This window comes from Aegilops tauschii, chromosome 2 (assembly GCF_002575655.3).
Source record: "Aegilops tauschii subsp. strangulata cultivar AL8/78 chromosome 2, Aet v6.0, whole genome shotgun sequence".
Lineage (NCBI taxonomy): Eukaryota > Viridiplantae > Streptophyta > Magnoliopsida > Poales > Poaceae > Aegilops > Aegilops tauschii.
In genome coordinates, this window is record NC_053036.3 from 611,567,084 (window position 1) to 611,639,172 (window position 72,089).

Below are 72,089 nucleotides of genomic sequence, written 5' to 3' on the forward strand. Positions count from 1 at the left end.
CCGTCGAGAGGGCCCGAACCTGGGTAAACATTGTGTCCCTTGTTTCCTGTTACCATCGGCCTTGACGCACAGATCGGGACCCCCTACCCGAGATCCGCCGGTTTTGACACCGACATTGGTGCTTTCATTGAGAGTTCCTCTGTGTCGTCACCGTAAGGCTCGATGGCTCCTTCAACCATCATCAACAACACAGTCCAGGGTGAGACTTTTCTCCCCGGACAGATCTTCGTGTTCGGCGGCTTCGCACTGCGGGCCAATTCGCTTGGCCATCTGGAGCAGATCGACAGCTACGCCCCTGGCCACCAAATCAGGTTCGGAAACCTGAACTACACGGCGGATATCCGCGGAGACTTGATCTTCGACGGATTCGCCCGCGCCAGGAGCACCGGACAGTCACGACGAGCATGGCCTAGACCTGCTGTCGGACAACACTCGGGATGTCACCCCGGCAGTAGCCCTGGACTTAAACCCGGAGCAGACTGCGTTGCCTAGGGACGGAGGGATGGATCCCGCCCCGCAGGCCGTACCCTCATCGGCGGTGGAGCCAAACACGGGCCTCGCTTCTGAGGAAGCCTGTGACTCCGGACCCCCGGATTCGTATCCGGTTGGAGGTTCCAGTCTGCGCGTTCCCGAGCCCACCGAGCCTGGTTGGGCTCCGGTAATGGAATTCACCGCTGCGGACATCTTCCAGCACTCGCCCTTTGGCGACATGCTGAATTCATTAAAGTCTCTCTCTTTGTCAGGAGGCTCTGGGCCGAACTATGTCCGGCTAGAGTGGGAAGCAGGCGACGACGGAATTCGTTGCCCACCCACCACCCACTTCATTGCCACGGTCGATGATTTAACCGACGTGCTTAACTTTGACTCTGAAGACATCGACGGTATGGACGACGATGCAGGAGAATTACAGGAGCCACCGCTCACAGGACGGTGGACGGCCACCTCATCATATGATATATATATGGCGGACACTCCGAAGGAAACCAATGGCGAGGAGGCAACGGAGGATAACCCCTCGGAGAGAAAAGCAAAGCATGGGCGTCGTCGGCGCCGCTCCAAGCCCCGCCACAGCAATACCGGCCCCGGAGATGAAAGCAATCCGGATGGCGCCGAAGAAGAATATAACCCTGAACAGCCCGCCTTCGAGCAGGCCGAACAGGAAAATGAGCAGGTCAGCGCAGAGGAACAGGAGACGGACGGATACTCGGAGGAGGACAACTACATACCCCCCTCCGAAGACGAGATTAGCCTCGGTGACGACGAGTTCGGCGTGCCCGAGGATCCCGTGGAGCAGGAGCGCTTCAAGCGTCGGCTTATAGCCACTACGAGGAGTCTGAAGAAGAAGCAGCAGCAACTCCAAGCTGATCAAGACTTGCTCACAGACAGATGGACCGAAGTCCTGGCAGCCGAGGAAAACGGACTCGAGCGCCAAACGGCTGACCGGCCACCCCGTGGCCGGGATAAAACGGGATATCAGCCCGAATACCAGCCAGCACCCCCACGCCGATACACTACGGCTCGGGGCAACATGCAAGACCTGCGAGATAATCTGGAAAACAAAGCAGGACAGCCAAGATAGATCTACGGATCGCGGGGGCGCGCCTCAGCAGGTGACGATGCCCGTCACGCTGGATACACTACCAACAAGTCCGGCTGGGCCGAACGCAGCAACCCAGACCAATCCGAACTGCGTAACCACATAGCCCGGCACAGAGGCGCCGCACACTCCCTTTGCTTCACTGACGAGGTGATGGATCATGAATTCCCAGAAGGGTTCAAACCCATAAACATCGATTCATACGATGGCACAACAGACCCCGCAGTATGGATCGAGGATTTCTTTCTCCACATTCACATGGCCCGCGGAGATGACCTACACGCCATCAAGTATCTTCCCCTTAAGCTCAAAGGACCAGCCAGGCACTGGCTAAACAGCCTGCCAGCAAATTCCATTGGCAGTTGGGAAAACCTGGAAAACGCATTCCTCAACAACTTCCAGGGCACATATGTGCGACCACCGGACGCTGATGACCTGAGCCACATCATTCAACAGCCCGGAGAGTCAGCCAGGAAATTCTGGACTCGGTTCCTAACTAAAAAGAACCAAATAGTTGACTGTCCGAACGCCGAAGCCCTGGCGGCTTTTAAGCATAATATCCGTGACGAGTGGCTTGCTCGACACCTCGGCCAGGAAAAACCCAAGTCCATGGCAGCCCTCACAACACTAATGACCAGTTTTTGCGCGGGCGAGGACAGCTGGTTAGCTCGTAGCGGCACCACGCCACATCCCGGCACTTCGGATGTCCGCGATAACAACGGCAAGCCACGACGCAACAGACATAAGCGACGGAACAATGGCGACAACACTAAGGACACGGCAGTAAACGCCGGATTCAGCGGATCTAAGTCCGGTCAGCGGAAGAAGCCGTTCAAAAGGAATAACCAGGGACCGTCCAGTCTGGACCGCATACTAGAGCGCTCATGCCAAATTCATGGCACCCCGGACAAGCCAGCCAACCACACCAATAGAGACTGCTGGGTGTTCAAACAAGCCGGCAAAATAAACACCGAAAACAAGGACAAGGGGCTACACAGCGACGATGACGAAGAGCCCCGGCGTCCGAACACGGGGGGACAAAAGAAATCCCCCCCCCCCCCAGGTGACAACGGTCAACATGATCTACGCCACTCACATCCCCAAGCGGGAACGGAAGCGGGCACTACGGGACGTCTATGCGATGGAGCCAGTCGCCCCCAAGTTCAACCCATGGTCAGCTTGTCCGATCACCTTTGATCGTAGGGATCATCCCACTAGCATCCGGCACGGCGGCTCAGCCGCATTGGTCTTAGACCCAATCGTCGACGGATTCCACCTCACGCGAGTCCTCATGGACGGCGGCAGCAGCCTGAACCTGCTTTATCAGGACACAGTGCGCAAAATGGGCATTGATCCTTCAAGGATCAAGCCCACCAAAACCACCTTTAAAGGTGTAATCCCTGGAGTAGAGGCCCGCTGCACGGGCTCTATAACACTGGAAGTGGTCTTCGGATCCCCGGATAATTTCCGGAGCGAAGATTTAATCTTCGATATCGTCCCTTTCCGTAGTGGTTATCACGCACTGCTCGGACGAACCGCATTCGCCAGATTCAATGCGGTACCACATTATGCATACCTCAAGCTCAAGATGCCAGGTCCGCGCGGGGTCATAACAGTCAACGGAAACATGGACCGCTCTCTCCGTACAGAAGAGCATACTGCAGCCCTCGCGGCAGAAGTACAATGCGGCCTCCTTCGCCAGGACATCAATCCGGCGATGACAACCCCAAGCACCGTCAAGCGCGTCCGGGGCACCCTGCAACAGGATCATCAGAAACGCCAAGAGCATGATTAGCAGTCCGGCCTCCGCTCAAGCCCCATCAAAGCAGCATTCGTGCCACGCGTACATAATCACGCGCTCAAGATACCATGGGCATAGGCAGAGGCGCAACAACGACTCAGTCAATAGTGCGGGTAACCGCCAAGTACCTTCATAATCTTTCCTTTTTACCTTTCAGGACATCGCTCTAGTGCAGCATCCTTAGAAGAGCCGGATTGCTGGACTTATATAGGAAAGACAATCAAGGAGGCAACAGGCGTTGCACACAGAAGGAAATACCCAGGTGGCATCTATTTACGATCGTTATACCTGCTTTATCTATCTGCACACAGCCTGCCCCTTAATAGGACATGTCAAATAGTCCTATTTATCTCCGCGTAATGCATCCATTGTAAACATACGCTTAAACGTATTATTCCTCAATGGGAGATCACATATAGCGTCAGCTTACTATTCTTATTTGAGCATTTTTTTTCTTATAAATGTTTATTTGATATTGCACCCGTACATCTTGGTACGGTATGTCTACCATGGGCTCCTCATGGCGCCCCGTCATATGGCAATTGAAGTCCGAACACTTTCAATAGTGCGGCACCCCGAACTTATAGCACTATATGCATCAGCTCCGAATCATGTCTTGGGTCTACAGTGGGTTAGCCCGGCTCCCTTGTTTTGGTACCTTACGTTCCGTTATATCGGCTAAGGTAGCGCAGGGAGAACTACTGCGATTGTGTCCCGGTTCTTCCGGACGAGCACCTCAGTAGAGAAAGCCGAAACTGACCGGCATGATGTGGCGAGAGCTGGTTGCTGTTCGAGAGGTCTTAAAATCCTTAAAGATTTTCCGCTTTAGGCGATAAATCGGTGTCGTCCGATCTAGGCGTGTATAGCGCCCCAATTCGGCCTTCCGGATTCTAGGGGCTTCGCCGAAATTTAAAATTGTAGACTTCTATGGCTAAGTGAAAGTTATAAAGCCGCAATAGTCCGAGTGCCTTGTTCGCTGCGCCGGACACCTCCTTAAGGGACCAAACATTTGGATAAGGAGTGTCCGGGTTTTCCACGAACACCCCAGTACTAGTTACGTGGGGGTGGAAGCCGACGACTGGCCTACTTTCAGAATTTTATAAACAGCCGCACAGAGGGTAATATTTTAAATAACAAAAGTGCTACATAGCACAAGTAACTTCGTCTTCAAATTACAACCATGACAGAAGTGAATTCATTCTAAAATAGTGTCCTTGGTACATTCATTGGCCACGAGACGAGCACCCTTCATAACGCCATCATAATACATCTCGGGATGGCGATGCGCCTTGCCCTCTGGTGGACCGTCCTTCACCAGCTTCTCAGCATCCAGCTTGCCCCAATACACCTTCACGCGGGCAAAGGCCCGGCGGGCACCCTCAATGCAAACAGATCGCTTGATGACTTCAAGCCGCGGATAGGCATTCACCATCCGCTTGATCGGGCCAAAGTAACTAGTCGGCAGGGGCTCACCAGGCCATAGCCGGACTATGAAATCTTTCATAGCCACTTCGGCCGCCCTATGGAGTTCGACCAACTACTTCAGTTGGTCACTCAGAGGCATCGGCTATTCGGCCCCAGCATACTGGGACCAGAACAGCTTCTCCGTAGAGCTCCCCTCCTGGGCATGATAGAACTCTGCAGCGTCGGACACGCTGCATGGCAGATCCGCGAATGCCCCTGGAGAGCTCCGAATTCGAGTAAGTAAAAGAAACGCCTCCTCCACATGTTTGCTTTGCATAAAGAATTTCTTACCCGCTGCTATCCTTTTGGCCTCCTGGATTTCCTGCTGAGCCTTCTCGGCTTCGGCCTTGGCATCCTTTATACTCACAAGGGCCTTCGCAAGCTCGGCCTCTTCTGCCTTCAGATCATGCTCCATGGACTCGTACTTCTTGCCGAGGTCCTGGAGCTCTTGCTGTACCTCGTCCACCCTAGCATTTTGCTTTTCGCGCTCCTTGCATTCCAAGGCCGATTTGTTTTCGGCCTCGGACAACGCTTTCTTCAGGGACGCCATTTCGGCGGTGGTCCCTGTCACACAGTCACGACGCTTTGGCGTTAGACTATCCTTTTTTATACTTAAATACATAAGAGCGGGGCATTACTTACCCTGGTTCTCTTTGAGCTGCCTCTTAGTGAGGGCGAGCTCTCCCTGCGCCTGCTCCAGGTCCCGCTTTAGTTCGGCAACCTCGGCTGTGCGGGCGGCAGCGGCAAGCAGCACAGCCTGCTTATTCACATGAATATTCATTATTAGACTCCTGCGGTTTATAATTGACCCTCTGTTTGGTTTTTCTTTCCGAACACCAAATAGAGTATCAGGGGCTACTACCTATCGGGTGGTAATCTTATACATTTTTATTACTTACCTCAAAGCCTGTTAGTAGGCTGGTGCAGGCTTCGATTAGTCCGCTCTTGGCGGACGAAACCTTCTGAATCACCGTACTAATAAGAGTACGGTGCTCTTCATCCATGGAAGCGCCGAGAAGCACTTCCCTCACACAATCCGGTGCCTCATGCGCAAGGGAAGTCTTCGACGCAGACGGCTCGCCCTCCTTGACGAGGGGCTGCCTGCCGGAGCCCGGAGCCGTTGAAGGTTCCGGAACAGTGTTCGGCTGAGACCTGTTGTGGCTCTCATTGACACGATCCGCGGGGATCTTGAACCCCGCATGTTCGACACCTGGAATCCCGCCTTGGGATATCTCCAGAGTCATGTCCCACCGCTCTGGGAGCCTTCGGGACAACACCTCCGTGTTATCCGCGGGCTGGGAAGTAGTGGCCGTTAGAAGCGATTCCATCTCCGAATCGCTCAGGGATCTGGAGGAGGATACCTCAGGATGATCCCTGGCCGGACTGCATACATGTTCGGCATTATAAATACAAAAACTATGAAGTAAAGTAATGATGGAGTGCGGGCACTTACGATCGCACTAGGGGCTTCCCCCTGGGCAGCCACTCCTCCTCACTTAGAGCGGCCGTGGCGGAATAGTCCGGAAGGGACACCTTTCCCTTCTTGGACGTCTCAGCCTCCCCTTCCGGGATGGCCTTTCTCTTTTTCTCCTCCCCAGTGCGGGGAGGCAGAATTTCTTCTTGCTTCCCCCCGCCTCCGCGGGAGGAATCCGTCTCGTCGTCGTCAGACGACGTGGGTATGACAGCCTTGCGCCGAGGGCCTTTTCCGACCCCCTGGTCCGCCTCCTCAAGCCCCTCATCCTTCCCGGACGGGGCATCTTCTTCTTCTTCCTCCTCCCCTTCATGGGAGGAGTGTGTCTCGTCGTCTTCGGATGAGGCTGCTGGCGCAACCTTGCGCCTGAGACCCTTTCGGGTCCCCGGGGCCTTCTTTCCGGCCTTCTTCTCCGGCACCTCGTACGGTGCCGGGACCAGCATCTCCGTCAGGAGAGCATCAGGTGGGCCTTCTGGCAGCGGAGCCGGACAGTAAATCAGCTCCGCTGTCTCCACGTAATCCTGAACAAATATGCATAACTGCTTAAGGCCCCCCCATGAATATGTTGGGGTGGACCAAATCCGGTGATAGTCTGAGTACTCACCTGGTTAGGAGGCCGCGCGGTGTGAAGCCCGCGGTCCTCGGATGTGGGAGGAGGTACTTCGGAGGCCTTGAACAATACCTTCCCTGCGCCCTTGTGCGTCATGTTATAGAGCTTCCGGAGCGTCTGGTGTTCGGCCGGGACGAACTCCCACAGATTGAATGCCCACCTTTGGCAGGGCAGAATCCGGCAAACGAGCATGACCTGGATCACATTGACAAGCTTGATGTTCTTGTCCTTCATGCTCTTGATGCAGGTCTGGAGTCCGGTCAGCTCCGTAGAATCGCCCCAGGACAGGCCCTTCTTTTCCCAGGAGGTGAGCCGCACGGGGGCTCCGGATCAGAACTCGGGGGCGGCCGCCCAGTTGGTGCTGCGCGGCTCGGTGATGTAGAACCGCCCCGATTGCCACCCTTTTACGGTTTCCACAAAGGAACCGTCCAGCCAGGTGACATTAGGCATTTTGCCCACCATGGCCCCTCCGCACTCCGCTTGCTGGCCGCTTACAACCTTTGGCTTCACGCAGAAGATTTGCAGCCACAGGCCGAAGTGAGGCCGGACGCGGAGGAAGGCCTCGCATACGATGATGAACGCCGAGATGTTGAGGACGAAATTCGGGGCTAGATCATGGAAATCTAGCCCATAGTAGAACATGAGCCCACGGACGAAGGGGTGGAGTGGAAATCCCAGTCCACAGACGAAGTGGGCAACGAACACGACCCTCTCGTGGGGTCCTGGGGTCGGAATGACTTGCCCGGCGTCCGGTAGCCGGTGCTCTATGTCTGCGGCCAAGTATCCGGCCGCCCGAAGATTTGTGATGTGCTTCTCCTTGACGGTGGAAGCCACCCACTTGCCTCCTGCTCCGGACGTGTTTAGCTGTGCGGAGAAGACTTGGGCTTGGGCGCTGGAGCTCGAGGGGTCAAGAGTGGGCAAAGGAGGAAGAAGGCGTGGGTGAAAATGGGGAAATCTTATTGACGAGAATCCCGTGATAAGGGGGCATGATCTCTGCTTTGACAAGACATGTCAAAGAAACCGCCTCGCAATGTGTGTTGTGGTTGGTTGAAGGAAAGCGGTTCGAATGATCACCCGACCGTAATGACACGTCGCGTTACACAAAAAGTTGTCAGCAGGTTGTGTTTGTGAAATATTATTCTCTCTACGGTGGCATGTGAAGATCTTCTTGCAGATCGGACACGATTGAAGTGTTCGATAATTACTTTGGAGTATTCGGAGGAGGAACCCGCCTTGCTATGCCGAAGACAATACTGCGCGCCGGACTCATCGTCATTGAAGCCTGGTTCAGGGGCTACTGAGGGAGTCCTGGATAAGGGGGTATCCGGACAGCCGGACTGTATACAACGTCCGGACTATTGAAGCGTGAAGATACAAGACTCAAGACTTCGGCCCGTGTCCGGATGGGACTCTCCTTGGCGTGGAAGGCAAGCTTGGCGATCCGGATATTGTGTTTCCTTCCTTGTAAGCGACTCCATGTAAACCCTAGCCGTCTCCGGTGTCTATATAAACCGGAGAGGTTGGTCCTTAGAAGGCCGATCACAATTACAATCATACCATCATAGGCTAGCTCTTAGGGTTTAGCCTCTACGATCCCGTGGTAGATCTACTCTTGTACTACCCATATCTTCAATATTAATCAAGCAAGAAGTAGGGTTTTACCTCCGTCGAGAGGGCCCGAACCTGGGTAAACATTGTGTCCCTTGTTTCCTGTTACCATCGGCCTTGACGCACAGATCGGGACCCCCTACCCGAGATCCGCTGGTTTTCACACCGACAAGGGGCGCTCGCGGACTCCGCGAAAATCTGAAGTGCCGAGGCGGCGCATCGACATGGTGGCGCAGAGGCGGCGAGGCTAGTGAGAGGGGGCGAGACGAGTGGGCGGTGGACTGAGTGTGGAGGGAGCGCCTTCTTATAACGAGCGCCGGCCGCGGCGCGCCAAAACAAGCGCGCGAACCTTTCCCGCGCTCTGGAGCACCAAAGCCACCGCGCGCTAGGCCGATTTTCCCCCGCGCACGAACCTTTCCCGCGCGCTGGAGCGCCAAAACAAGGGCCACGACATGGCCGCTGGGATGATCTAAAAGTGCGCGCGGTCATGATCTAAAAGCAGCTCAAACCAACACGATAACCAAGGTCTTCAATCCGACACAGGGGATGCCATGAGTGAACAAGACATCACCTTCAAAAATGGGAATGACGTTGTTGACATCCGATCTGTAGAACGGGGACTATTGTTTCCCTCGGTGCTTGAAGATGGGTACCGATAAAAGCCATGACAGGGCCCTCAAGATGCGGATGGCACAACGGGTGTTGCTGTTGCCAGATCGGCAAGCTGAGTTGGAATTTCACCATGTCTTGAGTTTGAGCAATCCCAAAGCCGCTGAATCAAGATCCAGAGATGAGGAGGTCAGGTTGTTGGCCGAAACCACCACTGCTACAAGGGAAGGCGCGCCGGCTGTCGGCCACACGAGCACGAATCAGATAATGAGAGTGGTCTCCTCTTTCGCCATCCTTCGTGGGGCCAACCTCCATTGGCTTAACACTACAAATGTTGTACCCCTATTGACGAAGGATGGGCCCGAAGATATCTCTGAGCACCACCCCATTATCCGCAGCCATGACATTGCTAAGATCTGCCTAGCTTCCCGGATGCACAAAGCATGTTTCCAATGCACAAAGCGTCTTCACCAAGATAAGAAGTATCCACTTGAGGAAATCGTCGTCCCTTCTTTTCAAGATTGATATACGGAAGGCACTTGACTCAATCAAATGGGAGTACATATCGACCTCCCCCAATGGAGGGGCTTCCCGACTATGTCCTGGAATTGGATTGCCGCCCTCCAATGCACTTCGTTCTCCCATGTTCTATTGAAAGGAGTGGCTGGCAGACCCATCTCTCATGGCTCGAGGCTTAGGCAGGGGGATCCCATCTCCCCCTTTTTTGTCATTGCCATTGACCCGTTGCACAAGATTCTCGAGCTGGCACCGATGAAAGGTTTTTTCCACAAGATTCATGGCTGGGGGATAGTTTTGAAGACCCCCCCCCCTCTATGCGGACTACACATTGGTTTTCATGGCTCCTGTCAAAAGTGACATCCACAACCTTGCCACCATCTTGCATCGCGTCGGTGATGCCATTGGCTTATCCACCAATTTCCAGAAGAGTTCGGTGGTTCATATTCGATGCGACTAACTCAACTTGGCAAACATTCTCCACAGATTGCCGGCTACTCAGGCTTCTTTCCCGCTAAAATACTTGGAGCTGCCTGTCTCAATGTGGCAACTAAGAAAGGTAGATTTCCGATACCCAGAAGACAAGGCGGCTGCCAAGTAGACCACTTGGGATGGGCAAAAACATCACTGCTATTGGTAGTTGTGCCCTTGTGAAAATCGGTGCTCACTTCTCAAATCATCTTCTCAATCACACAGCTCATCTTGTCTCCGTCCACATTGCATAATATCAACAAGCTTGAGAGAGCCTTTCTATGGGAAGGCACAGACAAAATCATTGGTACGAAGTGCGAGGTGAATTGGGATGCAGTGTGTCGGCCCAAGGACCTTGGTGGACTTGAGGTGCTAAACATGGGGAAGTTTGCTCGGGCTCTTCGCCTGCGGTGGCTTTGGTTTGAATGGAAACACCCAGCCAAACTTTGGGTGTCCATGGGTACGTAAGCCCTGCGACGAGTTGGACTCTGCCTTGTTATATTCCTCCTCGACCATATTTGTTGGCAATGGTGCAAGGATGCATTTCTGGGACGCACCTCGGATGCATGACCGCAAGCCAAAGGATATTGCGCCTCTCATTTACGAGGCTTCACAAAGAAAAGAATTGAAAGTGCACGAAGCTCTGAGTGACAATGCTTGGGTCTCCAAAATAAACATCTCATCGACCTTTTCGTTGGCTCACTTGCGTGAATTCATGGACCTTTGGACACTCTTTGTGGCTTCCATCTAGACACCAATGTCGATGACGAGATTGTCTGGAAGCACACCACTAGTGGGCTATACATGACCGAGTCGGCATATGATACATCTCCAACATATCTATTGAAGGAAATATGCCCTAGAGGCAATAATAAAGTTATTATTTATTTCCTTATTTCATGATAAATGTTTATTATTCATGCTAGAATTGTATTAACCGGAAACTTAGTACATGTGTGAATACATAGACAAACATAATGTCACTAGTATGCCTCTACTTGACTAGCTCGTTGAATCAAAGATGGTTAAGTTTCCTAGCCATAGACATGAGTTGTCATTTAATTAACGGGATCACATCATTAGAGAATGATGTGATTGACTTGACCCATTCCGTTAGCTTAGCACTTGATCGTTTAGTATGTTGCTATTGCTTTCTTCATGACTTATACATGTTCCTATGACTATGAGATTATGCAACTCCCGTTTACTGGAGGAACACTTTGTGTGCTACCAAACGTCACAACATAACTGGGTGATTATAAAGGAGCTCTACAGGTGTCTACGAAGGTACATGTTGAGTTGGCGTATTTCGAGATTAGGATTTGTCACTCCGATTGCCGGAGAGGTATCTCTGGGCCCTCACGGTAATGCACATCACTATAAGCCTTGCAAGCAATGTGACTAATGAGTTAGTTGCGGGATGATGCATTACATAACGACTAAAGAGACCTGCCGGTAACGAGATTGAACTAGGTATTGAGATACCGATGATCGAATCTCGGGCAAGTAACAACGTATGTTGTTATGCGGTTTGACTGATAAAGATCTTCGTAGAATATGTGGGAGACAATATGAGCATCCAGGTTCCGCTATTGGTTATTGATCGGAGATGTTTCTCGGTCATGTCTACATAGTTCTCGAACCCGTAGGGTCCGCACGCTTAAAGTTCGGTGACGATTTATATTATGAGTTATGTGTTTTGATGTACCTAAGGTAGTTCGGAGTCCCGGATAAGATCGGGGACATGACGAAGAGTCTTGAAATGGTCGATACGTAAAGATCGATATATTGGACGACTATTTTCGGACATCGGAAAGGTTCCGAGTGATTCGGGTATTTATCGGAGTACCGGAGAGTTACGGGAATTCGCCGGGGAGAAGTTATGGGCCTTATGGGCCATAAGAAGGAAGCAGACCAGCCCACAAGGGGCTGGTGCGCCCCCGTTTGGGCAGGAGGCCGAATAGGAATAGGTTTGGGGGTGCGGCCCCCTTTCCTTCTCTCCTACTCCTCCTTCCCTTCACTCTCCTACTCCAACTTGGGAAGGGGGAATCCTACTCCCACCGGGAGTAGGACCCCCCCTAGGGCGCGCCTAGAGAGGGCCGGCCCTCCCCGTCCTCCACTCCTTTATATACGAGGGAGGGGGGCACCCCATAGACACAACAATTGATCATTGATCTCTTAGCCGTGTGCGGTGCCCCCTACACCATATTCCACCTCGGTAATATTGTAGCGGTGCTTAGGCGAAGCCCTGCGTCGGTAGCATCATCAACACCGTCATCACGCCGTTGTGCTGACGAAACTCTCCCGCAAAGCTCGCTGGATCGGAGTTCGTGGGACGTCATCGAGCTGGACGTGTGCTAAACTCGGAGGTGCCATACGTTCGGTACTTGATCGGTCGGATCGTGAAGACGTACGACTACATCAACCGCGTTGTTCTAACACTTCCACTTGTGGTCTACGAGGGTACATGGACAACACTCTCCGCTCTCGTTGCTATGCATCACCATGATCTTGCGTGTGCGTAGGAAATTTTTTGAAATTACTACGTTCCCCAACAGTGGCATCCGAGCCTGGTTTTTATGCCTAGATGTTATATGCACGAGTAGAACACAAGTGAGTTGTGGGCGATACAAGTCATGCTTCTTACCAGCATGTCATACTTTGGTTCGGCGGTATTGTTGGATGAAGCGGCCCGGACCGACATTACGCGTACGCTTAGGCGAGACTGGTTCTACCGACGTGCTTTGGACATAGGTAGCTGGCGGGTGTCAGTTTCTCCAACTTTAGTTGAACCGAGTGTGGCTACGCCCGGTCCTTCAGAAGGTTAAAACAGCACTAACTTGACGAAATATCGTTGTGGTTTTGATGTGTAGGTAAGAACAGTTCTTGCTAAGCCCGTAGCAGCCACGTAAAACTTGCAACAACAAAGTAGAGGACGTCTAACTTGTTTTTGCAGGGCATGTTGTGATGTGATATGGTCAAGACGTGATGAGATATAGGTTGTTCTATGAGATGATCATGTTTTGTTGAAGTTATCGGCAAACTGGCAGAAGCCTTATGGTTATCTCTTTATTGCATAAGATGCAAGCGCCAAATAATTGCTTTACTTTATCGCTATGCGATAGCAATAGTTGCAAGAGCAATAGTTGGCGAGATGACCATGTGACGACACATTGATATAGATCAAGATGATGGAGATCATGGTGTCATGCCGGTGACGATGGAGATCATGACGATGCTTTGGAGATGCAGATCAAAGGCACAAGATGATGATGGCCATATCATGTCACATATTTTGATTGCATGTGATGTTTATCTTTTATACATCTTATTTTGATTTGATTGATGGTAGCATTATAAGATGATCTCTCACAAAATTTCAAGGTATAAGTGTTCTCCCTAAGTATGCACCGTTGCGAAAGTTCTTCGTGCCGAGACACCACGTGATGATCAGATGTGATAAGTTCTACGTTCAAATACAACGGGTGTAAGACAGTTTCGCACACGCAGAATACTCGGGCTAAACTTGACGAGCCTAGCATATGCAGATATGGCCTTGGAACATTGAGATCGAAAGGTCGAGCGTGAATCATATAGTAGATATGATCAACATAGTGATGTTCACTATTGAAAACTACTCCATCTCACGTGATGATCGGACATGGTTTAGTTGATTTGGATCACGTGATCACTTAGATGATTAGAGGGATGTCTATCTAAGTGGGAGTTCTTAAGTAATATGATTAATTGAACTTTAATTTATCATGAACTTAGTCCTGGTAGTATTTTGCAAATAATGTTGTAGGTCAATAGCTCGCGTTGTTGCTTCCCTATGTTTTATATGTGTTCCTAGAGAAAACTAAGTTGAAAGATGATAGTAGCAATGATGCGGACTGGGTCCGTGATCTGAGGTTTATCCTCATTGCCGCACAAAAGAATTATGTCCTTGATGCACCGCTAGGTGACAGACCTATTGCAGGAGCAGATGCAGACGTTATGAACGTTTGGCTAGCTAAATATGATGCCTACTTGATAGTTTAGTGCACCATGCTTAACGGCTTAGAATCGGGACTTCAAAGACGTTTTGAACGTCATGGACCATATGAGATGTTCCAGGAGTTGAAGTTAATATTTCAAGCAAGTACCCGAGTTGAGAGATATGAAGTCTCCAACAAGTTCTATGGCTAAAAGATGGAGGAGAATTGCTCAACTAGTGAGCATGTGCTCAGATTGTCTGGGTACTACAATCGGTTGAATCAAGTGGGAGTTAATCTTCCAGATAAGATAGTGATTGACAGAGTTCTCTAGTCACCATCACCAAGTTACTGGAACTTCGTGATGAACTATAGTATGCAAGGGATGACGAAAACGATTCCCGAGCTCTTCGTGATGCTGAAATCGATGAAGGTAGAAATCAAGAAAGAGCATCAAGTGTTGATGATTGACAAGATGACTTGTTTCAAGAAAAAGGCAAAGGGAAAGAAAGGGAACTTCAAGCAGAATGGCAAGCAAGTTGTCACTCCTGTGAAGGAGCCCAAAGCTGGACCAAAGCCTGAAACTGAGTGCTTCTACTGCAAAGGAAATGGTCACTGGAAGCGGAAATACCCTGAATATTTGGTAGATAAGAAGGATGGCAAAGTGAACAAGGGTGTATTTGATATACAGGTTATTGATCTGTACCTTACTAGTGTTTATAGTAACCCCTGGGTATTTGATACTTGTTCGGTTGCTAAATATTAGTAACTCGAAACAGGAATTACAGAATAAACAGAGACTAGTCGAGGGTGAAGTGACGATGTGTGTTGGAAGTGGTTCCAAGATTGATATGATCATCATCGCACACTCCCTATATTTTCGAGATTAGTGTTGAACCTAAATAAAAGTTATTTGGTGTTTGCGTTGAGCATAAATATGATTAGATCATGTTTATTGCGATACGATTATTCATCTAAGACAGAGAATAAATTGTTATTCTGTTTACATGAATAAAACCTTCTATGGTCATACACCCAATGTTGATGGTTTATTGAATCTTGATCATAGTGATACACATATTCATAATATTGAGCCAAAAGATGCAAAGTTGATAATGATAGTGCAACATATTTGTGGCAGTGCCGTTTGGGTCATACCGGTGTAATGCGCATGAAGAGAATCCATAAAGATGGACTTTTGGAATCACTTGATTATGAATCATTTGATGCTTGTGAACTGTGCCTTGTGTGCAAGATGACTAAAACTCCGTTCTCCGGAACAATGGAACGAGCTACTGACTTATTAGAAATAATACATACCGATGTATGCGATCCAATGAGTGTTGATGCTCGTGGCAAGTATCGTTATTTTCTGACCTTCATAGATGATTTGAGCAGATATGGGTATATCTACTTAATGAAACACAAGTCTGAAACATTTCAAAAGTTCAAAGAATTTCAGAGTGAAGTGGAGAATCATCGTAACAAGAAAATAAAGTTTCTATGATCTGATCGTGGAGGAGAATATTTGAGTTACGAGTTTGGCATTCATATAAAACAATGTGGAATAGTTTCACAGCTCACGCCACCTAGAACACCACAGCGTTATGGTGTGTCCGAACTTTGTAACCGCACTTTATTGGATATGATGCTATCTATGATGTATCTTACCGATTTACCACTATCGTTTTAGGGTTATGCATTAGAGACAGCTGCATTCACTTTAAATAGGGCACCATCAAAATCCGTTGAGACGACGCCTTATGAACTGTGGTTTGGCAAGAAACCAAAGTTGTCATTTCTTAAAGTTTGGGGCTGCGATGCTTATGTGAAAAAGTTTCAACCTGATAAGCTCGAACCCAAATCGGAGAAGTGCATCTTCATAGGATACCCAAAAGGAAACTATTGGGTACACCTTCTGTCGTGGAAACGTCACGGCAGATGTCCTAGTGAGAGGACTTAGTCGTGGAGCCATCGCAATGAGATTAGCTTAAAGGGGTTTAACCAGACAAAGGACACGGAGAGTTTATACTGGTTCAGCCCCTTGCGGTGAAGGTAAAAGCCTACGATCCAGTTGTGGTGGAATTGATGGGGTATCGATGAGCAGGGAGCGAATCCGCTTTTCCTATCTCTTCAGTTGTTGTTTCTTGTCCCTGAATTGCCACCGGGTCGTCCCTTTATACACGCAGGTTGACGCCCGGCGGTTTACAGAATACCGAGGCCGGCTCATACACGTGTCCGGCTCGGTTTCTACCTTTCCCTATCTTACAACACAAGTTACCTATCTCATGGCGGTTTATGTCTATGGGCCCTAATCCTCCCTTGGGCTCTGGGCCTCTAAGTCTCTGTAGTAAAGCGCCATATTCCTTGTCTTCATGGGCTTCAATACGGATGAGCATAACCCGGCCCCTCCTGGGCGGTTTATACTCAGTAGTTATATCCCCAACATTAGGCCCCAGATTGATTTGAACCTGTTCATGTCAATCTTCAATACTTAGAAAAAACTCCTTGGACATCTTCGTATGAACCTTATAAACCACCATGACGTCAGCTCTATATGAACCTTGTAAACCGCCGTGACGTCATCTTCCAAAATTGTAACAAATCGCCGTGACGTCACCTTCTTATTAAAACCTATAAATACTTCCCTTTTATTAATTAACCTACGAAACCAAGGCGACAGCTTTGTCACATATTCATTTTTTGGGTTCCTCGATTCCCACGCCTCTCACTTATCCTTTCGCCTTATAAATAGGAACGAGGGTCATTTTTTCCTTTTCCCCTTCGTGCCCCTTCGCCTCATCGTCTTCCTCACGTCGCCTCAGTGCTCGAGCTCAGCCGCCGCCATCGACCTTCGCCTCTGCACCAACAACGGCCGCTGCATCAACCTATTCTGACAAGAGAAACGCGGCGCCTCTCCGCCGCTCCTTCAACCTCTGTAAGTTTTCTTCTTCTTCACCTCAGATCTATCATTAGGGTTTCATTGTTCTTCTGTGTTCTTTAGTGTTCATCAATGTTCATTGCTGTTACATGGATCCTTTGACAAAATGCGACCTTTTTTCCTGTGCGACCATAACTAGACCTCGTTTTTCTTCATCATAGCATCTCTTTTATCAGTAAGCAGATCCCATCTGGCCTTTAGCTGTTCTGCTGACACCGCTTAGGACTTCTGAATTTTTCTCCTTTTTAAGACTGCGGTAGATCCAAAATTATAGTTACAACTTGTAAAACATGTTTGTGCAGTACTTAGGAATTTTGTCAGATCTATAACTCCCACACCATTGTAGGCGGTTTAACTTCTTAGAAAATGATAATCCGCCAGGTATCATTAGCCCTCTCTTAAACCGCCAATTTGACCTTAACCTCACATAATCCGGTTTATTAATGCACATATGTTTCGATATCTCCTTCCCCCGGCCTGATGCCGGTTTATACACAGCAGTCATAAATTGTAAACCGGTTTTAATCCTCTTTCCCAGCTTGTCATTGAAATGGCGAAACAGTTCTATGCTTGCAATTGGGTCCCTTCCCGGGTTACTGAAGAGCAACTCACTAGGTATGTTTTGACTGGCACTTTAGCGAGCCAAGAAACCATCCACTGGAGGGTCCCCAGTTCAGAAAATCCTCCTGAACCTCAGAATGGAGAAGTGATTGTATTTACTGATCATCTGAATCGAGGGTTCAGCCCGCCCTGATCAAAATTCTTTCGTGATGTTCTTGCTAGCTTCCAGATCCGCCCTCAAGATATTGGACCGAACTCCGTGTCCAATATATGCAATTTTCAAGTATTTTGTGAAGTCTATCTGCAAGAGGAACCCACTGTGGAACTATTCCAGGACTTCTTTTACTTAAACCGCCGTACTGAATTTACAGACGGGCCCAACACTGAACTCGGGGGCGTTTCAATCCAGAAGAGAAAGGATATTGACTTCCCTCACGACAAACATCATAGCCACCCCAAGGACTGGAATCAAACTTGGTTTTACTGCCAAAATACAGCTCCAGACAATGAAAATCCTCTGCCGGGTTATCGTGCATACCGGCTGACCAAAACTCATCCGGTTCCTCAGCGACTATCTGCCAAGGAACGATCAAAATATGCCCCTCAGCTAGCAAAACTCAGAGCTTTTGTAGCCATGGTCTGACAAGCATTGATTTCGTCCGATGCTGGGTGTCTTGGAGCATTTTGCCTTTAAGCCGGCACCCCGGTTTAATGTGCAAATACACAGGGGATCTAAAAGACCCTCAGCGTCATATTGACATCCAGCTCATGAATGATGAAGTCATGGAAGCTGTCAAGGAAATGCTTGATGAACCGGTGGCTGCATGTAGTAGAGTAGGGCTTAGCCCCTTCTATGCGTCCAACAAACCGCCAGCTATAAGAATTGTCTTATTTTTGCTTTAATCCATCCCTCCTTAAGCATTCCTTTATAACTTTTTATCCATCTGCGCAGGGCGATGATCCGTTCTGGAAGAGGAAATCACAGGATAAACCGACGAGGGCACCTCGCATCAAGACCAGGGTTACAAAGAGGCCAGCAAAGAAGAAAACCACCGAGGCTTCTGATCTGCCCAATGATGAAGAGCTTGATGACCCGGAGTCAGAGGTAGAACTTGACTCTCTTGGTTCTTTTTTCATACACCTCATTGACAATGATTGTTATCAGGATGACGCGGAAGCTAGCCGGGCTGGTGATGTAGAGGTAATTGTTCTATCTTTTGACTCAAATCATGTGCCAGTACCAAAACTTCGTCGAGCAGTCCGGAAAGTAAAATATTCACACCCTCTTGCTTATTCGGATCCGCACTTTTCTTTGAAGACACAGCAGCATGAAGCTCGCCGCACCACTCGGCATAGCGGTCAACAAGTTACCTCCTCCGGTTTACCGAACTCTCCGGTTCGCAAACGTTGTCAAGAGGTCTCTTGTACTTCTAATGCACTTTATCCCAAGGCGGGTTACTTCTGATATCCTCTTAATCCGTCTGATTCAAATTATCAGGGAATCTCCCATTCATCCTCCGGCGAGTCATCAGCCACACAGATGCCTCCCCTCAAGACTGTTCCTGGGTAAGTATATTATATTTGACCCTTTATATATGTCTTGTACTGTTTTATTGTACTAACCTCTGCATCTGTTCTCTTTAGTGCCAAAGCCAGACTTAGAAAAAAAGCCAAGCTGATTATACCAACTGATGGTAATCTGGCCACTAAACCGGAGAAAACCTCAGAAGCTCTTGATCAGAATGCGGACATTGCCCTGGATGACCCGGTACCTCAGGGTCAGGATAGTTTTGTTGAACCGCTAGAAATGAATCCAACAAGCCAGTCTGCTGATCCGCCGAGCCCAGCTGCCAATCCACCAAGCCCAACTGCCGATCTACCATGCCCAGGAAGAACATCTGCTAAAGCGCCAAGCCCAGACAAGATTGTTGATGGGACCACAGATGATGTTGTGATTACCGTCTTTGGCCATACTGCTCCTGGCAACCTTGTAGCTTTATCAAAGCATAGTGCCAAGGAAGAATTTTCTGCTATGGATAAGGGCAAATGGAAGACCGATTTATCAAGCTATGCTCACCTCAATGCTCAAGACATCCACTCTGGATATCTAAACCGTCTGTATACAAGCCGCGACTATGAAGCCGGTTTAGTAGGCCTGATGAAGGAACGTTATGAGGTAATTAAATATCCATTTCCTTTGCACAAATTCTTTTTTCCTTAGAATCTGCTTCTACTATCAACTCCAGTAGCCCCCAAGGGCCGGTTCATCAATGTGAACGTGAACCGGGACTTGTAGTAGAATGATATTGAATTTTTCTTTGTGTAGCCCCTATAGACCGGTTCATACCTTTAGGATGAAACGGTATATCTCTCTGTAATGTAGTTCCCAAAATTCCTTTCAATCATCAACATAATCCGGTTTATGGAGAGAAACTTGATAACCTTGAATTGATCCGACATGCATTAGCCCCCAAGTGCCAAGTATATAACTTGTTATGTGCTTGGGACTTAAAATATCAGTTGAGAAAAAGCAATCCGCATTAGCCCCCAAGTGCCAAGTGCATAACTTGTTATGTGCTTGGGACTTCAAAGATGTATCCTCAACTTTATTAATTGTCTCTTGCAGGCTGATTTGACCAAAAAAGATTCTCAAATCGCCGACCTCCAAGAAAATATCAAGTCCCAGCAAGCCGAAACTTCAAAGGCCAAAGAAGAGCTGAAGGGCGCTTTAACAGCCATGGAACAATTGAAGGATGGCTTCAAAGGCGAACGAGCAGCTTGGGAGGCTGAAAAAACAACTTTGCTAAAGCGGGCGGAGTATGCTGAAGCGGTCCTCAAACCGGTGATAGAAGAATTGACTGGCTTAAAGCGGCAAATCAACGCTATGACCTCTGCTGTCTTTGGTAAATATCCTTTTCATGAACTGTACTTAATCATCCTTGAAATTGCCGGTTTAACAATAATATTGTAACCATTGTAGGTAGCCGTGTTGCCCATCTCAGTTCAGACATGCGCAAAAAACTGAAGGCTGCCTATACCTTGATAGAGCAGTTATATGCCGGTGCTCAACGGGTCATCTGCACAGCTTCGCACAATAAACCGCCACCAACTTTAATCAAGGATACATTGGCCAAGTTATCCATGACGCCTGCCCAGCTAGAGGAGGTGAAGAGATCTGCTGCAAGGGCCGGTGCACTGTCTGCACTTACTCGGGCTAAGGCCTGGATAGCTGATCTTGATCTGGAAGACATTCGGAATGGCTATCCCAGCCAAAAAGAAGATGGGTCAGACTTTGACAATGACGCCCTCAGGGTGCTGACAAAGGAAATGCATCCACTTGCGAGTAAGTTGGCTGAGGAAACCGATTTGTCTTTCCACCGGTCAATTTATGACGCAGATAACAAACGGATTGATGCGTCGGTTTATGAAGCGCAAAATCTTATCCCGCCAATCCGTAAGCACACTTATGCCCCTGATGTTGAACCGTCCGACCTTATAAGTCATGAAGCTGTCTTCCGAGCTTTATCTGGGATTGACTGGGCAACCATTGACTTCCAGCCACTGGGTGGGGAGGCGGAGGGTGAACCGGCGCAGGATGATCCGCAACCTTCACATCAACCTGAGGAAGAATCATAATCCGGAGGCCGGTTTAACTTTTCGTGCCGAGATGTCAGCATAAACAATTATTCTTTTGGGCGCCTGCTGCCTTGTAATAGGCTATTTTTAAACACTTGGTCTGCTATGCCATCGTGCATAGCCACTTTGCCTGATACTGTTAATCCGTCTTGACAATGCTATGTCGACTTATGCTCATTAGCAGTTTTATGCATTCCTGTTTCTGCATATAATAAACTTAAAATTGCCCTGGCGGTTTACCGCCAGACGGGTTATGATACCCAATATAATAGCCATGGTGTATAACCAAGGCTGTAAAGACAATGAAATATGAAAACACATCATACCTGTGATATTGAATCACATCGTTGGTTTGCCAGCTTTCTTGTAGTAAGGGTGATAACCCAAATCTTGAGTGCTGATAACTCCCACCGTGCTGTGCTGGTTTATAATAAGCCATGTCGGGTTATGATAAACACCGGATGATTATCCTGGCGACTTATAGTCGATGCCAGACCGGGTTAACAAACACCAGTTTATAATTGGTTGTGTACTAACAACTTATAGTTGAAAGCCATGCCGGGTTAACAAACACCGGGTTATATTGATGACTTATAGTCAGGCCGGGTCAATAGACGCCGGTTTACCTCAAAACCCTTTCAAAGGAGAAAAACTTTGACAAATAAAAGCAAATGAAAACTTGTAGTCGAGGCTTTTCAAGGGCTGCCAGGCCCAAATTCGAGGCTTTTCATGGGCTGCCAGGCCATTGAGTTAAACCGTTTTACAAAGCCTTTTAAGATGGGCCTCACATTAACCAATCGTCGTTTTAACTTTGACAAGTTCAGGGTCTGTATAAGATTGACTTGACAAACGTTCGGCAGGTCATACCAGGATTACCTGGACGGAGTGGCTTACTTGATGAAGGCAGGTTAACCCGGGGTTTTAGGTGAATACACCTGGCTTCCAAGCCTAGCTTGATAGCCTATTAAAAGGGTCCTTTAAAGCTCTTTGTTGATGTGCACGAAGAGCCCCCAGGTAACATTTTGAGCTGTGCTTAGTGGGTGCCTATGTTTGAGCTATGCTTGGCAACAGACTCTCTTTGGCTCCTTTGGTGTGAAGCCCCCAAGCTTTGTTGTGGCTTTATAAGCCGATTTAATGGATAATCAGAACTCTTCTTTACAAGCAGAAGCCCCCATGTAACCAAAAAAACTTTTTAAAGAACAGCAGAGGCCCCACTTTAGAAAGGATGCCGGTTTATTATATTTATCATAATATATACATTGTCAAAAATATGTACATAGTAGGAGCATGTGGCTCAGGTGTGGTAAGGCCGAAGATGAGCCACATTCCACGGCTGGCGGGTCTCCTCCTATGATTTGCGTGAGTCTTTGTGCTCTCGAACATCGATAAGGTAGTATGACCCGTTGTTCAAATTCTTACTGACCACAAAGGGCCCCTCCCAAGGTGGGGATAACTTGTGCATGTCCGTATGATCTTGGATAAGCTGGAGCACTAAGTCGCCTTCTTGAAAAGCTTTGGTTTTAACCCGGCGGCTGTGATAACGCCGCAGGTCTTGCTGATAAATCGCCGAACGAGCTACCGCAATATCCCGTTTTTCATCTAACAGGTCCAATGCATCTTGGCGTGCTCTTTCATTGTTTGCTTCAACATAAGCTGCCACTCGGGGCGAGTCATGGCGAATATCGCTTGGGAGAACGGCTTCTGCTCCATAAACCATGAAGAAGGGTGTGTAACCCGTAGATCTATTGGGGGTGGTGTTAATGCTCCATAACACGGAAGGTAACTCTTCCACCCAACAACCCGGCGTCCTGTGCAAAGGGACCATAAGCCGAGGCTTGATGCCCTTCAAGATTTCTTGATTAGCTCTCTCCGCTTGACCATTGGACTGAGGGTGAGCCACTGAGGATACATCAAGCCGGATGTGCTCACGTTGACAGAACTCTTCCATAGAACCCTTGGAGAGATTCATGCCATTATCTGTTATAATGCTGTGTGGAAAACCAAAGCGGAAAATCACCTTTTTCATGAATTGAACCGCCGTGGCCGCATCACACTTGCTTACTGGCTCTGCCTCCACCCACTTGGTGAATTTATCAACCGCCACTAAAAGGTGGGTCTTCTTATCCTTGGACCTCTTAAAAGGCCGAACCATATTGTCGTGGAATTAACACGTCAGATGTCCTAGCAGAAGGACTTAGTCGTGGAGCCACCGCAACGAGATTAGCTTAAAGGGGTTAAACCGGACAAGGACCACGAGAGTTTTATACTAGTTCGGCCCCTTACGATGAAGGTAAAAGCCTACGTCTAGTTGTGATGGGATTATTGGGGTTTCGATGACCAGGGAGCGAATACGCTTTGCCTGAGTCTCGAGTTCTTGTTCTCTTCCCCTGAACCGCCGCCGGGTCGTCCCTTTATATACACAGGTTGACGCCCAGCCGGTTTACAGAGTCCCGAGGCCAGCTCATACAAGTGTCCGTCTCGGTCTCTTCCTTTCCCTTACTTACAATACAAGTTATACGACTATGGCGGTTTACAATTATGGGCCCTAACTTGCCTTTGGGCTCTGGGCCTCTAAGCTTTAATAGTAGAGCGCCATCTTCTTTGTCTTCGTGAACTTCAATATAGATGAGCGTGAACCGGACCCTCCTGGGCGGTTTACACTCAGTAGTTATATCCTCAACATTAGGCCCCAGATTGATTTGAACCTGTTCATGTCAATCTTCGATACTTAGAAAAAAAATCCCTGAACATCTTTTTACACTTCTCGTAAACCGCCATGATATCTTCTCCTTGTAAACTTTGGTAAATCGCCATGACGTCATCTTCTGAAATTATAGTAAATCGTCGTGACGTCATCTTCTGAAATTGCAGTAAATCGTCATGATGTCATCTTCTGAAATTGCAATAAATCATCATGACGTCGTCTCTGTATAAAGATTCCCTTCATTAATTAACTTTCGAAGACCGAGGCGACAGCTGCGTCCCATTTTACCGCTTCGGCTCCTCGATTTTCGCGCTTGCCTACTTTATTCGCTCGCCTTATAAATAGGCTCAGGGGTCCTTCCCTTTTCCCCTTCCGCACTTCTTCTTCTTCTTCTCAACGCTCAAGCCCGACAGCGGCGCTTCAAGCACTGCATCATCTCTGGCCGCTGCATCAACCTGAACGCACCAGAGATCCGCTGTTCTCCTCCGCTACTCCTGTGAATCCGGTAAGCCTTCTTCCCTCAACCCTAGATCTGCAATAGGGTTTCGGTGCTCGTCTGTGTTCATCAGTGTTCACCCATGTTCATTGCTTGCTTTTACTGTCTCACTGAATCTAGATTAATTTGACCTTTTCCTTCTGCGGCCGAAGCTATAACTTATTTTGCCTCATCTGGATCCTTTCTATTCTGCTGTCGCCATTTTAGGACTTTGATTCTTTTCCTTTTCCTGAACTGTGTTAGCTCCAAAATAACAATCCTTATCTTGTGAAACCTGTTTATATAGTACTTAGTGATTTTCAGATTTGTTACCCTTCATGCCACTGTAGGCGGTTTAACCTGTAGAAAACAGTAATCCGGCAGGTACCATTAGCCCTCTCATAAACCGCCATCTTAGCTTGAACATCAATTTCCGGTTTATCATGCATATATGCTCCAATTAAATCCCCCGGTTTAACACCGGTTTGTGCACATCCATCCTGAATCGTGAACCGGCTTTTGCACTTCCTTTATAGTTTGTCCTCCAAAATGGCCAAGCAATTCTCCTCTTGCAACTGGGTTCCTTCCCGGATCACAGAAACACAACTTAATGGATATGTTCTAACTGGGGCTTTGGCCAAGAAGGAGGTCATTCATTGGCGAGTCCCTGGCCCTGAGTGCCCTCCTGAACCTCAAGATGGAGAAGTGGTTGTATTTATGCAGCATCTAGACCGGGGATTTAGCCCTCCCGGATCAAAGTTTTACCAGGATGTACTTGCCGCCTTCGAACTCCATCCTCAAGACATTGGACCGAACTCTGTGTCCAACATATGTAATTTCCAAGTGTTCTGTGAAGTTTACCTTCAAGAAGAACCGACTGTTGAGCTCTTCAGAGACTTTTTCCACTTAAACCGCCGTACTGAATTTTCTGACGGCCCCAATACTGAACTTGGTGGAGTGTCGATTCAGAAAAGGAAAGAAGTCGATTTTCCTCATGCCAAACATCACAGCCACCCCAAGGATTGGAATCAAACATGGTTCTACTGTCAGAAGACCGCTCCTGCTGATGAAAACCCTCTGCCGGGTTACCGTGCTCACCGTCTCAGCAATGGCCATCCACTGCCTCAGCGGCTCACTGCCAAGGAACGACAAACATATGCACCTCAACTTGCTAAGCTCCGGGCTCTTCTAGCAAACGGTTTAACCGGCATTGACCTCGTCCGCTGCTGGGTTTCATGGGGTACCCTGCCCTTAAGCCGCCGCACCAGGTTGATGCATGAATATATCGGGGATGCCAAGGACCCTCAACGCCACAATGAAATACAGATGAACGATGACGAAGTCACTGAATCTGTTAAAAAGATGCTAGATGAACCGATTGCTGAGTGCAGCAAGACTGGGCTACCTCCTTTTTACGCCTCCAACAAACCGGCAGCGGTAATTTTTTTACTCTTTTGCTTTTTCAATCCGTTTTCGCTTTAACATTTTTCTGACGATCTTTTGTTTATTCTTACAGGCAAAAGATCCTTTCTGGAAGAGGAAAACTCATGGCGAGAGCTCCTCGTATCAAGAGCAAGGCCACAAAGAGGCCAACCAAGAAGAAAACCGTCGAGTCTTCTGATCCGCTCGAAGATGTTGATGATTCGGAGCAAGAGGTAGAACTTGACTCCCTTGGTTCATTTTTCATTCATCTTATTGACAACGACCATTATCAGGATGATGTGGAAGCTAGCTGTGCGGACCATGTAGAGGTAATCTCCCTTTCCTCCAATTCGGATCTTGTGCCAGTAAGAAAAATCCGTCGCGCAGTCCGGAAAGTGAAACGTTCACATCCTTTCACTCATTTAGATCCACAGCATCCTGAATCTCGTCGCACAACCCGGCATAGTGGCCAGCAAGTCACTTCCTCCGGTTTACCAGACACCCCAATCCGGAAGCGCTGTGCCAAGGTCTCTTGTAATTCTATCAAGTCTTATCCTTTGGTAGGTTACTTCCGATACCCTCTTAATCCGTCTGACTCAAATTATCAGGTAACTCACAATTCATCCTCTGGCGATTCATCAACCACGCAAATGCGTCCCCTCAAGACCGTCCCTGGGTACGTATAAGAACGTTAAGTTTGCCTTCTTGTGCCGGTTTACCATATTAACCTCTGTTTGTCATTTTGTAGTGCCAAAGCCCGACTGAGCAAGAAAGCAAATACCAATGCCCCCACTGATGAGGTTGAACTGGACAGGAACTCAGAAGGTGATGGTGGAGATGCTGATATCGCTATGGATGATCCTGTGCCACAAAGTCAGGATACTTATGCTGCTCCGCCAGAGGTTAACCCGGCGAGTCCTCATGTCGATCCACCAAGCCCGCATGCCAATGCTCCAAGTCCAACTGCTGATCTGCCTAGCCCGTCCAAGGCCTCAGATAAACCGGCTAGCCCAAAAGCAACTGATGATGTTGTGATTACTGGGTTTGGCCATACTTCTCCTGGTAATCATGTCGCTTTGTCAAAGCACAGTGCTAAAGTGGAATCTGCTACTGAAGGGAAAGGCAAATGGAAGACTGATCTTTCAAGCTATGCTCAACTCCCCGCTCAAGAACTTCACTCTGGATACCTAAACTGCCTATATACAAGCCGTGACTATGAGGCCGGTTTAGTCAATATGATGAAGGAGCGCTATGAGGTAATTTCCAAACACTTCATAATTTCTTTTTGTACTGTATATCAACTCCAATGTAGCCCCCAAGGGCCGGTTTATCTTTTCAAGATGAACCGGGACTTTAGATAAAAAAGACTTCAACTGGGTAGCCCCCAAGGGCCGGTTGACCTTTTCAAGATGAACCGGGACTTTCTGTTCAAAACTTGCCCTTGTTGAATTCCTTCACCTTTGATTTGTCCGATCAATTACACATTAGCCCCCAAGTGCCAAGATTAATACTTGTATTGAGCCTTGGGACTTTGAATAATAGTCAAAAAGAAGCAATCCGCATTAGCCCCCAAGTGCCAAGTATATAACTTGTTATGTGCTTGGGACTTTGAGAAACAATCTTAACATTTTCATCATCTGTCTTTTTCAGACTGACTTGAGCAACAAGGATGAATTGAAGGGCACCTTAACTGCCATGGAGAAATTAAAGGATGGTTTCAAAAGTGAGCAGGCGGTTTGGGAAACCGAGAAAGCTGCTCTATTAAAGCGGGCTGAAGATGCCGAAGCCGCTCTTAAACCGGTGGCAGATGAGCTAACTGGGCTGAAGCATCAAGTCAATGCTATGACTTCAGCAATATTTGGTAAGTACTCTTTGTAAGAACCGTCCTTAAACATCTTTGAAATTTGTCGGTTTAACAGCCAATTCTTAAACCATTGCAGGTAGCTGCATTGCGCATCTGGGCTCGGATATGCGGATGAAATTAAAAGCAGCCTATACGTTGATAGAACAATTGTACACTGGTGCTCAACGAGTCATCTGTGCGGCCTCCTTCAACAAACCGGCACCAACCTTGATCAAGGATACATTGGCCAAATTATCTATGACCCCGGTCCAGATTGAAGAGGTAAAGCGGTCTGCCGCAAGAGCTGGTGCTTTAACAGCCCTGACTCGGGCCAAAGCTTGGATTGCTGATCTTGATCCGGCAGATATCGCAAAGGGCTATCCTGGTCAACAGGAAGATGGATCAGACTTTGATAATGAAGCCCTCAAAGCCCTGACCAAAGAGATGCGCCCACTAGTAAGCCAATTGGCTGAAGAGGTTGACTTGTCTGTTTATCGATCCAGCTATGACGCAGACAACAAGCGGGTTGACGCAGCTGTGAAAGAAGCACAAAATCTTATCCCTCCAATCCGTAAGCACACCTATGCCCCTGACATTGAACCGTCCAATCTTGTAAGCAATGAAGCTGTCTTCCAAGCCTTAACTAGGATTGATTGGACCACCCTTGACTTCCAGCCACTAGGTGAGGAGGAGGAAGTTGAACCGACGCGAGAGAATCCTTCAACTTCACGTCATTCTGGTGACGAATCATGATCCGGCAGCCGGTTTGATTTTTACAAATAGCATTGTGGGCAACAAACAATTATTCTAGTGGGCATCAAAGCGCTTTGTAGTAGGCTAGTTGAAATACTTTGACCTTTTGCCATCGTGCACTGCTACCTGATATTGTAATCCGGCATGATTGTGGCTATGCTTGCTTTATTTGCCTTTGTCCTTCTTATAAAATCCTGCCTTCTGCATTTGAAACACTTAAACATGTCCTGGCGGTTTACCGCCGGACGGGTTATGATACCCAATACAGAACCAGAATTCTCATAACCAAGGTTATAAAGTAATGAAATATGAAAATATATCATACCTGTGATATTAAATCACTTTTGTTGGTTTACCAACTTTATGTAGTAAGGGTGGTAACCCAAACCTTGAGTGTTTGAAAACGCCCATCGCATTGTGCTAGTGTGTAATAAACCATGCCGAGTTATGATCAACACCGGATGACCATCCTGGCGACTTATAGTCAATGCCAGACCGGATTAAAGGATGCCGGCTCATAATTGATTATGTGCTAACAGCTGATAACTGTTATCCATGCCGGGTTAAGAAACACCGGGTTGATGTAATGACATATAGTCTGGCCGGGTCAAGAGACACCGGTTTAACTTAGAACTTTATCAAAAAGAGATGAAACTTTGCAAAGACAAAAAGCAAATAAAACTTGTTGTCGAGGCTTTTCAAGGGCTGCCAGGCCCAAATTCGAGGCTATTCATGGGCTGCCAGGCCGCTGAGTTAAACCATTTGACAAAGCCTTTTAAGATGGGCCTCCAACTAACCAATCGTCGTTTTAACTTTGACAAGTTCAGGGTCTGTATAAGATTGACTTGTCAAACGTTTGGCGGGTCATGCCAGGATTACCTGGATAGGATTTGCTTACTTGATGAAGGTAGGTTAACCCAGGGTTTTAGGTGAATACACCAGGCTTCCAAGCCGTGGCTCGATAGACAATTACAAGGGTCCTTTCAAACGCTTTGTTGCTTTGCACAAAGAGCCCCCAAGTAACTTTGTGAGCTGTGCTCAATGGGTGCCTATGTTTGAGTTGTGCCTTTAGCAACAATACTCTCTTTGGCCCCTTGGGTGTGAAGCTCCCAAGCTGTATTGTGGCATGATAGCCGGTTTAATGGACAAAACAGGACGTTGCTTTGTAAGCAGAAGCCCCCTTGTAACCAAGAAATATTGGAAGAACGACAGAGGCCCTGCTTGTAGCAAGGATGCCGGTTTATTATATTGATCATAATATATACATTGTCAAAATATGTACATAATGAGAGCCTATGGCTCAGGTATAGTAAGGCCGTAGAAGAGCGATATTCCACGGCCGACGGGTCTCCTCCTCCAATTTGCTTGAGTCTTTGTGCTCGCGAACGTCAATGAGGTAGTATGATCTGTTGTGCAGATTCTTGCTGACCACAAAGGGCCCTTCCCAAGGTGGGGATAACTTGTGCATATCGGTCTGATCCTGGATGAGCCGGAGCACTAAGTCGCCTTCTTGAAAGGTTCTTGTTCTAACCCGGCGGCTGTGATAACGCCGCAGGTCTTGCTGATAAACCGCCGAACGAGCCAACGCCATGTCCCGTTTTTCGTCTAACAGGTCCAGTGCTTCTTGACGTGATTGCTCGTTGTCCGCTTCAACATAATTGGCAACCCGAGGCGAGTCATGATGAATATCACTTGGGAGTACCGCCTCTGCCCCGTAAACCATGAAGAAAGGTGTATAACCTGTAGATCGGTTTGGGGTGGTGTTTATGCTCCATAACACATATGGTAACTCCTCCACCCAACAACCCGGCGTCCGCTTCAAAGGAACCATAACCCGGGGCTTGATACCCTTCAATATTTCCTGATTGGCTCTCTCAGCTTGACCATTAGATTGGGGGTGAGCCACAGATGACACATCAAGCCGGATGTGCTCTCGTTGACAAAAGTCCTCCATCTCGCCTTTGGAGAGGTTCGTGCCATTATCTGTGATAATGCTGTGTGGAAAACCGAAACGGAAGATCACCTTTTTGATGAATTGAACCACCATGGCTGCATCACACTTGCTTACTGGCTCCGCTTCAACCCATTTAGTAAACTTGTCAACCGCCACCAACAGGTGGGTCTTCTTATCTTTGGATCGCTTGAAAGGCCCTACCATGTCAAGCCCCCAAGTAGCAAACGGCCAGGTGATGGGAATCACCCGTAGCTCCTGAGCCGGAACATGAGCTCGTCGTGAAAATTTCTGACAACCGTCGCACCGCCTCACCAAGTCCTCAGCATCCGCATGAGCCGTCAGCCAATAGAAACCATGACAAAAAGCTTTAGCAACCAAGTATTTTGAACCGGCGTGATGACCACAGTCTCCTTCGTGGATCTCTCGTAGAATCTCACGGCCTTCTTCAGGAGAAACACATCGCTGGAACACACCAGAGACACTGCAAAGGTGTAACTCGCCATTGTGAACCACCATGGACTTGGATCGCCGGACTATCTATCTGGCCAAAACTGCATCCTCTGGCAACTCGCCCCGGTTCATATACGCCAGGTATGGAACCGTCCAATCCGGAATAATATGTAAACCGGCCACCAACTGTGCCTCCGGATCAGGAATAGCGAGGTCCTCTTCTGTAGGCAACTGAACTGACGGGTTGTGCAAGACATCTAGAAAGGTATTGGGTGGCACGGGTTTACGCTGAGATCCCAGCCGACTTAGCACATCAGCTGCCTCATTTCTGCGCCGATCAATGTGCTCCACTTGATAACCCTTGAAGTGACCAGCGACAATATCTACCTCTCGTCGGTAAGCCGCCATGAGTGGATCCTTGGAATCCCAAGTAACTGAAACTTGCTGGGCTACCAGATCCGAGTCTCCGAAGCATCGTACCCGGCTTAAGTTCATCTCCTTAGCCACTCGAAGACCATGGAGTAAGGCTTCGTACTCAGCTGCATTGTTAGTACAAGGGAACATTAAGCGAAGAACATAATGAATTTTATCACCTCGAGGGGAAGTAAGGACAACTCCAGCCCCCGAGCCCTCCAATTGCCTGGACCCATCAAAGTGGATAGTCCAGTATGTGCTGTCTAGTTTGTCCTCCGGTATCTGCAACTCTGTCCAATCATTGATGAAATCCACAAGTGCTTGGGATTTGATAGCTGTTCGAGGCATATACTTCAAACAGTGTGGTCCAAGCTCAATAGCCCACTTCGCAACCCGGCCAGTTGCCTCCCTGTTATGGATTATATCCCCCAAAGGAGCAGAACTGACCACTGTAATGGGATGACCTTGAAAATATTGTTTAACCTTCCGACTTGCCATGAAAACCCCATATACCAGCTTCTGCCAATGCGGGTACCTCTGTTTTGAGTCAATGAGCACTTCGCTGATATAATAAACCGGCCTTTGAACCGGGTACTCCTTCCCAGCCTCCTTGCGCCCCACCACAATAGCTACGCTGACAGCCCGGGCATTAGCAGCCACGTATAACAATAGTGGCTCCTTATCAACTGGAGCAGCAAGAACCGGCGGTTCAGCCAACTGCTTCTTCAAGTCCTCAAACGCCGCATCAGCAGCATCGGTCCAGACAAAATTGTCTGTCTTCTTCAACATCTGATACAGAGGGATCGCCTTTTCTCCCAACCTGCTGATAAACCGGCTCAAAGCCGCAATACGACCCGCCAAACGTTGAACGTCATTGATACATGCCGGTTTAGCCAGGGATGTGATAGCCTTGATCTTTTCCGTATTAGCCTCAATGCCCCGGTTGGACACCAGAAAACCCAAGAGTTTGCCAGCCGGTACACCAAAGACGCACTTAGCCGGGTTGAGCATCATTTTATAAACTCTCAGATTGTCAAAGGTTTCTTTCAAATCAGTGATGAGTGTCTCTGCTTTCCTGGACTTCACCACAATAGCATCCACATAAGCATGAACATTGCGCCCAATCTGAGTACGAAGACAATTCTGCACACAGCGCTGATAAGTTTCCTGGGCACTCTTGAGTCCAAAGGGCATAGATACATAACAGAAGGCTCCAAAAGGAGTAATGAAAGTTGTCTTCTCCTGGTCCTTAACTGCCATCTTGATCTGATGATACCCAGAATAAGCATCCGAGAAACTCAAACGCTCACAACCCGCCGTAGCATCAATGATTTGATCAATACGAGGGAGGGCAAAGGGATCAGCTGGGCATGCTTTGTTCAAATCTGTGTAATCCACACACATACGCCAAGTACCGTTTTTCTTAAGTACCAGCACCGGATTAGCCAACCACTCTGGGTGAAATACCTCCACAATAAACCCTGCTGCCAACAGCCGGGATACCTCTTCACCAATGGCCTTGCGCCTCTCTTCATTAAAACGGCGAAGGAACTGCCTGACCGGTTTGAACTTCAGATCAATATTAAGAGTGTGCTCAGTGAGTTCCCTCGGTACACCTGGCATGTCAGAAGGTTTCCATGCAAAGATGTCCCGGTTCTCACGGATGAACTCGATGAGCGCGCTTTCCTATTTCGGATCCAAGTTGACGCTGATGCTGAACTGCTTGGATGAATCGCCAGGAACAAAATCAACCAATTTAGTCTCATCAGCCGATTTAAACTTCAAAGCCGGATCATGCTCTGTAGTTGGCTTTTTTAGAGAAGTCATATCTGCCGGATCAACATTGTCCTTATAAAACTTCAACTCCTCTGTTGCACAAACCGACTCAGCATAAGCCGCATCACCTTCCTCACACTCTAGAGCAATCTTGCGGCTACCGTGAACCGTGATGGTCCCCTTATGACATTGCATCTTGAGCTGCAAATAAACATAACACGGCCTTGCCATGAATTTAGCATAAACCGGCCGTCCAAATAGGGCATGGTACGGACTTCTGATTTTAACCACTTCAAAGGTCAGCGTCTCAGATCTTGAATCATGATCATCACCAAAAACCACCTCCAGAGCTATCTTGCCAACTGGGTAAGCCGATTTACCAGGCACCACACCGTGAAAAACGGTGTTGGACGGTTTAAGATTCTTGTCTATTAACCCCATACGCTGGAAGGTTTCATAATACAAAATATTGATACTGCTCCCTCCATCCATGAGCACCTTGGTAAACTTGTAACCTCCAACCTGCGGTGCAACCACCAAAGCTAGGTGACCCGGATTATCAACCCGGGGAGGATGATCCTCCCGACTCCAAACAATAGGTTGTTCCGACCAGCGCAGATAACGGGGCACAGCCGGTTCAACAGAGTATAATTAGGCACCTTACGTGGACCCTTGAAATCCTTAGGCAGCCGTATGTTACGCAGAGCCGGGGTGAGGCACGGTACCCCCCAAGAACTAAAGGCCAAACCACGTTCAACTGATGCCGCTGGCTGAACCGGAGCAGGTTGATTCTGGTACTGCGCGGCCAACTGTGCTGCTAACTCTGCTTCGCGCCGTGCTCTGCCGTTGTTCACCACATCCTGAGCATTCAAACCGCCGTGCACCGGATTAGGCCCTCGAGGGGCATCACGACGCCGCGCACTGATTGACACGGCCGGTTCGTCCATGTGCCTGCTATAACTCTTGCTCGGACGGGGGGTTGAATGTATTCTGTCTCGGCTGTAGGAGTAAGCCTGCTACTGCACAGCAGCGGTTTGAAGAAGATCCCTGGCCCGTCGTGTCTCAACCGCCGCTAGTGAGTCACCTTCCATCAGAATAGCTGCCAAACGCGACGCTACAACAATCATGTTATCCAAAGGGCTAGAGAAGTGACCTGGTGGCGTTGTTACGTATTGCAGCGGGTTTTCCGTCCGTCGAGGCGGGTCCATCACCCATGGCTGATCCGGCGCTGCTCCAGGTGCCTCGGTCCGGTTTACCGCTGCCGGATTACTGGGCCCGGCTCCTGGCGTATTAAAGAGATTCATACCCTCGTAAACCGACGGCAGACGAGACCGGTATTTCCTTCTCATCACTTCGTTTGACGCATTCTGATCCAAGATAAGCCGGTAATTCTGCGCCTGGATCTGCTGCGATTGGGCATCTGAAGCAGCTCGCTCTTCAGCCATCCTGTCCTCCTCAGCCGCCAAATCTGCCTTGGCCTGAATTATCTGATCCTTTAACTTTGTAACATCCGCATTATGCTGATCTTGGGTCTCCGAGGTGACTGCCGTGGTCAACAATGTCATCAAAGCGTCCAACAGACCAGCAAGAACTTGAGCCGGCTGGCGCGCCGGCCTCCTGACGCGGCTGCCGATCCGGAGATCATTGCTGCTGTAGATGAAGATTGCACGGTGGGCTGCGTACCGTCCATGAAGATTGCAACCCGGTTTCGCGGTTCGAAGGGGCCTAGAATACTATCGCCATCGGAATATCCCCCAATCCGGCCATCTAGCAATTGGTACAGCGACTCGGTTTCGCCAGTGGACGATTCACCATCTGAGTAGATGGCTGTCACACCGTCGGACACCGGTTCAGACTCCGCACCCTGGATGAATCCTATGAACGCACGCTTCATGGCAGGCTGAACCCGGGCAGGGCTTGCACGCTGAGCCGCTTCGACGAGGTCGGTGGAGATGTCCGACTCAGTGCCCGGTTCGCCGATCTTGCCGATGAAAACGTGAATTCCGCCGAAGGGGACTTGGTACCCGTACTCGATTGAGCTGGCCTCGGGGCCCCAGCTTGCGTCATCGATGTAGAGCTTGCCGCGACGACTCTTGGTCATCCGGCCAACCGCGTACCCTTTGAGTCCTTCAAAGTTGCCCTTTAAGAACTCGAAACCATCGTGCAATAGCCCCACGGTGGGCGCCAACTGTCGTGGAATTAACACGTCAGATGTCCTAGCAGAAGGACTTAGTCGTGGAGCCATCACAACGAGATTAGCTTAAAGGGGTTAAACCGGACAAGGAACACGAGAGTTTTATACTAGTTCGGCCCCTTGCGATGAAGGTAAAAGCCTATGTCTAGTTGTGATGGGATTATTGGGGTTTCGATGACCAGGGAGCGAATACGCTTTGCCTGATTCTTGAGTTCTTGTTCTCTTCCCCTGAACCGCCGCCGGGTCGTCCCTTTATATACACAGGTTGACGCCCGGCCGGTTTACAGAGTCCCGAGGCCGGCTCATACAAGTGTCTGGCTCGGTCTCTTCCTTTCCCTTACTTACAATACAAGTTATACGACTATGGCGGTTTACAATTATGGGCCCTAACTCGCCTTTGGGCTCTGGGCCTCTAAGCTTTAATAGTAGAGCGCCATCTTCTTTGTCTTCGTGAACTTCAATATAGATGAGCGTGAACCGGCCCCTCCTGGGCGGTTTACACTCAGTAGTTATATTCTCAACACATATCCGGCCCCCAAGTTGCAAACGGCCAAGTGATTGGAATCATCCTCAATTCCTGGGCCGGAACATGAGCTCGGCGTGAAAACTTTTGACAGCCATCGCACTTCCTGACCAGATCCTCCGCATCAGCATGAGCTGTTAACCAGTAAAAACCGTGTCGGAAAGCCTTAGCCACCAAAGATTTTGAACCGGCATGATGACCACAATCTCCTTCGTGGATTTCATGCAAGATCTCACAGCCTTCTTCAGGAGAAACGCAACGCTGAAACGCCCCTGAGACACTTCAATGATGTAACTCGCCATTGACAATAGTCATGGACTTGGATCGCCGGATTATCTGTCTGGCCAGAATTTCGTCCTCGGGTAACTCGCCCCGGGTCATATACGCCAGATACGGCACTGTCCAATCAGGGATAGAATGAAGAACCGCCACCAATTGAGCCTCCGGATCAGGAACAGCCAGATCCTCCTCCGCTGGTATCTTGACCGACGGATTATGCAAAACATCAAGAAAAACATTGGGCGGCACCGGTTTACGCTGGGATCCGAGCTGGCTTAAAGCATCCGCTGCCTCATTCTTGCGCTGATCAATGTGCTCGACCTGGTAACCCTTGAAGTGACCGGCAATGATATCCACCTCACACCGATAAGCCGCCATGAGTGGATCCTTAGAGTCCCACGTACCAGAGACTTGCTGAGCCACTAAATCGGAGTCGCCAAAGCAACGTACCCGGATTAAGTTCATCTCCTTAGCCATCCGAAGACCGTGGAGCAAGGCCTCATATTCAGCTACATTGTTAGTACAGGGAAACATTAAGCGGAGAACATAACAAAATTTGTCACCTCGAGGGGAAGTAATAACCACTCCAGCCCCCGAGCCCTCCAATTGTCTGGATCCATCAAAGTGAATAGTCCAGTATGTGTTATCCGGTTTTATCCTCCGGTGCCTGTAACTCTGTCCAGTCATTGATAAAATCCACAAGCGCTTGGGGCTTGATAGCAGTGCGAGGCATATATTTTAGCCCGTGAGGTCCAAGCTCAATATCCCACTTAGCAACCCGACCAGTCGCCTCCCTGCCTGAATGATATCTCCCAATGGAGCGGAACTGACCACAGTAATAGGATGGCCCTAAAAGTATTGCTTAAGCTTCCGGCTTGGCATAAAAACTCCATATACTAGCTTCTGCCAATGCGGGTATCTCTGGTTTGATTCGATAAGCACCTCGCTGATGTAATAAACCGGCCGCTGAACCCGATATTCCTTACCTGCCTCCTTGTGCTCCACCACAATGGCCACGCTGACAGCCCGGGCGTTAGCAGCCACGTATAACAGCAATGGTTCCTCATCAATGGGGGCAGCAAGAACGGGCGGTTCGGCTAACTGCTTCTTCAGATCCTCAAACGCCGCATTAGCGGCATCACTCCAGACGAAGTTGTCTGTCTTCTTCATCATCTGATATAGAGGGATCGCCTTCTCTCCCAACCGGCTGATAAACCGGCTAAGCGCTGCAATACGACCCGCCAGTCGTTGAACATCATTGATACACGCCGGTTTAGCCAGGGACGTAATAGCCTCGATCTTTTCCGGATTAGCTTCAATGCCCCTGTTAGACACCAGAAAACCCAAGAGCTTGCCTGCCGGTACACCAAAAACAAACTTGGCCGGATTAAGCATCATCTTATAAACCCTCAGATTATCAAAAGTTTCCTTCAAATCAGCTATTAGCGTTTCTGCTTTCCTGGACTTCACCACGATATCATCCACATAAGCATGAACGTTGCGTCCAATCTGATTATGAAGGCAATTCTGCACACATTGCTGATAAGTCGCCTGGGCACTTTTGAGCCCAAAAGGCATAGATACATAGCAGAAGGATCCAAAGGGAGTTACAAAAGCCTTGTTCTCCTGGTCCTTAACTTCCATTTTGATATGATGATAACCCGAATAAGCATCCAGAAAACTCAACCGCTCACAACCCGTCGTCGCATCAAGATTTGATCAATACGGGGGAGGGCAAAGGGATCAGCTGGACAAGCCATGTTCAAATCTGTGTAATCCACACACATACGCCAGGTGCCGTTCTTTTTTAGTACCAGCTCCGGGTTAGCCAACCACTCAGGATGAAAAACCTCCACAATAAACCCTGCTGCCAAGAGCCGGGCTACCTCTTCACCAATTGCCTTGCGCCTCTCTTCATTGAAGCGGCAGAGAAACTGCTTGACCGGTTTAAACTTGGGATCGATATTCAGAGTGTGCTCAGCGAGTTCCCTCGGTAGACCTGGCATGTCAGAAGGTTTCCATGCAAAGATGTCCCGGTTCTCACGGATGAACTCGATGAGCGCGATTTCCTATTTCGGATCCAAGTTCACGCTGATGCTAAACTGCATGGATGAATCGCCAGGAACAAAATCAACCAACTTAGTTTCATCATCCGATTTAAACTTCAAAGCCGGATCATGCTCTATAGTGGGTTTCTTCAAAGAAGTCATATCCGCCGGATCAACATTGTCTTTATAGAATTTTAACTCCTCTGTTGCACAAACCGGCTCAGCATAAGCCGCATCACCTTCCTCGCATTCCAAAGCGACCTTTCGGCTTCCGTGCATTGTGATGGTCCCCTTGTGACCCGGCATCTTGAGCTGCAGATAAACATAACACGGCCTTGCCATGAACTTAGCATAAGCCGGCCGTCCAAACAGGGCATCGTACGGACTCCTGATTTTCACCACTTCGAAAGTCAATGTTTCTGACCTTGAATCATGATCATCTCCAAAAGTAACCTCCAGAGCTATCTTACCGACCGGGTAGGACGATTTACCAGGCACCACACTGTGAAAAACAGTGTTCAACGGTTTAAGATTCTTATCCGTCAACCCCATACGCCGGAAGGTTTCATAATACAAGATGTTGATACTGCTCCCTCCATCCATGAGCACCTTGGTGAACTTATAACCTCCAACCTGCGGTGCTACCACCAACGCCAGATGACCTGGATTATCAACCCGGGGCGAATGATCTTCTCGACTCCACACAGTAGGCTGTTCAGACTAGCGCAGATAACGGGGCACCGCCGGTTCAACGGAATTCACTGCCCTTTTATGAAGCTTCTGATCGCGTTTGCACAGGCTAGTAGTGAAGACATGATACTATCCACTATTCAACTGCTTCGGGTGACTCTGATAACCCGACTATTGTTGTTGCTGATTCCCCTGTTGATTATAACCTCCTTGGTTTCCCTGATTGCCTTGATTGCCCTGTCCACCTTGATTACCTTGAAACCCTGAACCGGAGTTACCTCCACCATAACCCGGCCCATGAAACCCGGGTCCTGAACCGTCGGACGGTCCATGATCATACCGGAAGAGATCTGAGTTTTTGAACCCCCGCATAATAAAGCAATCCTTCCAGAGGTGCGTAGCTGGCTTCTCTTGCGTCACGTGCTTTGGGCAAGGCTTATTTAACAGGCGCTCCAGATTCATACCTGATCCTCCACTCCACGGGGGCGGTTTACCTTACGACGCTCACCATTACCCTGTACGCTGGTGTTAGCCACAAAATCCAAACTATTGTCTGCTTTACGCTTACCATTGTTCCCATGGCCCGCCTGGTTGTGTTGTTGTCCTTTCGCAACACCGTTCTTCTTTCCCTTCCCCGGCTTCTCATCGTCAGACTCGGGATCCTTGGTACTATCAGAATTAGCATACTTAATCAAAGCTGCCATAAGTGTTCCCATGTCATTGCAGTGACGCTTGAGTCGTCCCAACTTCAACTTCAGCGGCTTAAACCGGCAATTGCCTTCTAATGTTATGACTGCCGAATCAGCATTGATGTGGTCCGATGAATGCAGGATTTCCAAAACCCGGCGCACCCAATGAGTTGTTGATTCGCCTTCTTCTTGGACACAGGCGGCCAGATCCACAATTGACATGGGTTGCTTGCACGTGTCCTTGAAATTTGTTATAAACTGGGCCTTCAACTCGGCCCATGACCCAACGGAGTTAACGGGCAAACTCTTTAACCAAGTGCGAGCCGTTCCATCCAACATCATGGTGAAGTACTTCGCACACGCCGCTTCATCCACATCCAGCATCTCCATTGCCATCTCATAACTCTCAATCCATGACTCGGGGGGTAAATCGGCGGTGTAATTAGGCACCCTATGCGGGCCCTTGAAATCCTTGGGTAACCGCACATTAATTGTGTAGGGCCGGGGTGAGACACAGCACCCCCAAGAGCTGAAAGCAAGTCCTTGTTCCACTGACATCGTCGGTCGAACCGGAGTAGGTTGATGATTCGCGTACTGCGCTGCTGACTCTTGCTCCCAACGCGCTCTACCATTATCCACCACATCCTGAGCATTTGCACCACCGCGCCGGATTAGGCACTCGAGGGGCATCACGGTTCTGCGCACTGCTTGACACAGCCGGTTCATCAATGTGCCTGCTGTAACTCTTGCTCGGGCGAAGGGTTGAATGAATTCTGTCCCGGCTATACGAATAGGCCTGCTGCTGCACCATAGCGGTTTGAAGAAGATCCTTGGCCCGCTGCGTCTCAACCGCCACTGGAGACTCGCCCTCCATTGGAATAGCTGCCAATCGAGACACTGCAGCAATCATGTTATCCAGAGGGGTGGAGAAGTGACCCGACGGGGGCGACATGTACTGCGGCGGGTCATCTGTTCGTCGAGGCGGGTCCGTCACCCGTGATGGATTTGGCGCTCCTGTCCCAGGTGCTTCAGTCCGGTTTACTGCTGCCGGATTACTGGGTCCTGCCCCTGGCGTATTGAAGAGATTAATTGCTTCGTAAACCGGCAGTAGATGAGACCGATGCCTCCTCCTCAACACGTCATTCAAAGCGTTCTGATCCAGCATGAGCCGGTAATTCTCTGCCTGAATCCGCTGTGACTGGGCATCTAAAGCGGCCCGCTCATCAGCCATCCTGGTTTCCTCAGCCGCCAAGTCCTCCTTGGCCTGAGTTATCTGATCTCGCAGCTTTGTGACCTCCGCATTATTCCGATCTTGAGTCTCCGGGGTGACTGCTGTGGTCAACAATGTCGTCCAGGCATCCAATAAACCGGACAGAACTTGAACCGGCCGGCGCGCGGGGCCTCCTGCCCCGGCTGCCGTTCCGCAAGTCATTGCTGCTGCCGTTGAAGATTGCAACGTGGGCTGTGTACCGGCCATGAAGATCGCAACCCGGTTTGGCAGTCCAAGGGGGTCCGGAATACTGTCGCCATCGGAACAGCCCTCGAACCGGACATCTTGTAGTTGGTACAGCGACTCGGTCTCGCCGGTGGATGATTCGCCATCAGAATAAACGACCGTCTCACCATCAGACACCGGTTCAGATCCCGCGCCATGGGTGAATCCCAGGAACGCACGCTTCATGGCAGGATGAACCCGGGCAGGGCTTGCACGCTGAGCCGTCTCGACGAGGTTGGTGCAGATGTCCAGCTCAGGGCCCGGTTTGCCGATCTTGCCGATGAAGACGTGAATTCCTCCAAAGGGGACCCGGTACCCATACTCGATTGAGCCGGCCTCGGGGCCCCAGCCTGCATCGTCGATGTAGAGTTTGCCGCAACGACTCTTGGTCATCCGGCCCACTGCGTATCCCTTGAGACCTTCAAAGTTGCCCTTTAAGAACTCGAAACCATCGTGTGATAGCCCCACGGTGGGCGCCAACTATCGTGGAAACGTCACGGCAGATGTCCTAGTGAGAGGACTTAGTCGTGGAGCCATCGCAACAAGATTAGCTTAAAGGGGTTAAACCGAACAAAGGACACGGGGAGTTTATACTGGTTCGGCCCCTTGCGGTGAAGGTAAAAGCCTACGATCCAGTTGTGGTGGAATTGATGGGGTCTCGATGAGCAGGGAGCGAATCCGCTTTTCCTATCTCTTGAGTTGTTGTTTCTTGTCCCTGAATCGCCACCGGGTCGTCCCTTTATATACGCAGGTTGACGCCCGGCGGTTTACAGAATACCGAGGCCGGCTCATACACGTGTCCGGCTCGGTTTCTACCTTTCCCTATCTTACAACACAAGTTACCTATCTCATGGCGGTTTATGTTTATGGGCCCTAATCCGCCCTTGGGCTCTGGGCCTCTAAGCCTCTGTAGTAAAGCGCCATATTCCTTGTCTTCATGGGCTTCAATACGGATGAGCATAACCCGGCCCCTCCTGGGCGGTTTATACTCAGTAGTTATATCCCAACACCTTCTATCACAGATCCGAAGGCAAGATATTCGTTGCTAAGAATGGATCCTTTCTAGAGAAGGAGTTTCTCTCGAAAGAAGTGAGTGGGAGGAAAGTAGAACTTTATGAGGTAACTGTACCTGCTCCCTTATTGGAAAGTAGTTCATCACAGAAACCAGTTTCTGTGACGCCTACACCAATTAGTGAGGAAGTTAATGATATTGATCATGAAACTTCAGATCAAGTTACTACCGAACCTCGTAGGTCAACCAGAGTAAGATCCGCACCAGAGTGGTACGGTAATCCTATTCTGGAGGTCATGTTACTTGACCATGGCGAACCTACGAACTATGAGGAAGCAATGATGAGCCCAGATTCTGCTAAATGGCTTGAGGCCATGAAATCTGAGATGGGATCCATGTATGAGAACAAAGTGTTGGAGAACGTAGTAATTTCAAAAAAAATCCTATGCACACGGAAGATCATGGTGATGCATAGCAACGAGAGGGGAGAGTGTGTCCACGTACCCTCATAGACCGAAAGCGGAAGCGTTAGCACAACGCGGTTGATGTAGTCGTACGTCTTCATAACCTGACCGATCCAAGTACCGAACGTATGACACCTCCGAGTTCAGCACACGTTCAGCTCGATGATGTCCCACGAACTCCGATCCAGCAGAGCTTTGCGGGAGAGTTCCGTCAGCACGACGGCGTGATGACGGTATTGATAATGCTACCGACGCAGGGCTTCGCCTAACCACCGCTACGATATTACCGAGGTGGAATATGGTGGAGGGGGGCACCGCACATGGCTAAGAGATCAATGATCAATATTGTGTCTAGAGGTGCCCCCTGCCCCTGTATATAAAGGATCAAGGGGGAGGGGGCGGCCGGCCAGGAGGAGGCGCGCCAGGGAGGAGTCCTACTCCCACCGGGAGTAGGACTCCCTCCTTTTCCTAGTTGGAGTAGGAGGGGGAAGGAAGGGAGAAAGGAGAGGAAGGAAAGGGGGCGCCCCCCCCCCCCCCGTCCTTGTCCTATTTGGACTAGAGGGGGAGGGGGCGTGCGGCCTACCCTGGCTAACCCCCGGTACTCCGGTATATGCCCGAAACCACCCGAAACCATTCCGGTGTCTGAACATAGTCATCCAATATATCGATCTTTATGTCTCGACCATTTCGAGACTCCTCGTCATGTCCGTGATCATATCCGGGACTCCGAACTACCTTCGGTACATCAAATCACAAAAACTCATAATACCGGTCGTCACCGAACTTTAAGCGTGCGGACCCTACGGGTTCGAGAACTATGTAGACATGACCGAGACACATCTCCGGTCAATAACCAATAGTGGAACCTGGATGCACATATTGGCTCCCACATATTCTACGAAGATCTTTATCGGTCAAACCGCATAACAACATACGTTGTTCCCTTTGTCATCGGTATGTTACTTGCCCGAGATTCGATCGTCGGTATCTCAATACCTAGTTCAATCTCGTTGCCGGCAAGTCTCTTTAATCGTTATGTAATGCATCATCCCGCAACTAACTCATTAGTCACATTGCTTGCAAGGCTTATAGTGATGTACATTACCAAGAGGGCCCAGAGATACCTCTCCGACAATCAGAGTGACAAATCCTAATCTCGAAATACGCCAACTCAACAAGTACCTTCAGAGACACCTGTAGAGCACCTTTATAATCACCCAGTTACGTTGTGACGTTTGGTAGCACACAAAGTGTTCCTCCGGTAAACGGGATTTGCATAATCTCATAGTCATAGGAACATGTATAAGTCATGAAGAAAGCAATAGCAACATACTAAACGATCAAGTGCTAAGCTAACGGAATGGGTCAAGTCAATCACATCATTCTCTAATGATGTGATCCCGTTAATCAAATGACAACTCATGTCTATTGCTAGGAAACTTAACCATCTTTGATTCAATGAGCTAGTCAAGTAGAGGCATACTAGTGACATTATGTTTTTCTATGTATTCACACATGTACTACGTTTCCGGTTAATACAATTCTAGCATGAATAATAAACATTTATCATGAAATAAGAAAATAAATAATAACTTTATTATTGCCTCTAGGTCATATTTCCTTCAGTCTCCCACTTGCACTAGAGTCAATAATCTAGTTCACATCACCATCTGATTTGACACCAATATTCACATATGTATGTGATTAATACCCATAGTTCACATCGTCATGTGATCAACACCCAAAGGGTTTACTAGAGTCAATAATCTAGTTCACATCGCTATGTGATTAACACCCAAAGAGTACTAAGGTATGATCATGTTTTGCTCGTGAGAGAAGTTTAGTCAACGGGTCTGTCACATTTAGAGCCGTATGTATTTTGCAAATATTCTATGTCCACAATGCTCTGCACAGAGCTACTCTAGCTAATTACTCCCACTTTCAATATGTATCCAGATTGAGACTTAGAGTCATCTGGATCGGTGTAAAAGCTTGTACCGATGTAACTCTTTATGACGGGCTCTTTTATCAGCTCCATAATCGAGAAATATTTCCTTAGTCCTCACTAAGGATATTCTTGACCGCTGTCCAGTTATCTACTCTTAGATCAAAATTGTACTCCCTTGCCAAACTCAGAACAAAGTATACAATAGGTTTGGTACACAGCATTGCATACTTTATAGAACCTATGACTGAGGCATAGGGAATGACTTTTCATTCTCTTTCTATTTTCTGCCATGGTCGGGTTTTGAGTCTTACTCAACTTCACACCTCGCAACACAGGCAAGAACTCCTTCTTTGACTGTTCCATTTTGAACTACTTCAAAAACTTATCAAGGTATGTACTCATTGAAAAATCTTATCAAGCGTCTTGATCTATCTCTATAGATCTTGATGCTCAATGTGTAAGCAGCTTCACCGAGGTCTTTCATTGAAAAACTTTTATTAAAGTGTCCTCTTATGCTATCCAGAAATTCTATATCATTTCCAATCAACAATGTCGTCCACATAGAATATCAGAAATGCTACAGAGCTCCCACTCACTTTCTTGTAAATACAGGCTTCTCCAGAAGTCTGTATAAAACCATATGCTTTGATCACACTATCAAAGCGTTTATTCCAACTCCGAGAGGCTTGCACCAGTCCATAAATGGATCGCTGGAGCTTGCACACTTTGTTAGCACCTTTCGGATCGACAAAACCTTCTGGTTGCATCATATACAACTCTTCTTCCAGAAATCCATTCAGGAATGCAGTTTTGACATCCATTTGCCAAATTTCATAATCATAAAATGCGGCAATTGCTAACATGATTCGGACAGACTTAATCATCGCTACGGTTGAGAAGGTCTCATCGTAGTCAACCCCTTGAACTTGTCGAAAACCTTTCGCAACAAGTCGAGCTTTGTAAATAGTAACACTACTATCAGTGTCCGTCTTCCTCTTGAAGATCCATTTATTCTCTATGGCTTGCCGACCATCGGGCAAGTCCACCAAAGTCCACACTTTGTTCTCATACATGGATCCCATCTCTGATTTCATGGCTTCAAACCATTTCGCGGAATCTGGGCTCATCATCGCTTCCTCATAGTTCGTAGGTTTGTCATGGTCAACTAACATGACCTCCAGAACAGGATTACCGTACCACTCTGGTGCGGACCATACTCTGGATGACCTACGAGGTTCTGTAGTAACTTGATCTGAAGTTTCATGATCATCATCATTAGCTTCCTCACTAATTGGTGTAGGAATCACAGGAACTGATTTCTGTGATGAACTACTTTCCAATTCGGGAGAAGGTACAATTACCTCATCAAGTTCTACTTCCCTCACACTCACTTCTTTCGAGAGAAACTCCTTCTCTAGAAAGGATCCATCTTAGCAACAAATATCTTGCCTTCGGATCTGCGATAGAAGGTGTACCCAACAGTTTCCTTTGGGTATTCTATGAAGATGCACTTCTCCAATTTGGGTTCGAGCTTATCAGGTTGAAATTTTTCACATAAGCATCGCAGCCCCAAATTTTAAGAAATGACAACTTTGGTTTCTTGCCAAACCATAGTTCATAAGGCGTCATCTCAACGGATTTTGATGGTGCCCTATTTAAAGTGAATGCAGCTATCTCTAATGCATAACCCCAAAACGGTAGTGGTAAATCGGTAATATACATTATAGATCACACCATATCCAATAAAGTGCGGTTATGACGTTCGGACACACCATTACGTTGTGGTGTTCCATGTGGCGTGAGCTGTGAAACTATTCCACATTGTTTTTAAATGAAGGCCAAACTCGTAACTCAAATATTCTCCTCTACGATCAGATCATAGAAACTTTATTTTTCTTGTTATGATGATTCTCCACTTCACTCTAAAACTCTTTGAACTTTTCAAATGTTTCAGAATTGTGCTTCATTAAGTAGATATACTCATATCTGCTCAAATCATCTGTGAAGGTCAGAAAATAACGATTACCCACCACGAACATCAACACTCATTGGACGAACATCAACACTCATTGGACCGCATACAATAGCTCGTTCCATTGTTCCGGAGAACGGAGTTTTAGTCATCTTGCCCAAAAGGCACGGTTCGCAAGCATCAAATGATTCATAACCAAGTGATTCCAAAAATCCATCTTTATGGAGTTTCTTCATGCGCTTTACACCGATATGACCCAAACGGCAGTGCCAGAAATAACTTGCACTATCATTATCTACTTTGCATCTTTTGGCATCAATATTATGAATACGTCACTACTGGAATCAGGGATTTTGCCGTCTGCCAGTTCTTTGCCATCTGCTTGCAGACGGCAAAGAAGGTCTTTGCCATCAGCTACCAAACAACAGACGGCAAAGAATTGGCAGACGGCAAAGAAGGTCTTTGTCATCTGTTATTTCTTTGCCGTCTGCTGGCAGATGGCAAATAATCTTTGCCATCTGCCAGCGGACGGCAAAGAGGTGCCCGCGAATGCCAGTACACTGCAATGGTCCACCCCCCTCTTTGTCGTCTGCCAGCAAATGGCAAAGAATCTTTGCCGTCTACCAACAGACGGCAAAGAGGGGGGCTATCTTCCGATCTGACCAGTGGATCTCATTTCCCCCCCGATGGGCCGAAAGAAGCGCATCCCCCCACCAAACCCTACTCTGCCCCCACATCCGCCCGCCGGCACCCTCCTCCGCCTCGCCGATGCGCCGGGGTCGCCGCTCCTCCTCCGCGCCCACGGCACCGTCCACTCCCGCGCCGCCGCCGTCCTCACCGACCCCGCCGCCCGCGCACGCCACCACCAGGCCGCCCTCCTCGCCGCGCGCCGCGCCGTCGACCTCGTGCCCGACTCCCTCGAGCTCGCCCACTTCCGCGCCCTCCTCCTCTACGAGGCCGCCAGCGACAACCGCGCCTACGAGGAGGTCATCGCCGAGTGCGAGCGCGGGCTCAGGATCGACGACCCCTCCGATCCGGAGCCCCACTCGCTCAGGCTACCCACCCCCGACCCCGACCAGCTCCGGGCCGAGCTTCGCAACCGCGCCTCTGCTCAACCGCGCCTACGAGGAGGTCATCGCCGAGTGCGAGCGCGGGCTCAGGATCGACGACCCCTCCGATCCGGAGCCCCACTCGCTCAGGCTGCCCACCCCCGACCCCGACCAGCTCCGGGCCGAGCTTCGCAACCGCGCCTCTGCTCTCCTTCGGCCGGCGCGCCACGGCTCCTCGTCTCCTCCAGCCGGAAGGGTACCCAACGCCCCCCCCCCCCCCCCCCGCCCTTCACCCATCCACACACCCGGCTCTCCTGGCTCGGCGCGCAGTCCACCATGGAAGGGCACGGACGAGGCCGGCGCGCCTCCAGCGGGTAGGTGCAACCCCGCCTCTGACCCTCTCTGTCGTGCTCGGCCCTAGGTCCAACCCCGCACCCCTACCCCTACCTCCGGCGCTCCTCTGTTTTGCCTAGTAAAGCTGTTCATAGCATCATTAGCAATTCCTATGATTTTGCAAGAATTTCACTTCGTGTTTCTAAATGTTGATTACATCCATATGCAGACCTATTTGTGTTATATATAAGCCAGGCCTTTGTTCTCTTCAAATCATTACTCTGCATTGAGTTTATCTATTAGTACAACTCAAAGTGGCAGGACATGTATCTGTTACATTTTTCTGACTTCGACTATGTGTGTGCATTGTAATCCAAGAGATTATTCTTCATTCTTCTTGCAGGAAAGACGTGATAATTAGGAAAATTTTGCTGATGCATTGTCAGAGAGTTTTGGTCGACTAATGGCAATCCGTCTCCTATCGCGTCAAAATCTGAGGAAGCTGGTCGATGTAGTCTTGTAGCATGGTCAGATTCAGACTCAGCTATTTTTTTTCTTTTTTGTTCCTACAAGATGTTCAGCTTAGCTTTAAATACAGTAAATTTGGATACTGGAAATTTTATATGACTCTGTTCTCCATGTATCCAGCATTATCCATGTTGCTCTTGACATTGATGCTTTATGAACAAGTAGAACACACCTGACAAGACAGCTGTCAATGAATGCTATGAGGTTTAGGAGAGACTTTGTGGATGTTTTTGCCTGTTACCATGTGTTGGCCACTAGAACAAGTAGACATTTTAGATGGCCCTTTTTTGTCTGTACGTTGTGTATGTCATCTGTTAGAACTGGGATTGTTTTTGGTTTTGGCCTTGATAATACTAACTCTACCCTTTAGTTCAATCAGTTTCAAGGCCGCCCTTTTGCTCTCCACAATTCAGCCCTCTATTTTCCTGTTTGAAAAAGATGTGCTTATGTCATTGTGTTTGTTGAACTGTACAGCATAACAACAGTGGAGTGACTTGCAGGTGCCTCATGTGGATTTTATGGCTTAAGCCAAGAGGAGAAAGAAAGGGCTCTGCATATGAAAAGATACCAACATTATTGTTTCCATGAAATTGGTAATATATGTGGCATGTGTTTGTTTATCTTTTCTGCAAGAGCAACTTGTGTCCTGAGACCTTCTAGTGGTACTGAGACCCAGAAAAAGAAATTGTCTTCTTGCATGATCACTTACTGAAACTAGGGACAATCAGCTTTACTTCTAAGTACTTAGAAGTAGTTAAGTTATCTAAGTTATTATGGGTACTGTTACAATGTGCTTGTATTGAACCATCTATCCAAGTTTATTACTAACTATATATGTGCTTCTCTGCACCTATGCTTGCCTGTATATCTATTTGCTTTATGGACATGACTCTTGTGTTTGTTTGCTTGTTGTACTGTGATAATTGCAATGCTTATTTAGCGACAAAATTTGCTCTTAATGTACTGTTGCAGGATCTGGATATCTCCCAAAATTTAGTACTTTCTGGTGTTGATCTCAAGCGCTGGCTCCTACAGCATTGCATTTCACCAAGTGAAATGCTACATTTCTACTCCTAACCCATTCTCTCTTTCTTAGTGTTTTTGTTATGCAGGTTGGAAGAAAAGAAGAAGATCCAGAGAAGATCTTAGTAATAAGATAGTTTTTAGGAAAATAGATATTTAGTTTTAGGTCATTTCTTCTAATTTCAGATATGGAGTGCTTGTCTTTAGTTTTTGTTTTGACTTTGTGAAACTTGCTAACTATGGATGAAACTGTGTATTATTGATGAAACTATGTATATGTATGGATGAAACTTGCTACTATTGGTAACATGTGTTGGATATGCTATATTGGTACTATGTATGGATGAAACTTGCTACTATGTATATATATGTGTGTTTGATTTTCTATGAAAATGAATGGGTATAAGAAGAAACAGAATTAATGCCTATTTGGTCTCTTTGCCATCTGCCAGCAGACGGCAAAGACACTAGAAAGTTTGCCGTCAACGGCAGACGGCAAAGACTTGCCGTCAGCGGCGGACGGCAAAGGCCTGGCGTTAGCCACTTAACGGACTGACAGCGCAATTATTGCCATCTGCTCTCTTTGCCGTCCACTGCGGACGGCAAAGGCCCTTTGCCGTCAGCCGCCCGGAAGCAGACGGCAAAGTAGCTCTTTGCCGGACCTTACTTTGCCGGAGCCTTTTGCCGTCCGCGGCTGACGGCAAAGGCCTTTGCCGTCTGCCGTGGCAGACGGCAAAATAGCTGATTCCTGTAGTGCGTGTATCACTACAATCGAGATCCAACAAACTATTTTCATTGGGTGTATGACCATCGAAGGTTTTATTCATGTAAACAGAACAACAATTATTCTCTGACTTTAAATGAATAAACGTATTGCAATAAACATGATCAAATCATATTCATGCTCAACGCAAACGCCAAATAACATTTATTTAGGTTTAACACTAATCCCGAAAGTATAGGGAGTGTGCGATGATGATCATATCAATCTTGGAACCACTTCCAACACACATCGTCACTTCACCCTCAACTAGTCTCTGTTTATTTTGTAACTCCTGTTTCGAGTTACTAATCTTAGCAACCGAACAAGTATCAAATACTCAGGGGCTACTATAAACACTAGTAAGGTACACATCAATAACATGTATATCAAATATACCCTTGTTCACTTTGCCATCCTTCTTATCTACCAAATATTCAGGGCATTTCCGCTTCCAGTGACCATTTCCTTTGCAGTAGAAGCACTCAGTTTCAGGCTTTGGTCCAGCTTTGGGCTTGTTCGCGGGAGTGACACCTTGCTTGTCATTCTACTTGAAGTTCCCTTTCTTTCCCTTTGCCCTTTTTCTTGAAACTAGTGGTCTTGTCAATCATCAACACTTGATGCTCTTTCTTGATTTCTACCTTCGTTGATTTCAGCATCACGAAGAGCTCGGGAATCATTTTCGTTATCCCTTGCATACTATAGTTCATCACGAAGTTCCAGTAACTTGGTGATGGTGACTAGAGAACTCTGTCAATCACTATCTTATCTGGAAGATTAACTCCCACTTGATTCAAGCGATTGTAGTACCCAAACAATCTGAGGACATGATCACTGCTTGAGCTATTCTCCTCCATCTTTTAGCTATAGAACTTGTTAGAGACTTCATATCTCTCAACTTGGGTATTTTCTTGAAATATTAACTTCAACTCCTAGAACATCTGGTATGGTCCATGACGTTCAAAACGTCTTTGAAGTCCCGATTCTAAGCCGTTAAGCATGGTGCACTAAACTATCAAGTAGTCATCATATTGAGCTAGCCAAACGTTCATAACGTCTGCATCTGCTCCTGCAGTAGGTCTGTCACCTAGCCGTGCCTCAAGGACATAATTCTTCTGTGCAGCAATGAGGATAAACCTCAGATCACAGACCCAGTCCGCATCATTGCAACTATCATCTTTCAACTTAGTTTTCTCTAGGAACACATATAAAACATAGGGAAGCAACAAAGCGAGCTATTGATCTACAACATTATTTGCAAAATACTATCAGGACTAAGTTCATGATAAATTAAAGTTCAATTAATCATATTACTTAAGAACTCCCACTTAGATAGACATCCCTCTAATCATCTAAGTGATCACGTGATCCAAATCAACTAAACCATAACCGATCATCACGTGAAATGGAGTAGCTTTCAATGGTGAACATCACTATGTTGATCATATCTACTATATGATTCATGCTCGACCTTTCGGTCTCACTGTTTCGAGGCCATATCTGCATATGCTAGGCTCGTCAAGTTTAACCTAAGTATTCTGCATGTGCAAAACTGGCTTGCACCCGTTGTAGATGGACGTAGACCTTATCACACCCGATCATCACGTGGTGTCTGGGCATGACGAACTTTGGCAACGGTGCATACTCAGGGAGAACACTTTTATCTTGAAATTTAGTGAGAGATCATCTTATAATGCTACCGTCAATCAAAGCAAGATAAGATGCATAAAAGATAAACATCACATGCAATCAATATAAGTGATATGATATGGCCATCATCATCTTGTGCTTGTGATCTCCATCTCCGAAGCACCGTCATGATCACCATCGTCACCGGCGCGATACCTTGATCTCCATCGTAGCATCGTTGTCGTCTCGCCAACTATTGCTTCTACGACTATCGCTACCGCTTAGTGATAAAGTAAAGCAATTATAGGGCGATTGCATTGCATACAATAAAGCGACAACCATATGGCTCCTGCCAGTTGCCGATAATTTGGTTACAAAACATGATCATCTCATACAATAAAATATAGCATCATGCCTTGACCATATCACATCACAACATGCCCTGCAAAAACAAGTTAGACGTCCTCTACTTTGTTGTTGCAAGTTTTACGTGGCTGCTACGGGTTGAGCAAGAACCATTCTTACCTACGCATCAAAACCACAACGATAGTTCGTCAAGTTAGTGTTGTTTTAACCTTCTCAAGGACCGGGCGTAGCCACACTCAGTTCAACTAAAGTTGGAGAAACTAACACCCGCCAGCCACCTGTGTGCAAAGCACGTCGGTAGAACCAGTCTCGCGTAAGCGTACGCGTAATGTCAGTCCGGGCCGCTTCATCCAACAATACCGCCGAACCAAAGCATGACATGCTGGTAAGCAGTATGACTTGTATCGCCCACAACTCACTTGTTTTCTACTCGTGCATATAACATATACGCATAAACCTGGCTCGGATACCACTGTTGGAGAATGTAGTAATTTCAAAAAAAAATCTACGCACACGCAAGATCATGGTGATGCATAGCAACGAGAGAGGAGAGTGTGTCCACGTACCCTCATAGACCGAAAGCGGAAGCGTTAGCACAACGCGGTTGATGTAGTCGTACGTCTTCACGATCCGACCGATCCAAGTACCAAACGTACGGCACCTCCGAGTTCAGCACACGTTCAGCTCGATGACCTCCCACGAACTCCGATCCAGCAGAGCTTTACAGGAGAGTTTTGTCAGCACGACGGCGTGATGACTGTGTTGATGATGCTACCGACGCAGGGCTTCGCCTAAGCACCGCTACGATATTACCGAGGTGGAATATGGTGGAGGGGGGCACCGCACACGGCTAAGAGATCAATGATCAATGTTGTGTCTAGAGGTGCCCCCTGCCCCGTATATAAAGGATCAAGGGGGAGGGGGCGGCCGGCCAGGAGGAGGCGCGCCAGGGAGGAGTCCTACACCCACCGGGAGTAGGACTCCCTCCTTTTCCTAGTTGGAATAGGAGGGGGCAGGAAGGGAGAGAGGAGAGGAAGGAAAGGGGGGCGCGGCCTGCCCTGGCCGCCCCTCCTCTTCTCCACTTAGGGCCCATGAGGCCCCTTAACCCCCGGGGGGTTCCGGTAACCCCCGGTACTCCGGTATATGCCCGAAACCACCCGAAACCATTCCGGTGTCCGAACATAGTCATCCAATATATCGATCTTTACGTCTCGACCATTTCGAGACTCCTCGTCATGTCCGTGATCATATCCGGGACTCCGAACTACCTTCGGTACATCAAAACACAAAAACTCATAATACCGATCGTCACCGAACTTTAAGCGTGCGGACCCTACGGGTTCGAGAACTATGTAGACATGACCGAGACACATCTCCGGTCAATAACCAATAGCGGAACCTAGATGCTCATATTGGCTCCCACATATTCTACGAAGATCTTTATCGGTCAAACCGCATAACAACATACGTTGTTCCCTTTGTCATTCGGTATGTTACTTGCCCGAGATTCGATCGTCGGTATCTCAATACCTAGTTCAATCTCGTTACCGCCAAGTCTCTTTACTCGTTATGTAATGCATCATCCCGCAACTAACTCATTAGTCACATTGCTTGCAAGGCTTATAGTGATGTACATTTCCGAGAGGGCCCAGAGATACCTCTCCGACAATCGGAGTGACCAATCCTAATCTCGAAATACGCCAACTCAACAAGTACCTTCGGAGACACCTGTAGAACATCTTTATAATCACCCAGTTACATTGTGATGTTTGGTAGCACACAAAGTCTTCCTCTAGTAAACGGGAGTTGCATAATCTCATAGTCATAGGAACATGTATAAGTCATGAAGAAAGCAATAGCAACATACTAAACGATCAAGTGCTAAGCTAATGGAATGGGTCAAGTCAATCACATCACTCTCTAATGATGTGATCCCGTTAATCAAATGACAACTCATGTCTATGGCTAGGAAACTTAACCATCTTTGATTCAACGAGCTAGTCAAGTAGAGGCATACTAGTGACATTATGTTTGTCTATGTATTCACACATGTACTAAGTTTCCGGTTAATACAATTCTAGCATGAATAATAAACATTTATCGTGAAATAAGGAAATAAATAATAACTTTATTATTGCCTCTAGGGCATATTTCCTTCACAAAGTGTGGACTTTGGTGGACTTGCCCGATGATCGGCAAGCCATAGAAAATAAATGGATCTTCAAGAGGAAGACAGACGCTGATAGTAGTGTTACTATCTACAAAGCTTGACTTGTCGCAAAAAGGTTTTTTGACAAGTTCAAGGTGTTGAATATGATGAGATTTTCTCACTCGTATCGATGCTTAAGTCTATCCGAATCATGTTAGCAATTGCCACATTTTATGAAATCTGGCAAATGGATGTCAAAACTGCATTCCTTAATGAATTTATTAAAGAAGAGTTGTATATGATGCAACCAGAAGGTTTTGTGAATCCTAAATGTGCTAACAAAGTGTGCAAGCTCCAGTGATCCATCTATGGACTGGTGCAAGCATCTCAGAGTTGGAATATACGCTTTGATGAGTTGATCAAAGCATATAGTTTTATACAGACTTGCGGTGAAGCCTGTATTTACAAGAAAGTGAGTGGGAGCACTACAACATTTCTGATAAGTATATGTGAATAACATATTGTTGATCGAAAATGATGTAGAATTTTCTGGAAAGCATAAAGGAGTATTTGAAAAGAGTTTTTCAAAGAAAGACCTCGGTGAAGCTACTTACACATTGAGCATCAAGATCTATAGAGATAGATCAAGACGCTTGATAAGATTTTTCAATGAGTACATACCTTGATAAATTTTTGAAGTAATTCAAAATGGAACAGTCAAAGAAGGAGTTCTTGCCTGTGTTGCAAGGTGTGAAGTTGAGTAAGACTCAAAACCCAACAATGGCAGAAAATAGAAAAGAATGAAAAGTCATTCCCTATGCCTCAGTCATAGGTTCCATAAAGTATGCTATGTTGTGTACCAGACCTATTGTGTACCTTGCTCTAAGTTTGGCAAGGGAGTACAATTTTGATCTAGGAGTAGATCACTGGACAGCGGTCAAGAATATCCTTAGTGAGGACTAAGGAAATATTTCTCGATAATGGAATGATAAAAGAGCTCGTCGTAAAGAGTTACAATGATGCAAGCTTTTACACCATCCAGATGACTCTAAATCTCAATCTGGATACATATTGAAAGTGGGATCAATTAGCTAGAGTAGCTCTGTGCGGAGCATTGTAGACATAGAATATTTGCAAAATACATACGGCTCTAAATGTGAAAGATCTGTTGACTAAACTTCTCTCACGAGCAAAACATGATCACACCTTAGTACTCTTTGGGTGTTAATCACATATCGATGTGAACTAGATTATTGACTCTAGTAAACCCTTTGGGCGTTGGTCACATGATAATGTGAACTATGGGTGTTAATCACATGCAGATGTGAATATTAGTGTTAAATCACATGGTGATGTGAACTAGATTATTGACTCTAGTGCAAGTGGGAGACTGAAGGAAATATGCCCTAGAGGGAATAATAAAGTTATTATTTATTTCCTTATTTTATGATAAATGTTTATTATTCATGCTAGAATTGTATTAACCAGAAACTTAGTACATGTGTGAATACATAGACAAACATACTGTCACTAGTATGCCTCTACTTGACTAGCTCGTTGAATCAAAGATGGTTAAGTTTCCTAGCCATAGACATGAGTTGTCATTTGAGAATGATGTGATTGACTTGACCCATTCCGTTAGCTTAGCACTTGATCGTTTAGTATGTTGCTATTCCTTTCTTCATGACTTATACATGTTCCTATGACTATGAGATTATGCAACTCTCGTTTACCGGAGGAACACTTTGTGTGCTACCAAACTGTTGGGTAACGTAGTAATTTCAAAAAAAATCCTATGCACACGCAAGATCATAGTGATGCATAGCAAGGAGAGGGGAGAGTGTTGACCAAGTACCCTCGTAGACCGAAAGCGGAAGCGTTAGCACAACGCGGTTGATGTAGTCGTACGTCTTCACGATCCGACCGATTAAGTACCGAACATACGGCACCTCCGAGTTCAGCACGCGTTCAGCCCGATGACATCCCTCGAACTCCGAGTTCAGCAGAGTGTTGAGGGAGAGTTTCGTCAACTCGACGGCGTGGTGACGATGATGATGTTCTACCGACACAGCGCTTCGCCTAAGCACCGCTACAGTATTATCGAGGTGGACTATGGTGGAGGGGGGCACCGCACACGGCTAAAAGATCAAACGATCAATGTGTTGTGTCTAGAGGTGCCCCCTGCCCCCGTATATAAAGGAGCAAGAGGGGTGCGGCCGGCCAAGAGGAGAGGCGCGCCGGAGGAGTCCTACTCCTACCGGGAGTAGGACTCCCCCCTTTTCCATGTTGGACTAGGAGAGAGGGGGGGAAGAGGTGGAGGGGAGGAAGGAAAGGGGAGTGCCGCCCCCCTCTCCTTGTCCTATTCGGACTGGGGGGAGGGGCGCGCGGCCCTGCCCTAGCCTCCTCTCCTCTCTTCCACCAAGGCCCACTAAGGCCCATTAAGTTCCCGGGGGGTTCCGGTAACCTCCCGGTACTCCGGTAAAATCCCGATTTCACCCGGAACACTTCCGATATCCAAACATAGGCTTCCAATGTATCAATCTTCATGTCTCGACCATTTCGAGACTCCTCGTCATGTCCGTGATCGTATCCGGGACTCCGAACAACCTTCGGTACATCAAACATATAAACTCATAATATAATTGTCATCGAAACGTTAAGCGTGCGGACCCTACGGGTTCGAGAACTATGTAGACATGACCGAGACACGTCTCCGGTCAATAACCAATAGCGGAACCTGGATGCTCATATTGGCTCCTACATATTCTACGAAGATCTTTATCGGTCAGACCGCATAACAACATACGTTGTTCCCTTTGTCATCCGTATGTTACTTGCCCGAGATTCGATCGTCGGTATCTCAATACCTAGTTCAATCTCGTTACCGGCAAGTCTCTTTACTCGTTTCTGTAATACATCATCTCACAACTAACTCATTAGTTGCAATGCTTGCAAGGCTTAAGTGATGTGCATTACCGAGAGGGCCCAGAGATACCTCTCCGACAATCGGAGTGACAAATCCTAATCTCGAAATACGCCAACCCAACATGTACCTTCGGAGACACCTGTAGAGCACCTTTATAATCACCCAGTTATGTTGTGACGTTTGGTAGCACACAAAGTGTTCCTCCAGTAAACGGGAGTTGCATAATCTCATAGTCATAGGAACATGTATAAGTCATGAAGAAAGCAATAGCAACATACTAAACGATCGTGTGCTAAGCTAACGGAATGGGTCATGTCAATCATATCATCCTCCTAATGATGTGATCCCGTGAATCAAATGACAACTCATGTCTATGGCTAGGAAACATAACCATCTTTGATCAACGAGCTAGTCTAGTAGAGGCATACTAGTGACAATCTGTTTATCTATGTATTCACACATGTATTATGTTTCCGGTTACTACAATTCTAGCATGAATAATAAACATTTATCATGATATAAGGAAATAAATAATAACTTTATTATTGCCTCTAGGGCATATTTCCTTGAGTCTCCCACTTGCACTAGAGTCAATAATCTAGATTACATAGTAATGATTCTAACACCCATGGAGCCTTGGTGCTGATCATGTTTTGCTCGTGGAAGAGGCTTTGTCAACGGGTCTGCAACATTCAGATCCGTATGTATCTTGCAAATTTCTATGTCTCCCACCTGGACTAGATCTCGGATGGAATTGAAGCGTCTCTTGATGTGCTTGGTTTTCTTGTGAAATCTGGATTCCTTTGCCAAGGCAATTGCACCAGTATTGTCACAAAAGATTTTCATTGGACCCGATGCACTAGGTATGACACCTAGATCGGATATGAACTCCTTCATCCAGACTCCTTCATTTGCTGCTTCCGAAGCAACTATGTACTCCGCTTCACACGTAGATCCCGCCACGACGCTTTGTTTAGAACTGCACCAACTGACAGCTCCACCGTTCAATGTAAGCACGTATCCGGTTTGCGATTTAGAATCGTCCGGATCAGTGTCAAAGCTTGCATCAACGTAACCATTTACGATGAGCTCTTTGTCACCTCCATAAACGAGAAACATATCCTTAGTCCTTTTCAGGTATTTTAGGATGTTCTTGACCGCTGTCCAGTGATCCACTCCTGGATTACTTTGGTACCTCCCTGCTAGACTTATAGCAAGGCACACATCAGGTCTGGTACACAGCATTGCATACATGATAGAGCCTATGGCTGAAGCATAGGGAACATCTTTCATTTTCTCTCTATCTTCTGCAGTGGTCGGACATTGAGTCTTACTCAACTTCACACCTTGTAAAACAGGCAAGAACCCTTTCTTTGCTTGATCCATTTTCAATTTCTTCAAAACTTTGTCAATGTATGTGCTTTGTGAAAGTCCAATTAAGCATCTCGATCTATCTCTATAGATCTTAATGCCTAATATGTAAGAAGCTTCACCGAGGTCTTTCATTGAAAAACTCTTATTAAAGTATCCCTTTATGCTATCCAGAAATTCTATATCATTTCCAATCAGTAATATGTCATCCACATATAATATCAGAAATGCTACAGAGCTCCCACTCACTTTCTTGTAAATACAGGCTTCTCCAAAATTCTGTATAAAACCAAATGCTTTGATCATACTATCAAAGCGTTTAGTCCAACTCCGAGAGGCTTGCACCAGTCCATAAATGGATCGCTGGAGCTTGCACACTTTGTTAGCTCCCTTTGGATCGACAAAACCTTCTGGTTGCATCATATACAACTCTTCTTCCAGAAATCCATTCAGGAATGCAGTTTTGACATCCATTTGCCAAATTTCATAATCATAAAATGCGGCAATTGCTAACATGATTCGGACAGACTTAAGCATCGCTACGGGTGAGAAAGTCTCATCGTAGTCAACTCCTTGAACTTGTCGAAAACCTTTCGCGACAAGTCGAGCTTTGTAGACAGTAACATTACCGTCGGCGTCAGTCTTCTTCTTGAAGATTCATTTATTCTCAATGGCTTGCCGATCATCGGGAAAGTCAACCAAAGTCCATACTTTGTTCTCATACATGGATCCCATCTCAGATTTCATGGCCTCAAGCCATTTTGCGGAATCTAGGCTCACCATCGCTTCTTCATAGTTCGTAGGTTCGTGATGGTCTAATAACATAACTTCCAGAACAGGATTACCGTACCACTCTGGTGCGGATCTCACTCTGTTTGACCTACGTGGTTCAGTAACAACTTGATCTGAAATTTCATGATCATCATCATTAACTTCCTCACTAATTGGTGTAGATGTCACAGGAACCGGTTTCTGTGATGAACTACTTTCCAATAAGGGAGCAGGTACAGTTACCTCATCAAGTTCTACTTTCCTCCCACTCACTTCTTTCGAGAGAAACTCCTTCTCTAGAAAGGATCCATTTTTAGCAACGAATGTCTTGCCTTCGGATCTGTGATAGAAGGTGTACCCAACAGTTTCCTTTGGGTATCCTATGAAGACACATTTCTCTGATTTGGGTTCGAGCTTATCAGGTTGAAGCTTTTTCACATAAGCATCGTAGCCCCAAACTTTAAGAAATGACAACTTTGGTTTCTTGCCAAACCATAGTTCATAAGGCGTCGTCTCAACGGATTTCGATGGTGCCCTATTTAACGTGAATGCAGCCGTCTCCAAAGCATAACCCCAAAATGATAGCGGTAAATCAGTAAGAGACATCATAGATCGCACCATATCTAGTAAAGTACGATTACGACGTTCGGACACACCATTATGCTGTGGTGTTCCAGGTGGCGTGAGTTGCGAAACTATTCCGCATTGTTTCAAATGTAGACCAAACTCGTAACTCAAATATTCTCCTCCACGATCAGATCGTAGAAACTTTATTTTCTTGTTACGATGATTTTCCACTTCACTCTGAAATTCTTTGAACTTTTCAAATGTTTCAGACTTATGTTTCATTAAGTAGATATACCCATATCTGCTTAAATCATCAGTGAAGGTGAGAAAATAACGATTTCCGCCACGAGCCTCAACATTCATCGGACCACATACATCAGTATGTATGATTTCCAACAAATCTGTTGCTCTCTCCATAGTACCGGAGAATGGCGTTTTAGTCATCTTGCCCATGAGGCACGGTTCGCAAGTACCAAGTGATTCATAATCAAGTGGTTCCAAAAGTCCATCAGTATGGAGTTTCTTCGTGCGCTTTACACCGATATGACCCAAACGGCAGTGCCACAAATAAGTTGCACTATCATTATCAACTCTGCATCTTTTGGTTTCAACATTGTGAATATGTGTATCACTACTATTGAGATTCATCAAGAATAGACCACTCTTTAAGTTTGCATGACCATAAAAGATATTACTCATATAAATAGAACAACCATTATTCTCTGATTTAAATGAATAACCGTCTCGCATCAAACAAGATCCAGATATAATGTTCATGCTCAACGCTGGCACCAAATAACAATTATTTAGGTCTAAAACTAATCCCGAAGGTAGATGTAGAGGTAGCGTGCCGACCGCGATCACATCGACTTTGGAACCATTTCCCACGTGCATCGTCACCTCGTCCTTAGCCAGTGTCCGCTTAATCCGTAGTCTCTGTTTCGAGTTGCAAATATTAGCAATAGAACCAGTATCAAATACCCAGGTGCTACTGCGAGCTCTAGTAAGGTACACATCAATAACATGTATATCACATATACCTTTGTTCACCTTGCCATCCTTCTTATCCGCCAAAAACTTGGGGCAGTTCTGCTTCCAGTGTCCAGTCTGCTTGAAGTAGAAGCACTCAGTCTCAGGCTTAGGTCCAGACTTGGGTTTCTTCTCCTGAGCAGCAACTTGCTTGCTGTTCTTCTTGAAGTTCCCCTTCTTCTTTCCTTTGCCCTTTTTCTTGAAACTGGTGGTCTTATTGACCATCAACACTTGATGCTCCTTCTTGATTTCTACCTCCGCAGCCTTTAGCATTGCGAAGAGCTCGGGAATTGTCTTGTTCATCCCTTGCATGTTATAGTTCATCACGAAGCACTTGTAGCTTGGTGGCAGTGATTGAAGAATTCTGTCAATGACGCTATCATCCGGAAGATTAACTCCCAGTTGAATCAAGTGATTATTATACCCAGACATTTTGAGTATATGCTCACTGACAGAACTATTCTCCTCCATCTTACAGCTGTAGAACTTATTGGAGACTTCATATCTCTCAATCCGGGCATTTATTTGAAATATTAACTTCAACTCCTGGAACATCTCATATGCTCCATGACGTTCAAAACATCGTTGAAGTCCCGGTTCTAAGCCGTAAAGCATGGCACACTGAACTATCGAGTAGTCATCAGCTTTGCTCTGCCAGACGTTCATAACATCTGGTGTTGCTCCTGCAGCAGGCTTGGCACCCAGCGGTGCTTCCAGGATGTAATTCTTCTATGCAGCAATGAGGATAATCCTCAAGTTTTGGACCCAGTCCGTGTAATTGCTGCCATCATCTTTCAACTTTGCTTTCTCAAGGAACGCATTAAAATTCAACGGAACAACAGCACGGGCCATCTATCTACAAGCAACATAGACAAGCAAAATACTATCAGGTACTAAGTTCATGATAAATTTAAGTTCAATTAATCATATTACTTAAGAACTTCCACTTAGATAGACATCCCTCTAATCCTTCTAAGTGATCACGTGATCCAAATCAACTAAACCATAACCGATCATCACGTGAAATGGAGTAGCTTTCAATGGTGAACATCATTATGTTGATCATATCTACTATATGATTCACGCTCGACCTTTCGGTCTCAGTGTTCCGAGGCCATATCTGCATATGCTAGGCTCGTCAAGTTTAACCTGAGTATTCTGCGTGTGCAAAAACTGGCTTGCACCCGTTGTAGATGGACGTAGAGCTTATCACACCCGATCATCACGTGGTGTCTGGGCACGACGAACTTTGGCAACGGTGCATACTCAGGGAGAACACTTTTATCTTGAAATTTAGTGAGAGATCATCTTATAATGCTACCGTCAAACAAAGCAAGATAAGATGCATAAAAGATAAACATCACATGCAATCAATATAAGTGATATGATATGGCCATCATCATCTTGTGCTTGTGATCTCCATCTCCGAGGCACCGTCATGATCACCATCGTCACCGGCGCGACACCTTGATCTTCATCGTAGCATCGTTGTTGTCTCGCCAATCTTATGCTTCTACGACTATCGCTACCGCTTAGTGATAAAGTAAAGCATTACAGGGCGATTGCATTGCATACAATAAAGCGACAACCATATGGTTCCTGCCGGTTGCCGATAACTCGGTTACAAAACATGATCATCTCATACAATAGCATCATGTCTTGACCATATCACATCACAACATGCCCTGCAAAAACAAGTTAGCCGTCCTCTACTTGTTGTTGCAAATTTTACGTGGCTGCTACTGGGCTTAGCAAGAACCGTTCTTACCTACGCATCAAAAACAACAACGATAGTTTGTCAAGTTGGTGTTGTTTTAACCTTCTCAAGGACCGGGCGTAGCCACACTCGGTTCAACTAAAGTGAGAGAGAGAGACACCCGCCGGTCACCTTTAAGCAACGAGTGCTCGTGGCGGTGAAACCAGTCTCGCGTAAGCGTACGCGTAATGTCGGTCCGGGCCGCTTCATCTCACAATACCGCCGAACCAAAGTATGACATGCTGGTAAGCAGTATGACTTATATCGCCCACAACTCACTTGTGTTCTACTCGTGCATATGACATCTACGCATAAAACCTGGCTCGGATGCCACTGTTGGGTAACGTAGTAATTTCAAAAAAATTCCTACGCACACGCAAGATCATGGTGATGCATAGCAACGAGAGGGGAGAGTGTTGTCCACGTACCCTCGTAGACCGAAAGCGGAAGCATTAGCACAACGCGGTTGATGTAGTCGTACGTCTTCACGATCCGACCGATCAAGTACCGAACGTACGGCACCTCCGAGTTCAGCACACGTTCAGCCCGATGACGTCCCTCGAACTCCGACCCAGCCGAGTGTTGAGGGAGAGTTTCGTCAGCACGATGGCGTGGTGACGATGATGATGTTCTACCGACGCAGGGCTTCGCCTAAGCACCGCTACAGTATTATCGAGGTGGACTATGGTGGAGGGGGGCACCGCACACGGCTAAAAGATCAAACGATCAATTGTTTGTGTAGAGGTGCCCCCTGCCCCCGTATATAAAGGAGCAAGGGGGGGTGCGGCCGGCTAAGAGGAGAGGCGCGCCGGAGGAGTCCTACTCCTACCGGGAGTAGGACTCCCCCCCTTTTCCATGTTGGACTAGGAGAGAGGGGGGAAGAGGTGGAGGGGAGGAAGGAAAGGGGGGCGCCGCCCCCCTCTCCTTGTCCTATTCGGACTGGGGGGAGGGGCGCGCGGCCCTGCCCTGGCCACCTCTCCTCTCTTCCACCAAGGCCCACTAAGGCCCCTTAAGTTCCCGGGGGGTTCCGGTAACCTCCCGGTACTCCGGTAAAATCCCGATTTGGACACTTCCGATATCCAAACATAGGCTTCCAATATATCAATCTTCATGTCTCGACCATTTCGAGACTCCTCATCATGTCCGTGATCGCATCCGGGACTCTGAACAACCTTCGGTACATCAAACATATAAACTCATAATATAACTGTCATCGAAACGTTAAGCGTGCGGACCCTACGGGTTCAAGAACTATGTAGACATGACCGAGACACGTCTCCGGTCAATAACCAATAGCGGAACCTGGATGCTCATATTGGCTCCTACATATTCTACGAAGATCTTTATCGGTCAGACCGCATAACAACATACGTTGTTCCCTTTGTCATCGGTATGTTACTTGCCCGAGATTCGATCATCGGTATCTCAATACCTAGTTCAATCTCGTTACCGGCAAGTCTCTTTACTCATTTCTGTAATACATCATCTCGCAACTAACTCATTAGTTGCAATGCTTGCAAGGCTTAAGTGATGTGCATTATCGAGAGGGCCCAGAGATACCTCTCCGACAATCGGAGTGACAAATCCTAATCTCGAAATACGCCAACCCAACATGTACCTTCGGAGACACCTGTAGAGCACCTTTATAATCACCCAGTTATGTTGTGACGTTTGGTAGCACACAAAGTGTTCCTCCGGTAAACGGGAGTTGCATAATCTCATAGTCATAGGAACATGTATAAGTCATGAAGAAAGCAATAGCAACATACTAAACGATCGTGTGCTAAGCTAACGGAATGGGTCATGTCAATCATATCATTCTCCTAATGATGTGATCCCGTTAATCAAATGACAACTCATGTCTATGGCTAGGAAACTTAACCAATCTTGATCAACGAGCTAGTCTAGTAGAGGCATACTAGTGACAATCTGTTTGTCTATGTATTCACACATGTATTATGTTTCCGGTTAATACAATTCTAGCATGAATAATAAACATTTATCATGATATAAGGAAATAAATAATAACTTTATTATTGCCTCTAGGGCATATTTCCTTCAAAAACGTCACAACATAACTGGGTGATTATAAAAGAGCTCTACAGATGTCTCAGAAGGTACATGTTGAGTTGGCGTATTTCGAGATTAGGATTTGTCACTCCGATTGTCGGAGAGGTATCTCTGGGCCCTCTCGGTAATGCACATCACTATAAGCCATGCAAGCAATGTGACTAATGAGTTAGTTGCGGGATGATGCATTACATAACGGGTAAAGAGACTTGCCGGTAAGGAGATTGAACTAGGTATTGACATACCGACGATCGAATCTCGGGCAAGTAACATACCGATGACAAAGCGAACAACGTATGTTGTTATGCGGTTTGACCGATAAAGATCTTTGTAGAATATGTGGCAGCCAATATGAGCATCCAGGTTCCGCTATTGGTTATTGATCGGAGACATGTCTCGGTCATGTCTACATAGTTCTCGAACCCGTAGGGTCCGCACGCTTAAAGTTTGGTGACGATTTATATTATGAGTTATGTGATTTGATGTACCGAAGGTAGTTCAGAGTCCCGGATGAGATGGGGGACATGACGAGGAGTCTCAAAATGGTTGAGACGTAAAGATCGATATATTGGATGACTATATTCGGACATCGGAAAGGTTCCGAGTGATTCGGGTATTTATAGGAGTACCGGAGAGTTACGGGAATTCGCTGGGGAGAAGTTATGGGCCTTATGGGCCATAAGAAGGAAGCACACCAGCCCACAAGGGGCTGGTGCACCCCCGTTTGGGCAGGAGGCCGAATAGGAATAGGTTTGGGGGTGTGGCCCCCCTTTCCTTCTCTCCTACTCCTCCTTCCCTTCCCTCTCCTACTCCAACTTGGGAAGGGGGAATCCTACTCCCACCGGGAGTAGGACTCCCCCTAGGGCACGCCTAGAGAGGGTCGGCCCTCCCCCTCCGCCACTCCTTTATATACGGGGGAGGGGGCACCCCATAGACACAACAATTGATCATTGATCTCTTAGCCGTGTGCGGTTCCCCCCTCCACCATATTCCACCTCGGTAATATCATAGCGGTGCTTAGGCGAAGCCCTGCGTCGGTAGCATCATCAACACCTTCATCACGCCGTCGTGCTGACGGAACTCTCCTGCAAAGCTCTGCTGGATCGGAGTTCGTGGGACGTCATTGATACGTCTTCAACGTATCTATAATTTTTTATTGTTCCATGCTATTATATTACTTGTTTTGGATGTTTATGGGCTTTACTTTACACTTTTATATCATTTTTGGGACTAACCTACTAATCGGAGGCCCAGCCCGTATTGCTGTTTTTTTGCCTATTTCAGTGTTTCGAAGAAAAAGGAATATCAAACGGAGTCCAACCGGAATGAAACCTTCGGGAGCGATCTTTCTGGAACGAACGTGATCTAGAGGACTTGGAGTGGAAGTCAAGAAATAAACGAGGCGGCCACGAGGGTGGAGGGCGCCCCCCCCCCCTACTGGGCGCGCCCCCTGTCTCGTGGGCCCCTCGGGCGTCCACCGACCTAGTTCTTCCTCCTATATATACCCATGTACCTCAAAAACATCAGAAGCGACCACAAAAAACTATTTCCACAGCCGTAACCTTCTGTATCCGCGAGATCCCATCTTGGAGCCTTCGCCGGCGCTCCGTCGGAGGGGGAATCGATCACGGAGGGCCTCTACATCATCCCCAAGACCTCTCCGATGACTTGTGAGTAGTTTACCATAGACCTTCGGGTCCATCGTTATTAGCTAGATGGCTTCTTCTCTCTCTTTGAATCTCAATACAATGTTCTCCTCGATCTTCTTGGAGATCTATTTGATGTAACTCTTTTTGCGGTGTGTTTGTCGAGATCCCATGAATTGTGGGTTTATGATCAAGTTTATCTATGAGAAATATTTGAATCTCCTCTGAATTATTTTATGTGTGATTAAGTTATCTTTGCAAGTCTCTTCGAATTATCAGTTTGGTTTGGCCTACTAGATTGATCTTTCTTGCAATGGGAGAAGTGCTTAGCTTTGGGTTCAATCTTGCGGTGTCCTTTCCCAGTGACAGCAGGGGCAGCAAGGCACGTATTGTATTGTTGCCATCGAGGATAAAAAGATGGGGTTTATATCATATTGCATGAGTTTATCCCTCTACATCATGTCATCTTTCTTAATGTGTTACTCTGTTCTTTATGAACTTAATACTCTAGATGCATGCTGGATAGCGGTCGATGTGTGGAGTAATAGTAGTAGATGCAGGCAGGAGTCGGTCTACTTGTCACGGACGTGATGCCTATATACATGATCATGCCTAGATAATCTCATAATTATTCGCTTTTCTATCAATTGCTCGACAGTAATTTGTTCACCCACCGTAATACTTATGCTATCTTAAGAGAAGCTACTAGTGAAACCTATGGCCCCCGGGTCTATCTGTTATCATATAAGCTTTCAATCTACTTTTATTTGCATCTTTACTTTTCCTATCTATATTATAAAATACCAAAAATATATTTATCTTATCATATTTTCTCTATCAGATCTCACTTTCGCAAGTGGCCGTGAAGGGATTGACAACCCCTTTATTGCGTTGGTTGTGAGTTCTTGTTTGTTTGTGTAGGTGCGTGGGACTTTTGAGGAGCCTCCTACTGGATTGATACCTTGGTTCTCAAAAACTAAGGGAAATACTTACGCTACTATTGCTGCATCACCCTTTCCTCTTCAAGGAAAACCAACGCAAGCTCAAGACGTAGCAAGAAGGATTTCTGGCGCCGTTGCCGGGGAGGTCTTCGCTCAAGTCAAGACATACCAAGTACCCATCACAAACTCGTCTCCCTCGCACTTACATTATTTGCCATTTGCCTCTCGTTTTCCTCTCCCCCACTTCACCCTTGCCGTTTTATTCGCCCTCTCTTTCCCAATCTCCTCTCTTTCGCTTGTCTTTTGTTTGCTCGTCGTTATGGCTAGTCCACCTATCCTCGTTATTACTCCCGAACATGAAATTCTTAATTTTAAGCAACGGGAGGGAGAAAATCTAAAATATGCTTGGCATAGAATTTGCAATGCTCAAAATAGATCTACTAGGAAGCTTTCTACTTCCGTTCTTCTTCGCAATTTTTATGTAGGCATTACACCTTGGAATAGATGCATTCTTCATACCATTACCGAAGGGAATTTTTGGATAGCCACACCTTTGATGCTTATAATGCTATGTTAGATTTGTTTGATCCTCTTCCTCACTTGGTAAATGGGACTATTTTAACTCTAGAACATGTGATGCAAAGGCTTGAGATTATTGAAAATAAAATTGCCACTGTTGAGTTAATTGAAAATTTAGATAAAAAGATTCATAACCAAATTACCCAATATGAATCTAGGGTTGGAGTTACTTTGAAATTTTTTAAAGAGAAAGAACCTATAATTAATGAAAGAATAGATCTAGATTCTACGAGAATCGGTAAACTTGAAGATATTATTACCAACTTAGGGTCGGCCTTTTCTTCCGTGAAAAATACTCCAAATCCACCTACCAAAACTGCCAAGTTCATATATGTTCCTAAAAATAAGGGTGAATCTTCTAATAAGGGAAATGCGGATCTCAAATCAATAAGTGTTCATCCCAATTGTCTCTCCATCATTAAGGAACCTTTTGCTACAAATGAATTGCTTGAATTCTTGCCTAAGGGCTTAATCATTGCTAAAAAGGGAGAAACCCCTAAATATTATAAGTTCTCTATTGAGGAATTGAGTGCCAAAGATGCACCACTTAGATCTATCCTCGCTTTTATGCCTAGCTAGCGGCGTTGAACGATAGCGCTAGTTGGGAGGCAACCCAACTTTATCTTCATTTTTGTTTTTGCTTCTGTTTAGTAATAAATTTATCATCTCCCTTCTGTTTAGATGTGTTTTTATGTTTTAATTAGTGTTTGTGCCAAGTAGAACCTATAGGATAACCTATGGTGATAGTTAATTTGATTCTGCTGAAAAACAGAAACTTTGTGCGCACGAAAATAATTTTAGTAATTCACAGGAACGTGCTTTTGCGTTGATTCTTTTTGTTGTAGATCAATAGACAAATTGCCCAGGACTTCCTATTTTGGTAGGATTTGTAGAGTTCCATAAGTATTCGAGAGTTACAGATTGCTACAGACTGTTCTGTTTTTGACAGATTCTGTTTTTCGTGTGTTGTTTGCTTATTTTGATGCATCTATGGCTAGTATGTAAGGGTATAAACCATAGAGAAGTTGAAATACAGTAGGTTTAGCACCAATATAAATAAAGAATGAGTTCATTACAGTACCTTATGTGGTGGTTTTGCTTTCTTGCACTAACGGAGCTTATGAGATTTCCTGTTGAGTTTTGTGTTGTGAAGTTTTCAAGTTTTGGGTAAAGATTTGATGGATTATGGAATAAGGAGTGGCACGAGCCTAAGCTTGGGGATGCCCAAGGCACCCCAAGATATTCAAGAATAGCCAAAAGCCTAAGCTTGGGGATGCCCCGGGAAGGCATCCCCTCTTTCGTCTTCGTTTATCGGTAACTTTACTTGGAGCTATATTTTTATTTGCCACATGATATGTGTTTTGCTTGGAGCGTCGTGTATGATATTAGTCTTTGCTTTTTAGTTTACCACAATCATCCTTGCTGTACACACCTTTTGGGAGAAGCCCACTTGATTGGAATTTATTAGAACACTCTTTGTGCTTCACTTATATCTTTTGAGCTAGATAGTTTTTGCTCTAGTACTTCACTTATATCTTTTAGAGGACGGCGGTGGCTTAATTTTGAAGAAATTGTTGATCTCTCATGCTTCACTTATATTATTTTGAGAGTCTTTTAGAACAGCATGGTATTTGTTATGGTTATAAAGTTGGTCCTAGAATGATGAGCATCCAAGTTGGGTATATTAAAACTATCATAGAAAGTGCATTAAACACTAGGATCAATTTGATGCTTGATAATCGTTTTGAGATATGAAGGTGATAATATTAGAGTCATGCTAGTTGGGTAATTATGAAATTGAGAAATACTTGTGTTGAAGTTGGCAAGTCCCGTAGCATGCACGTATGGTAAAAGTTGTGTGACAAATTTGTTGCATGAGGTGCTCTTTTAATTGTCTTCCTTATGAGTGGAGGTCGGGATCGCGCGATGGTTAACTCCTACCAACCCTTCCCCTAGGAGCATGCGTAATAGTACTTTGCTTCGAGGGCAAGTAAACTTTTGCAATAAGTATATGAGTTCTTTCTGACTAATGTGAGTCCATGGATATACGCACACTCACCCTTCCACTTTGCTAGCCTCTATTATGCCGCGCAACTTTCGCCGGTATCATGCACCCATTATTTACCTTCCTCAAAACAGCCACCATACCTACCTATTATGGCATTTCCATAGCCATTCCGAGATAAATTGTCATGCAACTTTCCACCGTTCCGTTTATTATGACACGTTCCATCATTGTCATATTGCTCTTTGCATGATCATGTAGTTGACATTGTATTTGTGGCAAGGCCACCTTCATAATTTTTCATACATGTCACTCTTGATTCATTGCATATCCCGGTACACCGCCGGAGGCATTCATATAGAGTCATATTTTGTTCTAAGTATTGAGTTGTAATTCTTGAGTTGTAAATCAATAAAAGTGTGATGATCTTCATTATTAGAGCATTGTCCCAAGTGAGGAAAGGATGATGAAGACTATGATTCCCCCACAAGTCGGGATGAGACTTCGGACTTCAAATGAAAAAAAGAGGCCAAAGTGCCCACCAAATAAAAAAAGAGGCCAAAGAGCCCACTAAATAAAAAAATAAAAAAAGGAGAAAAAAAGAAAACAAAAAATGTGAGAAAAAGAGACAAGGGACAATGCTACTATCTCTTTTCCACACTTGTGCTTCAAAGTAGCACCATGATCTTCATGATAGAGAGTCTCCTATGTTGTCACATTCATATACTAGTGGGAATTTTTCATTATAGAACTTGGCTTGTATATTCCAATGATGGGCTTCCTCAAAATGCCCTAGGTCTTCGTGAGCAAGCGAGTTGGATGCACACCCACTTAGTTTCTTTTGTTGAGCTTTCTTACATTTATAGCTCTAGTGCATCCGTTGCATGGCAATCCCTACTCACTCACATTGATATCTATTGATGGGCATCTCCATAGCCCGTTGATACGTCTAGTTGATGTGAGACTATCTTCTCCCTTTTTGTCTTCACAAATATCACCATGTACCACATATAGTGCTATGTCCATGGCTTGCGCTCATGTATTGCGTAAGAGTTGAAAAAGCTGAAGCGCGTTAAAAAGTATGAACCAATTGCTTGGCTGAAACCGGGGTTGTGCATGATGGGAGTATTTTGTGTAATGAAAATGAAGCATGGCCTAACTATATGATTTTGTAGGGATAAGCTTTCTTTGGCTATGCTATTTTGATAAGACATGATTATTTGTTAGTATGCTTCAAAGTATTATTATTTTTTATGTATTATAAGCTTTTATCTTGAATCATTTGGATCTGAAAAATGATGCCACAATAAAGAAAATTACATTGAGAATTATGCTAGGTAGCATTCCACATCAAAAATTCTGTTTTTATCATTTACCTACTCGAGGACGAGCAGGAATTAAGCTTGGGGATGCTTGATACGTCTCCAACGTATCTATAATTTTCGATTGTTCCATGCTATTATATTACTTGTTTTGGATGTTTGTGGGCTTTACTTTACACTTTTATATCATTTTTGGGACTAGCCTACTAACCGGAGGCCCAGCCCGTACTGCTGTTTTTTTGCCTATTTTAGTGTTTCGAAGAAAAGGAATATCAAACGGAGTCCAAACGGAATGAAACCTTCGGGAGCGATCTTTTTGGAACGAACGTGATCCAGAGGACTTGGAGTGGAAGTCCAGAAATAAACGAGGCGGCCACGAGGGTGGAGGGCGCCCCCCCCCCCTCTGGGCGTGCCCCCTGTCTCGTGGGCCCCTCGGGCGTCCACCGACCTACTTCTTCCTCCTATATATACCCATGTACCTCAAAAACATCAGAAGCGACCACAAAAAACTATTTCCACCGCCGTAACCTTCTGTATCCGCGAGATCCCATCTTGGAGCCTTCGCCGGCGCTCCGTCGGAGGGGGAATCGATCACGGAGGGCCTCTACATCATCCCCAAGACCTCTCCGATGACTTGTGAGTAGTTTACCATAGACCTTCGGGTCCATAGTTATTAGCTAGATGGCTTCTTCTCTCTCTTTGAATCTCAATACAATGTTCTCCTCGATCTTCTTGGAGATCTATTTGATGTAACTCTTTTTGCGGTGTGTTTGTCGAGATCCCATGAATTGTGGGTTTATGATCAAGTTTATCTATGAGAAATATTTGAATCTCCTCTGAATTATTTTATGTGTGATTAAGTTATCTTTGCAAGTCTCTTCGAATTATCAGTTTGGTTTGGCCTA

General features: G+C 46.7%; 1 long non-coding RNA gene across 1 annotated transcript; it reads left to right on the forward strand.

The window, feature by feature from the left end:
- The first annotated feature begins 48,145 nt into the window (after positions 1–48,145).
- LOC123497411 (uncharacterized) lies at positions 48,146–49,662 on the forward strand. The gene is made up of 2 exons (XR_006671111.2): positions 48,146–48,867; positions 49,387–49,662. It is a non-coding gene; the product is annotated as an uncharacterized lncRNA (long non-coding RNA).
- The last annotated feature ends 22,427 nt before the right edge of the window (positions 49,663–72,089 follow it).